Consider the following 63448-nt stretch of genomic DNA (forward strand, 5'->3'; position numbering starts at 1 on the left):
GTATGTATGTATGTGAAATATTGCAGTTGAAGATAGAAAAATTTGCCAATTTTTACAAATTTTCATAAATTTTCACTTTTTTTTTTATAAAGATATGCATATTTTATCGGTAGAATTTTACCACCTAAGTAAAGTACAATATGTGACGAGAAGACAATGTCAGAATTACTTTGAAGTGCAAATCCGTTACAAAGTTATTCTAAGCTAAAATGACACGTCAGATTTCCAAAATTTGGCTTGGTCATTTATGCCCAAACAGGTCACTAAGGGGTTAACAGAAAATTAAATAAAACACAAAAGATAGAATTTCAAAAGTGAAAGTAAAAATGAGACTTTCCCTCTATATGATGAATCATGTGATGATGTGTCACACACTCGGCAGTGTGGATCACACGCAGGCGGCCTCCGTGTGGATACAGAACACTTATGGCTTTCTCAGGACTGCTGCCCTTTCTTCTGTTGCACCAGACATGTAAGTAGATGTGTATCATGAGACACCAGGGTTCAGTCACCTTAGTTCAGTTGAAGCGTAACTCTATCTGCTATATATCGAGCACCGCAGTGTTTACTGTCCTACAGTACTGTACACTGGTAAGTCATAACATCAAACTCCCTGACGGGCGAGGTGAATGTCTTGTGACAGAGGCAGATGTTGGGGGGTGGTATTACTGGTATTACAAGTGAACAGTCAGTTCTTAGGTTGTGGTCACGCATGGTAAATCCGTAGCGTTGTTCGGTAAAAGTGGATGAGAATTTCAGAGTTCTCATCCAAATGCTGCTTAAAACGCACCAGAAAAGCGGTGGTATTGTGGTTCTGAAATTCGAAGTATGTCAATTTATCACAACAAAAACTGCATGTAATATATACGTTTTTCATGTGTTTTTTTCTGTGGAAACAGTCACTTGTGAACTTACCCTTAGGCTGGTTTCACACGGGCGTTGCAGGAAAAGATGCGGGTGCGTTGCGGGAACATGCATGGTTTTCCCCCCAAAGCCTTTTAATGCGTTTTGCATGCGCATGAGAAAAATCAGCATGTTTGGTACCCAGACCCGAACCCGGACTTCTTCACAGAAGTTCAGGTTTGGGTTCAGACAGTATTGTGTAAATTTTATTATTTTTCCTTATAACATGGTTATAAGGGAAAATAATAGCATTCTTAATACAGAATGCATAGTAGAAGGTCCATTGAGGGTTAAAAAGTAAAAAAAAAAAAATTAACTCACCTCCTCCAATTGATCGCGTAGCTGCCGGTCTCCTGTTCTTTCTTCAGGACCTGTCAAAGGACCTGTGGTGACGTCACTGTGCTCATCACATGGTCCATCACCATGTTATAAGGGAAAATAATACAGTGAATAGACTTTCATCCTAGCAACCATGCGTAAAAATCGCACCGCATCCGCACTTGCTTGCGGATGCTTGCGATTTTCACGCAGCCCCATTCACTTCTTTGGGGACTGCATTGCGTGAAAAACGCACAATATAGAGCTTGCTGCGATTTTTACGCAACGCACAAGTGATGCGTGAAAATCACCGCTCATGTGCGCAGCCCCATAGAAATGAATGGGTCCGGATTCAGTGCGGGTGCAATGCGTTCACCTCACACATTGCACCCGCGCGGAAATCTCGCCTGTGTGAAAGAGGCCTTAGGGTCCATTCACACATCCGAAAGTGTTTTGCGGATCCGCAAAACACGGACACAAGCAATGTGCGTTCCGCAATTTGCATACCGCACATTGCCGCCACTATAATGGAAAATGCCTTTTCTTGTCCGCAAATTTGCGGACAAGAATAGGACATGTTCTATTTTTTTTTCGGGAACGGAACTGCAGATCCGGAAGTGCGGATCTGCAAATGCGGACTGCACATAGCATTAATTCCGGCCCCATTGAAAATGAATGGGTCTGCAAAATCCGGAACAGAAATGGAAAAAAATTGCTGAAGTGTGAATGGATCCTTAAAGGGGTATTCCCATCAGCGGTTTTCATACTTACCTGCGGCGAGTGCGACATCCACTTCCTGGATTTGTATGGGCTTGATTAACGTCTTATCCCGGCCAGGCCGCGCTTGCGCAGAAGACTGAAGATTTTCTCCGGGCCGCGCAATGTCCTGAACGCGCACGCCGCCGCGCATGTGCCATGGTGACTTATTTCTGGTCTGTATAGTACAGAGCCGACGTGCGTGTTCGCGGCTCTGTACTATACTGGCCAGGAAGAAGTCATCATGGCGCATGCGCGGCGGCGTGCGCATTCAGGACATTGCATGGCCCGGCCGGGAGAAAATCTTCAGTCTTCTGCCACAGGATTCGACAGGCGAGCGGTGGCCATAACCAGGGGAGACTAAAGACAACAATCAGGTAAGAGGGGAATTGGAATTGGGTAATAAAATGTATTTACAAAAATGATCACTGTCAAATCATTAACAGATTTAACAGTGATCATTGTGATGGTAATACCCCTTTAAAGTTGATGTGTTGGAAGCAGGGAAAACGGGCAAGGATCTGGGCAACTTGACAAAGGTCAAATTGTGATTTTAGATGACTGGGTCAGAGCATCTCCAGAATGGCAGGTCTTGTGGGGTGTTCCCTGGTCCGTATGCAGCGTTATTCTTGCTGTCAAAAAGCCAAAGAATCTGCTTGCATATGAAGGTTCCTAACAAGGCAGACCCAATAATGGCTTCATATACATATTATTTACTGGTCTTTTTACATTTAATGCAGAGATTTCTTTTTATAAAAATATATTACAAAGATTTACCCCGTGTATGGTGTGATCAAGATAACAAGAGTTAGGCCTCTTTCACACGGGCGATACGGATTGGGGCCGGATAGGATGCGGGTGCGTGGCGGGGAAATCGTGCAAGTGAGCACACAATTTCAGTCAGTTTTGACTGCGATTGCGTTGCGTGGTTCAGTTTTTTCCGCGCGAGTGCAATGCGTTTTGCACACGCGTGAGAAAAAACTGAATGTAGTACCCAGACCCGAACTTCTTCAATGAAGTTCGGGTTTGGGTTAGTTGTAGTGTAGATTTTATTATTTTCCCTTATAACATGGTTATAAGGGAAAATAATAGTATTCTTTAATACAGAATGCTAAGTAGAAGGTCAATTGAGGGTTAAAATAAATAAATAACTTAACTCCCCTTTTTCATAGCTGCCGGTCTCTGCTCTTTCTTCAGGACCTTTGGTCACGTCACTGAGCTCATCACATGGTCCATCACCACGGTGATGGACTATGTGATTGGACCATGTGATGTGACGTCACCACAGGTCCTTTAGCCGGCAGCTCATGAATAAAGAAGTAAGAAGAGATCGGCAACTACGTGATCAAGAGGAGGAGGTGAGTTAATTTATTTTTATTTTTTAATCCCTCAATCCACATTTTACTTAGCATTCTGTATTGAGAATGCTATTATTTTCCCTTATAACCATGTTATAAGGGAAAATAATAAAGATCGGGTCTCCATCCCGATCGTCACCTAGCAACCATGCGTGAAAATCGCACCGCATCCGCACTTGCTTGCGGATGATTGCGATTTTCACGCAGCCCCATTCACTTCTATGGTGCCTGCGTTGCGTGAAAAACACAGAATATAGAGCATGCTGCAATTTTCACGCAACGCACAAGTGATGTGTGAAAATCACTGCTCATGTGCGCAGCCCCATAGAAATTAATGGGTCCGGATTCAGTGCGGGTGCAATGCGTTCACCTCTCGCAATGCACCCGCGCGGAAATCTCGCCCGTGTGAAAGAGGCCTTAAAGGGGTATTCCGGTTGTTTGAAGTTATCAAAACACAGGATAGGGGATAACTATTAGATCGGTGGGGGTCCTACCACTGGGACCTCCACCAATCACAAGAACAGCGGCCCCGTACCTCCTGCAGCCCCCCTGCAATGAACGGATTAGCCAGTTGTACATCCGGACAGCCACTCTATTTATCTCTATGGGAGTTCTGGAGATAGCAGAGTACAGCCATAGAAATGAACGGAGCGGCTGCACGCATGCCCGACCGGACGCTCTGTTCATTTCAGGGGGCTGCAGGGGTTATGTTCTGGTGATCACTGGTGGTCCCAGCGGTAGGACTCCCACTGATCTAATAGTTATCCCTTATTCTGTGGCTAGGGGATAACGTCAAATAATCAGAATTCCCCTTTAACCCTTTAGTTGCTGTGACAGTTTTCACACTGTTAGCATACACTAATAAAACCTGAATTATAAAATCAAATGATCTTATTAGGGGCATACACAGATCTCATAGGGATCCTTAGCAGAACTTCCTTTGGGTCCCCCCTCCCCCACCCAGTTTCCCATTATGCATGCATAAAAAAACTCCCAGGCAGTGGGGAATGCGAAGGGGAACTTCCCAGATTTCTGATGAATTAAAAGTTCCTTTTATTAAGTGGAAGATATTTTTTAACAAAAAACTGTACTTAAAAGTCAGCCTGCACCTCACACATTTTTCTTTGTTGGGAAAAGCTGTACAGGTGCTTTATAAAGATGGCACTTATTCTGAATATCTCATTTCGTCATGTACTTACACAGGACAACTTCACTGGACATGAATACACTGCTTCCCTTCACTCAGAATGTATACAGTTACCACTGACATCACTGGAAGCTTGATGTCATCACTACAAGCCCAGTGGGGATCAGAGTGGCGGGACTGGAGCAGCGGGAAATTTTAAAAGTACAGGGTTTTGTTTTAAATTTTATTTTATATAGCCCCCTTCTTCCTGCCGAATTCATAAAAAAGAAACTTGAAGAACCTGTTTCAGTGAGTGTAGAAGCACTGTGTAAGCAAACATATTTGACTTTGGGTTAATCCTAAGGTCGCTATCCTTGCGGTCCCCCGGTTTTCACCCTTTATTCCCTATACGGTGATCTGGACTTCACTGCAGGGAAACCACCAGGCCACTACCTCCTGGAGTAGTCTCTGTGTGATTGAAAGCTGACCCACAGGGGTCAGAGACACTGGAGCAGAGTACCGAGGGGTTAGACAAAGTCACAATCAGGGACAGATCGAGGTCAGGGCAGACAGAGTACAAGCAATTCGATAAAGTCTGAGGTCTGGGCAGGCAGTGAAGGGTCAATACAGAGGTCAAGCACAGGCCAGGCAGCGGAGGGTCAGAATCCAATAAACGGGCAGAGATTCGATAGATGTGCAGACAACAGAATGCTGAACACCTTAGCAGACTAGAACCTACTGCTCAGGAACCTCCAACAGGGGAAGGTGCCTTAATAACCCCAGGTTTGACAGTCATTTGCTGGTGAAAATTAAGGTGCACACTCAGGACCACCTTTAAGAGCTGGATGGAGCGCATGTGTCCTACAGACAGTTACCTTGCCGGCAAGCCTGTGTGGAGGAACAGAGCAGAACCAGCGGCTGGACCTACTGGGAAGAAGACAGTGGGAGGCACCATGGAAGCAGGACAGCAGCAGCCTCTAGCTGCCACCGTCAAAGAACCCCTTTAATGTGCAAATACTTCAAAGGGGTTTTCTGAGATTTAATATCAGATTGGTGGGGGTTGAACACCTCACACCCCCACCCATCAGCTGTACCTCTATACCTCTTGTGCTGTAAATTAGCGTTTGAATTACAAATCCCTTTCCACTCTGTAGGGCCCAGAGCTGGTTACTGCAGTGTTAAATCCCCGGCCGCTGCTGATCTGCTGCTGCATCGGTCTCTGCTGCTCTTCACTTCCTGCTCCTGGAAACACAGGAAATGGATTGGATGGCAGGGTCAGCCAATCACTGGAAGCAGGGAGGGATTCTAGAGCAATGGTTGTGTGTGTGGATTTTTTTGTAATAAAAAGTTTTTCCCTGGAAAATTCCTTTAACCCCTTCCCGACCACCCCACTTACATTTACGTCAGCGGTCGGGCATTTAAAAATGGTGCCCGGTTGCGAGCGGAGCAGATGCCAAAGCTGACGAGTGCCTGCTGTTTTAAATAGCAAGCACCCGGGACTAATGTATGCGATCAAAGAGAATGTTGATCACATACATTTAACTCCTTAGATGCATTGGTCAAATGTGACCTCGGCATCTGGGTGGTTAAAGACCGGGAGCATGCTGTCACGCCCATGGTCCTGCTCCCCCAGGCATGGATTGGGGGAGCTGGAGGCAGTGTATGGCATCCCCTGCACTCAGGAGTGGTACAGGGCTTGCACACGTTAGTTCCCCCTTCCCCCCAAAAAAAAAATACCCAAAATTTTTAAAAAAAATGAAAATCATGGGTATCTCCGTGTGCAAAAACGCACATACTATTAAAATATAAAAATATTTATAACATACGATAAACTGCGAAATGGGGGGAAAAAAAAGTCAAAATGACCAACTTGCCGTTTTGGTTGCTTCGCCCCCGACAAAAAAGTGATCACAAAGTCATACACACCTCTGAATGGGATCAATGAAAAGTACAGATCGTCCCGCAATAAATTAGCCCTCACACAGCTATGTACACTTAAAAATAAAAAAAAGTTATGAGGGTCAGAATATTTCAATGCAAAGGAATAATTCATTTTTTTACCAACATTTTTAATTTTTTCAGAATTAAAATGCAAGAAAAAACTAAATATATGTGTATCGTTGTAATCGTACTGACCTGGAGATAAAAATAACAGGTCAGTTTTACCACATAGGAAACGGTTTTAAAAAAAAACAAAAAACATAAAGCTGTGACGGAATGTTTTTTTTATTTTTATAATTCAACCCCATTTGAAATTTTTTCCCCGCTTCCCACCACATTGTGTGCAACCGTAAATGGTGCCACTAGAAAGTACAACTTGTCCCGCCAAAAACAAGTCCTCGTACGGCTGTGTGAATAAAAAAAATTAAAAAGTTATGGCTTTGGGAAGGCTGGGAGTAAATAACTGAAAATCACCTGGTCTTGAAAGGGTTAACTGTACATTGTAGCATTCTTCTACCATAGGAATAATATGTATAATGTGTGTCCAGCATTCTGGTTGAGAAATCATTAACCCTTCTCATGTTGTGATCCCTGTACAGACATCAGATCTTTCCACACAATGACTAAAGGTCATCACTCATCGACACTTAGGGCAGTAATGACATCTTGTTGGAATCTGATTGTAGCATCACAAAGTCCAAAACGCATTTCAAGGGATTGTCTCACCATGACCTCCCCTAATACGGCAGAGGGACCTCATAGAAAGGATTGTCTGACTATGACCCCCTCTAATACGGCAGAGGAACCTCATAGAAGGGATTGTCTCATTATGACCTTCCCTAATACGGCAGAGGGACCTCATAGAAGGGATTGTCTCACCATGACCTCCCCTAATACGGCAGGCGGACCTCATAGAAAGGATTGTCTCACCATGACCTCCCCTAATACAGCAGAGGGACCTCATAGAAGGGATTGTCTCAACATGACCTCCCCTAATACGGCAGAGGGACCTCATATAAAAGGATTGTCTCACCAGGACCTCCCCTAATACGGCAGATGGACCTTATAGAAGGGATTGTCTCACCAGGACCTCCCCTAATACGGCAGGCGGACCTCATAGAAGGGATTGTCTCACCAGGACCTCCCCTAATACGGCAGGCGGACCTCATAGACAGGATTGTCTCACCATGACCTCCCCTAATACTGCAGAGGGACCTCATAGAAGGGATTGTCTCATGCAGGACCCCACATCATGTGCCGTAATTGACGGTTACTCGGCCGTTTTTAGAACCAATCAAAGTCTATGGGGCTAATATTACATGGCTGTTTTTTTTTGTTTGTTTTTTAACGGCCAGTGAATAGCAGCCGTCAAAATATTGGACGTAGAATTTCTGGTCTGTTTTCATGGCCAGACACACCCCATAGAAACCAGTGGGCCTACTTTAAAGGCCATATAGACAGGAGTGCATCCATTTAACCTATCTAAAAAAAAGGGCCTTTCAGGTGTTAAAAAACAACCCTCATCTACTTGAATGCACTGACACTTGCTCTGCACTGGAAGGCCCTGACGGTCCCAGTGTTATGACGTCACGTGTGACGCCGCACCTTCTATACCGCCCAGCCATTAACAATACTGACCCATTCAACAGTGAGCTTAATTGGAGACCGCAGAACGGCCGCATCACGGATCTACATACGCCATCCTTAATGTAATGTTAATGAAAAGAACAATTTTTGTAGTATGCTGTAAAATGTTTAAAAAGATTATCCTTCCAAATTCAAGTCTGTGTCTGCACTGATGACGTGGATTTTCAGTCTCTTTGTGCCTCTAAGAATGTTCCCATTTATGCACAGCAAGCAGAGGTTTTGTAAATGGTGATATAGTGAAACAGAAAATGCTGAAATCATATTGGAAAATTGCTAATTATTTATCATATGATCAGCTTCCCCATTGAAGGGGAAATCCAGTAAAAATGACTTCCTGATCTGTGATGTATACAGATGTGACATTGCTGAGGTCGGCAGATGGAACTGGCTTAGGCTACTTTCACACTAGCGTTCAGAGCGGATCAGTCTGATGTTTCATCAGACGGATCCGCTCCTATAATGCAGACGTTTGCATCTGTTCAGAACGGATCCGTCTGCATTATAACTTAGAAAAATTTCTAAGTGTGAAAGTAGCCTGAGCGGATCCGTCCAGACTTTACATTGAAAGTCAATGGGGGACGGATCCGCTTGAAGATTGAGCCATATGGTGTCATCTTCAAGCGGATCCGTCCCCATTGACTTCCATTATAAGTCTGGACGGATCCGTACGGCCAGGCGGACACCCGAACGCTGCAAGCAGCGTTCAGGTGTCCACTCACTGAGCGGAGCGGAGGCTGAACGCCGGCAGACTGATGCATTCTCAGCGGATCCGCCTCCACTGAGAATGCATTAGGGCTGGACGGCTGCGTTCGGGGCCGCTTGTGAGACCCTTCAAACGGAGCTCACGAGCGGACACCCGAACGCTAGTGTGAAAGTAGCCTAAATGGTCTTTGAAATCTTTCCCAGATTCTCAGCAACACGGATGTGGGTTTCAAACCAGAAATTCTGCACAGATTTTTGTGTGTATTTCTCTGTTTTGACACCAAAATCTGCATATTAAGGGGAGTTCACATGACGGTGGTATTGGTTATTTACCGTCCGACCCCTTTAACACCCCCTTTTTCCCATTCCCCCGATCAGCTACCTCCCCCAGTATCTTATCTCTGACAACCCCTAAAGAAAACACAGACACCGGGCTTGGAATAAATCGGCCACAGCAGCCGTCTTTTATTAACATACAAAACATAATATATTAAATAACAATTCCCCCCCGAGGGGAGGTCCTTGAAGCCCCCAAACAACTGCAAATACCCCACCGGGTGAGCCATCTTGCCTCCAGCCGTTGCCCACCAGCACCACTGAATGGCACCTTTTAAATCCGCCACCACTGGGAGTCCAGCCCCAACCATGGAGCCCTCCAAGCATCCTCCTCTGTGAATATGACCAACTTCAAGGACCTCCCCCCGCCACAGCCACCGTGACAACCTATAAAACCTCCCATGCACCCCTTCACCCCGGACCTTTCCCCTCTAACCCCATAAACAAAGGGAGGGTGGGCGGGGGCTCTTTTCCAGCTTATCCAAAATGGTCCCTTTCTCCTCGTAACTCCAACTTTTTAACCCCTTAACCACTCCCCCTACACTTAAACCACCCAATCCCCCTTTACCACAGCCCCCTAATCCCACCCCCTTTAAACCCATCCTATCACCCACTACCTGGGGTCTCCCTAAACCAAACCCCCCGTCATGATGGCCTCCCTTAAAGGCTACGCCCCCCAGTCCGGCCATAACTCGACCGTTATCTTTTAGAAGAACAGAAAAATAAAGAAAACAAACGGATCCCGAGCATCAGTTATACATTTAGAACCCGTGTGAACCATTTCCGTCAGAGATCCGTTTTTTCATACAGAAAATTCCTGCATGCAGGATCTCAGACGGAAATAGCTCAAACGGATGCCAAATGTGGAAAACTGATGCACAGGATGCGTTTTTTCTTCTTCTAACGGATCAGAAGAACAGAAAAATAACGGTGATGTGAACTCCCCCTTACTTGTGGATTTTGTTGCAGATTTGATGTGGTTTGGCCCTTGTATTACAGAGGGTGAAATCTGCACAAACCATTGACTTGCTGCAAATGTCTAAATCCTCCCGGCAGGTCAATTTCCCCCGGAAATAAAAAGCAGAGCGTACGTGAGATTTCTCTAATCACATACACCTTGTTGGTGCTGTAATTCCACACGAAAACCAGCAGTGAAGAACTGTATGTAATCTGCCTCGTGTGCAGGACGCCAAGGCTTCAGATTCTACCTTTTGTTTTTCAGAGCTCCTGGAAAATGAAAGGTGGAATCTGATTGGTTGCTATGGGCGACTAAGCCAGTTTTCCTTAAATCTCCCCCACAGTGATCTCCATCAGTGAGTATGAGCCAAAACCAGCAGTGGCCTATAAAAGGTATACGGGCACACGAACGTGTTCCGGCCATGCCCGTAATGCGGCCCGCAGACAGCCCGTCCACAATATACAGGCACTGGCCATGTGCGCACTGTATCACAGATGCAGACCCATTCACTTGATCGGATCCGCAATCCAGAAGATAAAGAGCCGAGGAACGGTGCGGAAGGCCACGGAAGCACTACAGAGCGATTCTATGTCATTTCGGTAAAAATAGAACGTGCTCTATTTTTTTGTGGTGTGGACGGTTCGCGGACCCATTCAATTTGAATGGGTCTGCATCCATCAGCGCCGGCCACAGTGCATGCATGGCACGGGCGGCACACTGTCAAGTACAGGTTTCCTCCTGTTGTGTTTCTGCGCCACACCTGGTTTTGACAATCACTGATCAAATACTGACGCTTCATCCACATTTCCGTTTTTCACCGACGTCTGCTTTCCGCTTTTTCGACGCACCCATTGATTTTGATGTTTCTGTTCACACATTATTCCATTTTTGCAGACCATGGGGCAGTGAAAAATCACAGAGACATGCACTACTTTGTGATTCAGATAGAACATGCCCATTATAGTCTATGGGTAAGTGAAAACACTGACACAACATGGATGACATCCGTGTTGTGTCCATGTTTGGTCTGCTTTTCACTGACCACTGATAGGAGATGCTCCGGAAATGAACTTTCAGCTGAGCAGCGTCTGAAATATGGATGACACGCAGAGGACAAAAAACATACACGAATGCTTCACAGACATCTTCATGGATGTAACACGGACTGATTTTTTTCAAGGATGTGAAACTAACACGGAAATGTGAACCAGGCCTGACTATGTGAAAGCGGACTAAGGGTAGGTTCACACAGGTTTTTTGGAGGAGGTTTTGAGGCAGATTTTGCTTCCGGTTTTTCAGCTACAACCAGCAGAAAGAAGAAGTATAAAATTCTTCCTTTATATTTCCAGTCCCTTTCAGAATTGCCTTCAGCGAAATCTCCCTCGAAACCTCCTCCAAAAACAGAAATGCCCGAGCAGTGGTACAAGGGGTTTGACCTCTATCATACATTCAGTTATGTAAATCAGTGGTAGATAGCTGTGGGCATTTCATATGTGCAGCTCTAGAGTCCAGTAGGTAAGTGTGCGCACTGCTACCCCATAACCCTACTGTTTATTAGATGGTAAGTAAAGAAATAAGGTAAAGGGATTTTGATACTGATAACCTATATTCAGAATATGTCATCAGTATCTGATCGGTGGTGGTCCGAGACCCCTGCTGATCAGCTGTTTGAGAAGGCTTTGGTGCTCCTGTGAGCGCCAGACCCTTCTCCGTGCTCATCAATCACAGCGGATGTGCTTGGTATTGCGCTCAGTCCCATAGAAGTGAATGGGGCTGAGCACGATATGAAGCACAGCCGCTATACAGTGTACAACGCTGTGCTTGGTGAGCTGCTCACAGGAGCGCCGCTGCCTTCTCAAACAGCTGATCGGCAGGGGTCCCACCTATCCTGAAGATAGTTAATCGGTATTAAAATCTCGGTATACCTCTTCAACGCCTTCCCAACTGCCATACGGCTATATACGTGCACATAGCACGTATATAAACGTTATGGCACCTCTTTAATCCAAGCGCTTGAATTAAAGCTACTGCCGCAGTCACGGACAGTGTAGAGTCCAGTAATGCCGGCAAGGGACCAATTAGAGTGGTCCCGCCAGCGATCGCTCCGATTGGTTAGTCTGTAGAGTAAAAGTGCCGGTTTCAGGCTCCGATCTGCACTCTGCAGATCAGAGCCTGAAATCAGGTACTATATGCTCCGTGCCCCCAATATGTGAGCCCCCTTCCCCCATCTGAGCCCCCTTCTGTGCACCCTGCCTCCAGCTTTGCCGGCTGTGCACTGTGTATGTAACTGTGCCCGCTTGCCCCCATCCATGTCCCCTGCCCCCAATCATGTCTCCTGCCCCCATTCATGTCCCCTTCCATCTGGGTCCCACTGCCCCTTGTGCCCCCCCCCCCCGCTGTGTCTGATGGTGGCGGCTCTGTTCCTGAGCCGCCGCCATCAGAAGCGAGTGTCAGCTGTATGCTGACACTAGGGGTGGGCGATATAAATTTGTGCCACGATATGGATTTTGTGCATATCGCCTATATCGCTGGACCGCGATATGACCACGGAGCGGTAGTGAATGATCACGCTCTCGGCGTGCACCATGTTCTCCTGAGCCGGCACAGTGGAGAAGGAGAGAGTCCCTCCCTCCCAACTGTGCGTGGCTGCCGCTGGCCACCAATAAGAACAGAGTAGGAGGAGGAGGGGAGAGACTGTGGCCACTGGGCCACCAATGAATGCCTGAATACCAATGTAGCGTTCATGTGCCGGCCATATCCCAGCCCCTATGACTGCATGCTGCGATCCGCCGCAATTGACCCCTCAGTTGAGGGGGTTAATCGTGCGGATCACAGCGTCCTGTCAGAGGTCGGGTGCCGGGAATGTTCTTCAGTCTCTGCATTGGTGGCAGTGGGCAGTTTCGATCAGAGTCCCAGCAGTGTAATGCTGGGGCTCCGATCGGTTACCATGGCAACCAGGCCGCTACTGAAGTCCTGGCTGCCATGGTATGTTAGTGAGCAGCATTATACTCACGTGCGCCGTGGCCGCCGGTCGCTCCTTCTTCTCATAGGTGGAAATCTTATAGATAAGATGTGTTTAACTTACAGTAATGCCTTGGGCCAGTGACAAATGCAGTCACAGAAAATAATGCACTATAATAATAGATGCAAGCATGACAGGCGTCTCACCTGCTCCAGAGGGAAAGAACAAGCCGCGGCCTCAGGTTTGGACTTCTGATATGGCCTTGCTTTAACCAAGAGGGTTGCTCTCTACAGCGAGCTAATGAAGAGCGAAAGGCGTGTATACCGTTCCTGCATAGGGGTCCTCTGCTGCCCCTAGTGGTAGGACGTATGTATTGCTATCAGGAGACTATTTCTTATGGGATCTCACAGCACTGATTGGAATTGGCTTCAGTTTCAGATTTACTGAATTTTAGGACTCATGCGCACGAGCGTAACTGCTCAGTGCCCATGCTGCAGACCGACCGGGTACACTCCGCTTGCGGATGCAGACCCATTGACTTGAATGGGTCCATGATCCACAACATACAGCCAAAAATAGAACATGAGCAAGTACGCTCGTGTGCATGAGCCCTTAGAGAATGAAGAAACTGTAATCTCAGCCACTCGTGACATCTCATTACTGGTAATTACGTGATTCCTGTTAGTTTTACATTGCACAGACAGAACTGTGTCCATGAAATGCCTTTGGGATCGCAGCTCTTGCCTCGTTGGTTGTGTTTCCGTGTTTTGCAATGTTCTTGGGTCGGGTTATGACCTCTTCTGGGTTTTTTCTTCCTTGACCGTTCTGACTCTTGTTTGTGCTCAGTGGAAATCTTATAGATAAGATGTGTTTAACTTACAGTAATGCCTTGGGCCAGTGACAAATGCAGTCACAGAAAATAATGCACTATAATAATAGATGCAAGCATAACATATGGACTAAGCCCTCACTCTATTGATAAAATCTGAGACACTTGGTCCATACATTTTGATCAAAACACATCTAAGTCCACCTACCAAGCGACAAGGTGGTCTCAGTTCAGGCGGGTCCTACAAATCACGGAAAAATATTATATAAATTTATATATTTTTTTCCATGATTTGTTTAACTTGTCTTGAAGGAGTGGCTACGTCATTTGTGAATACGCTCCTATTTTGGGAGTAGTATTCATGTGCACTTTTGCCCCACCTATCTAATAGGCGCCCTTGATTAAGGTGGTACTTACAGGTGTGTGTGCTCCTCCTCCCACCGCTTGCTGTTGCACATGGAGGCAACTAGGAGCAACACAGTATATGTGCGGGGTCTGCGCTCCTGAACATAAATGCATAACGGCATAGGCAAGTTTAGCGTAGGATCCGCCTGAACTGAGACCACCTTGTCACTTGGTAGGTGGACTTAGATGTGTTTTGATCAAAATGTATTGACCAAGTGTCTCAGATGTTATCAACAGAGTGAGGGCTTAGTCCATATGTTATTCTTGCATCTATTATTATAGTGCATTATTTTCTGTGACTGTATAAATGTAGCCATGTACATCCGCAACATTCATTATCATATCGTGCAGGATGTTTTATATATTTTTTTCAGTGACAAATGCACCAAAATGTACTGATTCATATATATGTAAGATGTATATAAAGAGGCGAGGTGCAGCGTACTCAAGTTGTGTTTAGAAATGTTCCTGGGTGTTGTAGTGCAATGGACACTAACCTGGGACGGCTGACTCTCTGCAAGGGCAGGTGATGATGAGAAATGTTCGTGACGCCAGTGCCAATTAAACGGTGGCACGCCGTTTGCTGATAGCAGGAATAACTGAGGAACCACGTGATAGTAAAACAGAATTCAAACTTTAGTAGTCATCATATAGGGACATTGACGGAAGCGCAGTTCCTTTGCATACAGTCGATTTTTCAATACAGTTGATGCAGGCAATATATATGTAGATAGCAAGGTGACTTCAGAGTGTTAAACACAGGACTTGCAGTACAGGCAGTTTGCACTCTATTCCTGTCTGATCCTGGAACATAGAAACTCTTCTCCAAGGTCCAATGCCCTAGCTCTGGCGTATATCCTTGGTTTTATCTCTAACAAGTACCTCCTCTGTTGTTTTGAGTACCTCTTGCTTTCCTGAGCTTGCCTCTGTCTCTCTCAGCTTCCTCAGACTCTAGAAACTTCTGAACGACCTCCTAGGCTGGTTACCAGTGGTGTTCCTGCTTCTGCATATATACCCTCAGGAGGGGAACCTTCTCCTTGGATCTGGAACCCGGTTACAGGGACTGCAATACCCTCTCCTGGTCTGCAGGCTTCAGGCCTGGACTTGACTCTGACATTGTCTAATCTCTGGTTAGACTAGACTACTTCAGACTGTAAAACAACTAACTTTCCCTTCCCTGGCTGGGCCTTATATAGACTAGGGCTCCCTAGCTCCCTCTAGTGACTAAGAGCTGGAATGACACCCCTAGCAGGCCTGTACATGCAAACTTCACAGTAACAGGGAAATACATAGCATTACATTCAATTACATTTTATAACCAACTTCCCCATAAATAAGGGGACACGACAGCACAGCAAGTACCCTTTTGTAGTGACGGGCATTACAGTCCCCGTACACTACATACCCCACTGCTTTAAGCTGAGTACGACCTCGTACTCCATCAGGGCTCGCTCAACTGGAATCTCTACCTGAAACAGAAAAGACACATGCAGGCATACATATATGTAATTCATCTGCATTTACATTCAGATCAGGTCCAATTGATAAAGGTGAAGGGTAGTGACAAGGGGCGTCGTTCTCTTCTTCTCAGGATAGTGAATGGAACTGGGGCGCTGACCTGGCACAGCGTAACATTATAACCAGGATAGTCCATAGGTGCAAATTGTCCTTAATAGAACAGCAAAATAGATAAAACAGTATAAAAGTTCTTGGAGGCTCAAAGAACAAACATGAGTCCGTACCCAGGTTACTTTCCCTAAATCACAGAGGCTCTCATGCGGTGGAGTCCATCTCTGGGCACATTTCCTTTAAAAAGAATAAGAATCTCAGAGGCTCAGGTTCTTTTGAGTCTGTCTCCGGGCACGGTTCCTTAGTATGAAGTTGCACAATATAAATGACAGCAAAGACAAGTGCTGTAATACCCCTGATCAACCTGAAAAGGGGGTTAAGGGTAAAAGGTGCAACTAAGGAACAGGCACAACTTGGCATGGGGTAGCAAAAGCAGGCAGGAGGTCCTGGAAACTAACTGGGCTTCGTTGACTTTAATACTTCAGTGGTCAACACCCACCACTGAGCCGTGGATAAACTGGCAGCAGCAACAAACGACCAGTAAACATAGGACTCCTGTCCTGAAAGGGTTAACAACATAATTCTTTGGAAACATAAGTCAAAGGCCTAGCAGGCTGATTTACGGAGGCATGTGTAGTGTACGGGGACTGTAATACCCGTCACTACCAAAGGTCACTTGGTGTGTTGTCGTCCCTCCTTATTTATGGGGAAGTTGGTATATGTCATCTTTATAAAATGTCATGTAATGTAATGCTGTGTATTTCCCTGTTACTGTGAAACTTGCATGTACAGGCCTGCTAGGGGTGTCATTCCAGCCCTTAGTCACTAGAGGGAGCTAGTTTATATAAGGCCCAGTCAGGGAAGGGAAAGTCAGACAGTCTAAGGAAGTAGTCTAGTCTGACCAGAGCTTAGACAATGTCAGAGTCAAGTCCAGGCCTGAAGCCTGCAGACCAGGAGAGGGTATTGTAGTCCCTGTAACCGGGTTCCAAATCCAAAGAGAAGGTTCCCCTCCTGAGATCCCATATGCCGAAGCAGGAATACCTCATCTAAAGAGCCGGAGGAAGCTGAGAGGGACAGAGGCAAGTCAAGGAAAGCAAGAGGTACTTAAGTCTACAGAGGAGGTACTTTAATAAGAATAAAACCCAAGGATATACGCCAGAGCAGGGCATTGGACCTTGGAGAAGAATTTCTATGTCCCAGGATCAGTCAGGAATAGAGTGCAAGCTCCTGTACTGCAAGTCCTGTGTTTCACACTCTGAAGTTGCCTTGCTTAATCTGTATTGCCTGCATCGACCGTATTGTAAAATCAACTGTATGCAAAGGAACTGCGCTTCCGTAAATGTCCCTATATGAAAACTACTAAAGTTGGAGTTCTGTTTTAACATCACGTGGTTCCTCATTTATTCCTGCTATCAGCAAACGGCGTGCCACCGTTTAATTGGCACTGGCGTCACGAACTTTCTATCATCACCTGCCCTTGCAGAGAGTCAGCCGTACCAGGTTAGTGTCTATTGCACTACATCACCCAGGAACACTTCTAAACACGACTTGAGTACGCTGCACCTCTCTTTTGGCGTCACGAACAGGATACGCACGCTTTCTAGTGCAAGAAGCGTGAACTTTGTGCCTTATACAGTTGCCCTGTGACCAAAGTGACAATTTGCCTGTTTTATTCAAGTGGACTTTGTGGACTGAAAATCATACCCAAAGTGTACCAAAAACCCCTAGAAAGCGCTGGGCAGTGTTGCGCTACACAGAGGAAGAAAATCGCGACATTGGAGTGTGGTTTTATGGACTTTTTAATCATCCTGCTTGCTGTCAGTGAATAGACAGCGTTTCTACTCAAAGATGGCCGCTGAGGCTGCTGAAATAGCTGCTGCGTCATCTTCATCCCGAAAAGGCGGGAAAAATTGGTGCCTTTCTGAGGAAATAGCGGGAAGAAGTTCAAGGTCAGGCGCCACTGCTTATCTGGACATTTGCATGTCTGCCAGCCTGGACACCGCCTTCCATATACTGGAATACCTGGGGGGCGGCCTCCCAGTGCAATGGGAGGAGCTGGCTGATTTAATGGACGTGACCCTATCGCTCTCCAGAGAAGGATCGAGCATGTTGGAGAGTGAACAGAGTGTTGCTGCAGCGTCCGCGCCGGAGATTTCCAAAATGAGTGATATTGGTGTAGAGCCAGAAGAGGCTCCACCGGCCTACTCTCCGGGACCGGAGAAACCCGCCTGCCCGCCACGGGAGAAAGAACCAGAGCCCTGCTATGGCTCTTGGAGAGACTTCTTTCAGCCCTCCTTCAAATGGTCCTCACTAATGGCGGAGATCCGGGAGGCCGCTATAAAGCGGAATACAAAGACCAAGATCTATTATGAAGAGTTGACCAAGACAATACATGAACGACACACCGACACCCAACCCCGCCTGGAAAGGAGAAAGGGAGTGGTGGTGTCCTTTGACAAAACCCGTGGCTACGGGTTCATCCAAGATTATGTGACTGGCAGAGACCTGTATGTTAATAGAAGGTCTGTCAAGAGAGACTACCTCCCTTCCTATCAGCACAGCCTCCGCGAGGGAGAGGAAGTGGAGTTCACCCCTGCCGAGAGCCTGAGAGGCCCTTATGCAACTGCCGTGACCCGTCCCAAGCGAGGACCTGAGGACTGGGAAGCAGAAGAAGAAGACTACTCTGGCTGCGAGCGGGAACCGGAACGCTCTCCAGAGCCGGCCCATCACGCCTTCCAGGAGCGGAGCTCCTTCATTGGGCCTAACGTCTTCTGGCAGCCAACCGTGTTGGAGAAATGGGTGAGCCCCTATCCTTCCCCCGAGCTGCCTCGTCGGGAGAAGACCATGCGAGAAATGGAAAATTTAAAAGGACTTCAAAATACCTTTGAGAACATCCGGAGGGGTCGGAGACCCGATGCATCACCAGAACCTGCAGAGGCCGAGTCCGCGCCATCGTTGACTGTACCTGCGCAGGCGGCGCCAGCAGATGACAGCGACTCTGACACAGAGAGCATCGGTGAGCAGATTGTCCGGCTGGAGGAGAAGTTGCGGGAGCTGCGCAAGATCGCGACCGCCAGGATCCAGACGCCGCCAAAGAAGGACGAGGTAAGGGTGCCTGTCACCACCCGTAGACCACCTTCTGCTACCACCGCTCCGTCGGTGCCCCAAAGAAGACCCCCTGTTGCTGGAAGTTGCTGCCCAGAGCCCACCGGACCGCTTGCGGCGGCGGTATCAACTCCACTTCACCCCACGATTGTCATGCCGGGACCGGTGCGGTCCACCCAAGGGTTTACCCCTAGGCCCATGGGGCCAATACCTATTAGGGGCCCCTTCACCCTGCAGCTGCCCCCTAACACCGTTATGTGGGCCCATCCTCCTGTAGAGGACTACTACAGGCCGTATTTGCCAGCAGGGCCAAGTGATTATGACATGCCACTGTGAATCAGCCTGATAGGCCTTTGATTTATTTTGCTAAAGAATGATGTTGAAAGTTTAACCCTTCCAGGACAGGAGTCCTATGTTTCCCCGGTCCTTTGTTGCTGCTGCCAGTTCATCCACGGCTCAGTGGTAGGTGTTAACCACTGAAGATACAAGGTCAACAAAGCCAGTTTGTTTCCAGGACCTCATGCCTGCTTTTGCTACCCCACGCCAAGTTGTGCCTGTTCCTTAGTTGCACCTTTTACCCTTCATCCCCTTTTCAGGTTGATCAGGGGTATTACAGCACTTGTCTTGCTGTCATTTTATTGTGCAACTTGATACTAAGGAACCGTGCCCGGAGACAGACTCAAAAGAACCTGAGCCTCTGAGATTTTTGCTCTTTTAAAAGGAAATGTGCCCAGAGATGGACTCCACCGCATGAGAGCCTCTGTGATTTAATAGAAAAGTAACCTGGGTACGGACTCATGTTTGTTCTTTGAGCCTCCAAGAACTTTTAGACTGTTTTATTATGGACTTATTCATTGTCATGGACTATCCTGGTTATAATGTTACGCTGTGCCAGGTCAGCGCCCCAGTTCCATTCATTATCCTGAGAAGAAGAGAACGACGCCCCTTGTCACTACCCTGCACCTTTATCAATTGGACCTGATCTGAATGTAAATGCAGATGAATTATCTATATGTATGCCTGCATGTCTCTTTTTCTATTTCAGGTAGAGATTCCAGTTGGGCGAGCCCTGATGGAGTACGAGGTCGTACTCAGCTTAAAGCAGTGGGGTATGTAGTGTACGGGGACTGTAATACCCGTCACTACCAAAGGTCACTTGGTGTGCTGTCGTCCCTCCTTATTTATGGGGAAGTTGGTATATGTCATCTTTATAAAATGTCATGTAATGTAATGCTGTGTATTTCCCTGTTACTGTGAAACTTGCATGTACAGGCCTGCTAGGGGTGTCATTCCAGCCCTTAGTCACTAGAGGGAGCTAGTTTATATAAGGCCCAGTCAGGGAAGGGAAAGTCAGACAGTCTAAGGAAGTAGTCTAGTCTGACCAGAGCTTAGACAATGTCAGAGTCAAGTCCAGGCCTGAAGCCTGCAGACCAGGAGAGGGTATTGTAGTCCCTGTAACCGGGTTCCAAATCCAAAGAGAAGGTTCCCCTCCTGAGATCCCATATGCCGAAGCAGGAATACCTCATCTAAAGAGCCGGAGGAAGCTGAGAGGGACAGAGGCAAGTCAAGGAAAGCAAGAGGTACTTAAGTCTACAGAGGAGGTACTTTAATAAGAATAAAACCCAAGGATATACGCCAGAGCAGGGCATTGGACCTTGGAGAAGAATTTCTATGTCCCAGGATCAGTCAGGAATAGAGTGCAAGCTCCTGTACTGCAAGTCCTGTGTTTCACACTCTGAAGTTGCCTTGCTTAATCTGTATTGCCTGCATCGACCGTATTGTAAAATCAACTGTATGCAAAGGAACTGCGCTCCTGTAAATGTCTCTGTATGAAAACTACTAAAGTTGGAGTTCTGTTTTAACATCACGTGGTTCCTCATTTATTCCTGCTATCAGCAAACGGCGTGCCACCGTTTAATTGGCACTGGCGTCACGAACTTTCTATCATCACCTGCCCTTGCAGAGAGTCAGCCGTACCAGGTTAGTGTCTATTGCACTACATCACCCAGGAACACTTCTAAACACGACTTGAGTACGCTGCACATGTCATAATCTCCCGGCCCTGCTGGCAAATATGGCCTGTAGTAGTCCTCTACAGGAGGATGTGCCCACATCACGGTGTTAGGGGGCAGCTGCAAGGTGAAGGGACCCCTAATAGGTATTGGCCCCATGGGCCTAGGGGTATACCCTCCGGTGGACCGTACCGGTCCCGGCATAATGATCGTGGGTTGAAATGAACTTGGTACCGCCGCCGCAAGCGGTCCGGTGGGCTCTGTACAGCCATTTCCAGGAATGATGGGTCTCCCTTGGGGCCTTGGCGGAGCAACATGAACAGACGGTGGGTTACGGGTGGTGACAGGCACCCTTACCTCGTCCTTCCTCGGCGGCGTCCGGATCCTGGCGGTCGCGATCTTGCGCAGCTCCCGCAACTTTTCCTCCAGCCGGACAATCTGGTCACCGATGCTTTCCGTGTCGGAGTCGCTGTCAACTGCTGGCGCCGCCGGCGCAGGTACAGGCAACGATACCTCTGACGCGGCCTCTGCAGGTTCTGGTGGCGCATCGGGTCTCCGACCCTGCCGGATATTCTCAAAGGCAACGCGAAGTCCTTTTAAGTTCTCCATGTCCTGGAGGGTTTTCTCCCGGCGAGGCAGCTCGGGGGAAGGATAGGGGCTCACCCATTTTTCCAACACGGTTGGCTGCCAGAAGACGTTAGGCCCAATGAAGGAACTCCGCTCCTGGAAGGCGTGATGGGCCGGCTCTGGAGAGCGTTCAGGTTCCCGCTCGCAGCCAGAGTAGTCTTCTTCTGCTTCCCAGTCCTCAGGTTCTCGCTTGGGACGGGTCACGGCAGTTGCATATGGGCCTCTCAGGCTGGGGTGAACTCCACTTCTTCTCCCTCGCGGAGATTATGTAGATGCGCAGGGAGGTAGTCTCTTTTGACAGATCTTCTGTTAACATATAAGTCTCTGCCAGTTAGGTAATCTTGTATGAACCCGTAGCCACGGGTTTTGTCAAAGGACACCACCAACCCCTTTCTCCTTTCCAGGCGGGGTTGAGTGTTGGTGTGTCGTTCATGGATAGTCTTGGTCAATTCCTCATAATAAATTTTAGTCTTTGTATTCCGCTTTATAGCGGCCTCCCGGATCTCTGCCATTAATGAAGACCACTTGAAAGAGGGCTGAAAGAAGTCTCTCCAAGAGCCATAGCAGGGCTCTGGTTCTTTCTCCCGTGGCGTAGGCCGGTGGAGCCTCTTCAGGCTCTACACCAATATCCATGTTCGGTATTTCAGGCGCGGACGGGGCAGCAAAGAAGTGCTCACTCTCCAACATGCTCGATCCTTCTCTGGAGAGCGACAGGGCGGCACCAATAAGTTCAGCCAGATCCTCCCATCGCACTGGGAGGCCGCCCCCCAGGTATTCCAGTATATGGAAGGCGGAGTCCATGCTGGCAGACATGCAAATGTCCAGACTGGCTGTGGCGCCTGACCTTGAACCCTTTCCCGCTTCTTCATCAGAAAGGCGCCAATTTTTCCCGCTTTTTCGGGATGAAGATGACGCAGCAGTAATTTCAGCAAGCTCAGCGGCCATCTTTAGCAAAAAACGCTGTATATTCACTGACAGCAAGCAGGGTTGTTGAAAGTCCATAAAACCACACTCCAAGGTGGCGATTCTCTTCCTCTTGATAGCGCAACACTGCACAGCGCTTTTTGGAGGTTTTAGGTACACTTTGGGTATGCTTTTCAGTCCACAAAGTCCACTTGAATAAAACAGGCGATTTGTCACTTTGGTCACAGGGCAACTGTATAAGGCACAAAGTTCACGCTTCTTGCACTAGAAAGCGTGCGTATCCTTTTCGTGACGCCAAAAGAGAGGTGCAGCGTACTCAAGTTGTGTTTAGAAATGTTCCTGGGTGTTGTAGTGCAATGGACACTAACCTGAAACTTCTGAACGACCTCCTAGGCTGGTTACCAGTGGTGTTCCTGCTTCTGCATATATACCCTCAGGAGGGGAACCTTCTCCTTGGATCTGGAACCCGGTTACAGGGACTGCAATTACCCTCTCCTGGTCTGCAGGCTTCAGGCCTGGACTTGACTCTGACATTGTCTAATCTCTGGTTAGACTAGACTACTTCAGACTGTAAAACAACTAACTTTCCCTTCCCTGGCTGGGCCTTATATAGACTAGGGCTCCCTAGCTCCCTCTAGTGACTAAGAGCTGGAATGACACCCCTAGCAGGCCTGTACATGCAAACTTCACAGTAACAGGGAAATACATAGCATTACATTCAATTACATTTTATAACTAACTTCCCCATAAATAAGGGGACACGACAGCACAGCAAGTACCCTTTTGTAGTGACGGGCATTACAGTCCCCGTACACTACACACTGACACATCACCAATACTGCTGCTAGTCTGGAATTGTAGACAAAGGCTATGACCACGCGGTGCAGTCATGTGGTGCTTGTGACGTTCAACTACAGGCTGCAGCAGCCTCTAATTAAACTAACGAGACCGCGCTTAGTTGGCCTGTGTTATTAATGGCTGCGCAGCACCTTCAACACTGCGTGACCATTATCAATACAGGCCAACTAAACAGCCCATTAGTTTAATTAGAGCCCGCTGTGGCCTGTACAGCTGTGCGGTGCTCAATAGGACATGGTAATGGTGCAATTCTACCTTCTGCCATCATGGCTGAGCAGCCTAACAGGATCAAGTATCTGTTTGAAACAAATGTTTTTTGTCGGACTCCGCAGGGTGGAAAAGCGCTGTGTACTACACTTTAATGTGTTTTTGTAACAGTTGTTATGATATTGGGGGATATATAGTTTATGATCTCCAGTACTGGAAGCTGCAGTGTAGCGTGTGTTGGCATTTCTTAAATCATTTTATACACTTTGTGCCCCCATAAGGACATACAAAAGACCTTTTGGAGGATTTCTTTTTCTTTCTTTTTTTTTTTTTGCTAGTTTCTCAGCACGAATGCAGTGATGGTAAAAAAAAAACAACAGTTCCTGCTCTCTCTATGGGGGCCTGGCTGTCACTGACTACACCACCCGCAGCAACATGATCTGCTCTGCTGCTGACTCTGTTCAGGAAAGTCCTTGGAGAGTTAAAGGGATTCTGTCACCAGGTTTCACCCCTGTCAGCTAAACATATGCTGATGTTCAGGGCCTCATCAGGATTCCTAATGTGGGCTTCTAAATGTGATCCGTAGCCTTATTTTGCTAAAAAACAGGTTTTACTAACCTGTCACTCAAAGAAATAAGGTGCCCAAGGGGATGTCAAGGGATGCAAGGTGCCGGCCGCACCCACCGCCGTTCGTGCCCAGCGCCGCCTTTCCAGACTTCTGCACCGCCTCCTAATACTCTGTGCCGCCTCTCGCTCTCCCTTCGTCTGTTGAGGGTTGGTCTGAACTTTGGTACACTTATAACTATAGCACGTGACTGGTCAGGAGAGGCCGTGCGTTCCTAGCCCAGAACACTGACTTCCAGCTGCTGTGCTGAAGCTAGCAACCTGTGCTTACTATTGTATGGTGCGGCAGTACAGTCAAGGGACGGCCACACGGTCAGTTTTCCTGATTCAGATTTGGAAGCCAAAACCAGGAGAGTTTTCAAAATAGAGAATCCTGACCCTAACAAGTTGTCAGAAGGATGAGAACATAGTACTGACGGAGGGGAGGCTGCTTTAACACGTGCCGTTTTCACTAGTGATACCATTTTTTAAACCAGTGGATTAAGAAGCAAGAACAGTATGTAGAAAAATGTAACTCTCATAAGACTGCCTTTGTGAAATCTCCCAAACTGTCTCAAAGGGGTGTTCTAATCCCAGAATTGTATGGTTTATCAACGGGATGTGGACCCGCGTCTAACTGGAGAACTGGGCTCCGTTTGTCTGCTGCAGTGTTTGGAGAGGAGGCCGCTGTCTCCATTCCCTTCTGTAAGGGCGCCTTCACACACTGCGGATTTTGTTGCAGAAATTTTCTGCAACTGATAATCAATTCCATTCACCTTAATGGAGCTTACAGAAATCCATGTACTCGTCGCCCCATTTAAATTAATGGAACAGAAAATTCTGCAACGAGATCCGCAGCGTGTGAATGCACCCTAAGAGTTCAGAGGACAGCCGAGCAACGGAGTGGATATACCATTAAAAGTCTAAGATGGGAATATCCCTTTAAAAACTGCGTATTTCTCTATTCCTTAATTCCTTGTTTTGTGTAAAAAAAACAACAACTATATGATATATACACTGCTCAAAAAAATAAAGGGAACACTTAAACAACACAATGTAACTCCAAGTCAATCACACTTCTGTGAAATCAAACTGTCCACTTAGGAAGCAACACTGAGTGACAATCAATTTCACATGCTGTTGTGCAAATGGGATAGACAACAGGTGGAAATTATAGGCAATTAGCAAGACACCCCCAATAAAGGAGTGGTTCTGCAGGTGGTGACCACAGACCACTTCTCAGTTCCTATGCTTCGTGGCTGATGTTTTGGTCACTTTTGAATGCTGGCGGTGCTTTCACTCTAGTGGTAGCATGAGACGGAGTCTACAACCCACACAAGTGGCTCAGGTAGTGCAGCTTATCCAGGATGGCACATCAATGCAAGCTGTGGCAAGAAGGTTTGCTGTGTCTGTCAGCGTAGTGTCCAGAGCATGGAGGCGCTACCAGGAGACAGGCCAGTACATCAGGAGACGTGGAGGAGGCCGTAGGAGGGCAACAACCCAGCAGCAGGACCGCTACCTCCGCCTTTGTGCAAGGAGGAACAGGAGGAGCACTGCCAGAGCCCTGCAAAATGACCTCCAGCAGGCCACAAATGTGCATGTGTCTGCTCAAACGGTCAGAAACAGACTCCATGAGGGTGATATGAGGGCCCGACGTCCACAGGTGGGGGTTGTGCTTACAGCCCAACACTGTGCAGGACGTTTGGCATTTGCCAGAGAACACCAAGATTGGCAAATTCGCCACTGGCGCCCTGTGCTCTTCACAGATGAAAGCAGGTTCACACTGAGCACATGTGACAGACATGACAGAGTCTGGAGACGCTGTGGAGAACGTTCTGCTGCCTGCAACATCCTCCAGCATGACCGGTTTGGCATTGGGTCAGTAATGGTGTGGGGTGGCATTTCTTTGGAGGGCCGCACAGCCCTCCATGTGCTCGCCAGAGGTAGCCTGACTGCCATTAGGTACCGAGATGAGATCCTCAGACCCCTTGTGAGACCATATGCTGGTGCGGTTGGCCCTGGGTTCCTCCTAATGCAAGACAATGCTAGACCTCATGTGGCTGGAGTGTGTCAGCAGTTCCTGCAAGACGAAGGCATTGATGCTATGGACTGGCCCGCCCATTCCCCAGACCTGAATCCAATTGAGCACATCTGGGACATCATGTCTCGCTCTAGCCACCAACGTCACGTTGCACCACAGACTGTCCAGGAGTTGGCAGATGCTTTAGTCCAGGTCTGGGAGGAGATCCCTCAGGAGACCGTCCGCCACCTCATCAGGAGCATGCACAGGCGTTGTAGGGAGGTCATACAGGCACGTGGAGGCCACACACACTACTGAGCCTCATTTTGACTTGTTTTAAGGACATTACATCAAAGTTGGATCAGCCTGTAGTGTGTTTTTCCACTTTAATTTTGAGGGTGACTCCAAATCCAGACCTCCATGGGTTGAAAATTTGATTTCCATTTTTTTATTTTTGTGTGATTTTGTCTTCAGCACATTCAACTATGTAAAGAACAAAGTATTTCAGAAGAATATTTAATTAATTCAGATCTAGGATGTGTTATTTTTGTGTTCCCTTTATTTTTTTGAGCAGTGTGTATATATATATATATATATATATATATATATATATATATATATATATATATAATGTGTTTGAGTGTGTTTTTGTTGGATCAGCACACTTCCTCGTTGTTTCAAACTTTTCATTTTATAACCATTATGAGGAGAAAATTGCTCCACATGGAAAGAAAACAGGAGGAGGTCCTATCAGTGACTGACAGCAATCTCTGTATACACAGTCATAGAGGGAAGGCTGTCCGTCACTGATAGGACCATCTCCTCATAGAGGGAAGGCTGTCAGTCACTGATGGGACCATCTCCTCATAGAGGGAACGCTGTCAGTCACTGATAGGACCATCTCCTCATAGAGGGAAGGCTGTCAGTCACTGATGGGACCATCTCCTCATAGAGGGAAGGCTGTCAGTCACTGATAGGACCATCTCCTCATAGAGGGAAGGCTGTCAGTCACTGATAGGACCTCCTCCTCATAGAGGGAAGGCTGTCAGTCACTGATAGGACCATCTCCTGATAGAGGGAAGGCTGTCAGTCACTGATAGGACCGTCTCCTCATAGAGGGCAGGCTGTCAGTCACTGATAGGACCTCTTCCTCATAGAGGGCAGGCTGTCAGTCACTGATAGGACCTCTTCCTCATAGAAGGAAGGCTGTCAGTCACTGATAGGACCTCCTCCTCATAGAGGGCAGGCTGTCAGTCACTGATAGGACCTCTTCCTCATAGAGGGAAGGCTGTCAGTCACTGATAGGACCGTCTCCTTATAGAGGGCAGGCTGTCAGTCACTGATAGGACCTCTTCCTCATAGAGGGCAGGCTGTCAGTCACTGATAGGACCTCTTCCTCATAGAAGGAAGGCTGTCAGTCACTGATAGGACCGTCTCCTTATAGAGGGCAGGCTGTCAGTCACTGATAGGACCTCTTCCTCATAGAGGGCAGGCTGTCAGTCACTGATAGGACCTCTTCCTCATAGAAGGAAGGCTGTCAGTCACTGATAGGACCGTCTCCTTATAGAGGGCAGGCTGTCAGTCACTGATAGGACCTCTTCCTCATAGAGGGCAGGCTGTCAGTCACTGATAGGACCTCTTCCTCATAGAAGGAAGGCTGTCAGTCACTGATAGGACCTCTTCCTCATAGAAGGAAGGCTGTCAGTCACTGATAGGACCGTCTCCTTATAGAGGGAAAGCTATCAATCAGATAGCACCTCCTCCTCATAGAGGGCAGGCTCGCAATCACTGATAGGACCATATTATGTCCAATAGGTCGGCACTGCAGGTAAGTTATCGTGGTGCTCGCGTCCTAGGATTGGCATCCCATGAAATATCACCAAAGAAGGGCCGGCACTCACTTGTAGGAATCTTCAATAATTCTGTTTGTGTTTCGACACTCGCAGGTGTCTTTGTCAAACAGTCTGTTTGACAAAGACACCTGCGAGTGTCGAAACGCATAAACAGAATTATTGAAGATTACTACAAGTGAGTGCCGGCCCTTCTTTGGTGATATTTCACTGATAGGACAGTCTCCTCATAGATTGAAGGCTGTCAATCACTGATAGGACCGCCTCCTTATAGAGGGAAAGCTGTCAATCACTGATAGGACCTCCTCCTCATAGAGGGAAGGCTGTCAATCACTGATAGGACCTCCTCCTCATAGAGGGAAGGCTGTCAGTCACTGATAGGACCGCCTCCTCATACAGGGCAGTCTGTCAGTCATTGATAGCTCCACCTCCTGGACTTCAAAGCCCAGAATGAGCAGGAATATAAATGAAAGCCGAAATACAGCTGCATAGTGGGGGCTGCACTACAGCCACAATACCCAGAGCCACGGGCCAAATACATTCATAAAAATCTAATCAAGGAGGGAACAAAGCCAGAGAACGCTCATTATACACTGGGAGTAATGGTCCCCCAATGTCAGGTTGCTGCATCTGAGCAAGGGAACTAAGTAGGGTTCTGTTAAAGCTGATACGTCTAAGTGATTTTTTGGCTTCTTGGAAAATATTGTGAAAAATCCGACCACGTGCCGCCTTATTTATGGACAGGGATAAGTGATTTATTTACAGTTATATATCTATCTATTGTGATAAGGTATTGTATGCACATTTATAGCATGCCCAATAGATACGTTTTAGCTGAACTTCACACATGTACAGTTGTGTTCTTTTATCATTGTTTGGATGGTTACATGACCGATGACCATTAATATTCTCTAATTAACATCTATCTACAGTTGCACAACTAGAAGTCTCGGCTCCATCTCCTCAGCGGGCACTTAATGGATCCACTGTGGTTCTGCCGTGCACCTTCTCTATCACTAAATTGTCCTTTGATCCCAAATACCTCGCTGTGTTATGGAGTTTTCAGGGAAGGCAGATACTGCTGTATGACAATAAAGGCATAACCAAGCATCCAAGGGTGGCGTTCGATGGAGAGGCAGCAAAAGATGGAAATGCTTCGCTCACAGTTGCCAATGTGACTCTCTCTGATGGAGGGACCTACTCATGCCTGGTCATTTACAGTCCAGAACGAATAGAAAAGAACATTGTACTGGATGTGCAAGGTAATAATGAACTGTACTCAGAAATACCGCCCTCACTCTTCAAACAGGGAGCAAAAAAACAACAGGCGATTCCAAAATAAACCAGTGTTCCTCAGCCATGTCCCCTTAATTTTTTTTATCAAATCAGTCTTGCATGTAGCTTAGATATAAGAAAAAGTATGTCTTTGTATAACCCACTTATCCAGATATGACTTCTAAGGGTTGTCGGACCAATATAGAATAATTTACAAAAGGCTCAGAATGCTGTAGAAAAAAAATAAAAAATCAGGAAATCGATTAGCCAGTCACTGACACGGGTCACTGTGGCCAATGAATGGCTGATCAGTCATCTCCTGTGTTTTGAGAGGCACCCAGATTAACGTACAGATTCTGCATTGGGGCCCATGGGGTCACGCCTCTGGTTTCCTAACTTCACCGATCTCCCATTACAGTGCCTGATGAAACATTTGTGTTCCTCACAGCCAGGCCTGGGATCATACTACGTGATAAAGCAGTCCGTAAAGACAGCGAGAACACTCTGATCTGTGAGGCCGTCGGCTTCTTCCCCGAGGATATTGAAATAACATGGACTTTAGATGGAAGAACCGAAAATAATTCTTATATAAAAGACCAAGTGAAAAACAATGACGGCACCTACAATGTGAGCAGCGCTGTGACATTCACTATGAGACCACAGTCCAAGACCCTATCCTGTGCCGTCCATCATGCCTCCCTCCATCAACCATTACGAGAGGAACTGCTGCTCAGATGCGAAGGTACAAATGAAGGTCACTCATAATGCTGTGACTTATATTATGTCCACAATACAGTCCTGACCCCGAAGAAGAGGTGCAGACTGCTGTAGAGCTATCTGCTTATCTGTTGTCTCCTTTTAGACTAGATTCATTGATGTGGAAGGACTGGGACATAGGATAGGGGCACTTTTATTAGAAATTGGTATAAAATGTATTTTAAATATTTTTCTCTTTTGTTTTACATTTCATCAGTACTATTCCCAGGAAAATGGAATGCAAAATGTTGTTCTTCTGTAGCCGTAACCTTCGAGAGATAAAAGTTCTCATTGGTAGAGCAAAATAATATCAATTTATAATATAACACTGCTGCGAAAAGAATGGGTTATCTGGAAGGTAATCTCATTATAATAGTAGGTGGAGAACCGCAATGACTGACAGAATAGCAGCTCTCTTGTTCTGTTAATAGACATAGATAAGCATGCAAACTGAGGAGCGGTACAGTGATCAGCGTAATGTGACAAGCCCTGACCAGCACAGGGGACATGCGGTGACCTACTTGAGTCATCAACTCTCACTCACCCCTGGCCTGACTGATGGTCTGACAAAGAATGTGAAGTGAGACTCTTTGCCATGAAGAAAGCCCAGACAAAGAGGTAGTTAGACTCTGAACAGGAACAAGAATACTATTTCAGAAAACCATACCCCCATTATTATAAAGACAAATGACATAGAATATTCACATATAGGCTGTTAATAATGTGTGATTATTGTAGGTGGAAGTGTCCCTTTACTAATGAGGTTTCTTTATGGCAAAGATAGTATTTCCTGTCCACCTTTCAGTCCGTTCTTTAATTTCCGCAGACACAAGCCCGGCTGGGATCATTGCTGCCTGTTCTGTTATTGGGATTATTCTGATAATTATCATCGCTGGTGTTCTGTACTGGAAACTAAAACTGAGAAGGAAAGGTAATGGCATTATATTATAGAGAGAGAGCGCCAATGGACCTTCCATAAAAAATGTATTCTAATGTAATTTGAAGAGAAATCTGAGCATTTTAATACTTTTCTGACAGTTAGCGGACCGTTCATAGTAAGAGACATTGAGGGTCCTCCTAAGCTGATTGATGGAGAGGAGGCCACCCTGTACTACACAGTGGACAACTGCCCCGAGAACCTGTGTGTGACCTGGCTGATGAGAAGAGCTGGACAGATCCAGGAGATCCAGACGTCTCAGGTGAGAGAACATTCTGAAGAAGAAGAGGAGAGCTTACTGGATGCGTCCTATGTGATCAGATCACAACGAGAGGGACATCAGTACTTATCATCACTGAGCTTCATACCCAATATGGAAAGACACAAAGATGTCACCTTCATCTGTAGAGGGGTCTCCAGTCAACATAATGATGAGAAGAAGTTTCACTGTAAGACGATTTATGGTGAGATATCCTGACACTATGATTGGTGTATATGTGTGTATATAATTGAAAGTGCATGGTCAGATAGAGATTGATATGCGGTGACATTAGTCAGCACTAGAGATTAGCTGTCTTCCAAGAGAAACAAGGCTCTTTCCTAGTGGATGTAGCTACCCTATAGTCAATGTCTGATATTTCAACAGCTTTATACCATGACAAAATTAGAGACAATCAAACTGTGTATAATATGTGGCTGATGAATAGTCAGCATATCCAAATGTCTGCATCTGCCTGTGAGATGTCCTTAGCAGAAGAGATTTTACTGCTGCAACAAAGCCTCCATCTCATTTACAGGATATAGTACATCTACAGCGTATAGGAATGTTTTATGGTTTACACTTGTGCGTCTTACCACCTTCTGTGAATGTGCCGATCCCGGCGGTGTCTCTTCAGCGTGCACGCTGCACGTGGTTCAGTGCGCGGATCCGGCGAGCTGTATTGCTTTCAAATGTGCTTGTACCGTCAGGCAGGGAGGTATGGTGTTCACCAGTGATGGCCAGTTTGCATTGTTTGCCCGCAAACACATGCGGGCTGCCATCTTTTCTCACAAGTCCGGCGAGGCACAGGTAAGCCCTTACCTGTGCGCGAACCGGTCTGAAAAAAATGCGGTCAGCGGGAGCAGGCAGTTCCGAGAACAGCCCGATGAAGGCCCCCAGCGGCTGTTCTCGGAATTGCCTGCTCCCGGTGACCGCATTTGATTTCAAACCGGCTCGCGCACAGGCACAAGTAAGGGCTTACCTGTGCCTCGCCGGACTTGTGAGAAAAGATGGCAGCCCGCATGGGTTCGCGGGCGAGCAATGCAAACTGGCCATCACTGCTGTTCACAAGTGATCCTCACCATGAACCAGCCAGACGTGTTTTGGAGTATATCGTACTCCTTCCTCCATTACTATATTTCATTGCTATATGTGAAACACTTTTACAATAAATGGAATTTAATACTTGTTAACACTATATATTGACTATAATCCAGGGTGTTGCAGGTTTGAGTGCCTGCCCACTATTTTGCTATTTGTGTATCTCAGGCCTCAGCTTGCATGGAAGGAGCTTTGCTAATATGGCAGACGGGATAGCCCTGAAACTATGGATCATGTGAGCGAGGCAGCAGCTGCGTCCACCAGTGGGAGAGGAGCCGCAGTGGTCACAGACTACGCCATAATAAGGCCTTAGGCCTCTTTCACACGGGCGTCGCGGATTTTGTCCGGATGCATTGCGGGAAACCCGCGCAAGTGCGCACGCAATTTCAGTCAGTCACATGGTGAACACGATGACGTCAGGGCAGGTCCTGCAAGAAGAAGAAAGAAGATGATAACGGTTGCGCGATCAAGTGGATGAGGTGAGTAATTTTTTTATTATTTTTTAACCCTCAAGGGACATTGTACTAAGCATTCTGTATTCAGAATGCTATTATTTTCCATTATAACCATGTTATAATGGAAAATAATAAAGTGAATGGACCTCATCCCTATTTATTATCATCTCCTTAGCAACCATCCGTGAAAATCGCATTGCATCCGCACTTCCTTGCGGATGCAATGCGATTTTCACACAGCCCCATTCACTTCTATGGGGCCTGCTTTGCGTGAAAAAACGCAGAATATAGAACATGCTGTGATTTTCAAGCAACGCGCAAGTGATGCGTGAAAAACATCGCTCATGTACACCGCCCCATTGAAATGAATGGGTCAGGATTCAGTGCGAGTGCTATGCGTTTACGTCACGCATTGCACCTGCGCGGAAAACTCGCCCCGTATGAAAGGGGCCTTAGATTTCTGGAATTGACTAGCTCCTCTATCTTCTTTGAAAACACATATGTGCTGTCGAGACGTGTATTTGTACCTTCAGATTTCTTTAGTGAGGGATTCGGCTTGTCATATGTCTTTACACACAGACATTGTATTCCAAGAAGACTAGACAAGGGCAGAACAGCTAATATTTATGAGCAGCCAAGATTATGATATATTGATGAAATTCAGGAGAATCACCACATGAGATATATAAAGGAGACAACCCTCACATGGGGCAGAATATAATTACTAAATCACTTAAAACGTATTCGTCCAAACACCGGGAAAGCATTGTTTTTCAGTGTCACTTTGGGGGCCTAGCTTTCCCCAATATATTGTGAAATAAATACATTTACTGAAAACAAGACAAGTGCAAGATACATATGTGTAATGGTAAAACATAAGGGACTGAGCTGCCCTTGATATTTGTCCCCAATCTTCCCTAAAGTGATTTGTCACAAGATGCAGTTGTTTACCCTGTATGAAGAGCCGTCTTGAGATATTGGGGGACGTTTGCCTCATTCTGTCCTTCACATTTCAGTAAAGCCCAAGCTGTCACAGACAGTAATAAGAAGTCTGTTTGTCTCCGGAGAGATGAAGTATTTACTCAATCTGGAGAAATTTTATCCTAAAAACATCAGGATTGTATGGACATGTGGAGTGGGAGAACCAGAAGAAGTCCTGTCATCCACTGAATCATGGTCAGATAATCCTGACAGAACCTACAGCGTCTCCAGTGAGGTCAGAATCCCTGAGGAACGTCACAAGGATCCAGGATTCAGAGTCCGAGTGACCTGGGACCATGAATCATTGGGAGAAGCAGAATCCAGGGAGCTCTCTATCCGAGACTCAGGTGAGATGTTGAGAGGAATTACTCAGATTATCATTTCTTATGTCTTAAAATAAAGTGCACACCTCCAGAGAAAAAACTAATCTACGATTGCTATGAGCAGGTATCTTTATTTGCTTTAGAATTTTTACCGATTTCTGGTGTAAATTGTGGCAAACCTTTTGGTCCATGGGAGGCCCCTGCCTTTTCCTGCTACACCCATTTACTTTTCCCATCACTTTTGGAGAGTGACAAGGGAGACCCAAAGCAGCAAAACTTTTTGTACATTTGCAATTTTCACCATAGAATTGTCTTAGGCTACTTTCACACTAGCGTTCAGAGCGGGTCCGTCTGGTGTCTGCACAGACGGATCCGCTCCTATAATGCAAACGATGGTATCCGTTCAGAACGGATCCGTCTGCATTATAGTTCAGAAAAAATTCTAAGTGTGAAAGTTAGTCAGACGGATCCGTCCAGACTTTACATTGAAAGTCAATGGGGGACGGATCCGTTTGAAATTGCACCATATTGTGTCAACTTCAAACGGATCCGTCCCCATTGACTTACATTGTAAGTCTATACGGATCCGTTTGGCTCCGCACGGCCAGGCGGACACCCGAACGCTGCAAGCTGCGTTCGGGTGTCCGCTTGCTGAGCGGAGGCTGAACGCTGCCAGACTGAGGCATTCTGAGCGGATCCGCATCCACTCAGAATGCATTGGGGCTGTACGGATCCGTTCGGGGCCGCTTGTGAGAGCCTTCAAACGAAGCTCACGAGCGGACACCCGAACGCAGGTGTGAAAGTAGCCTAAGTTCCAAGGAGGACAGCAGAAGTAAGAACTGTTACGTTTATAGCAGGAATGAGGATGAATGTGGGTTCCTTGGAAACCAAAACATGTTTCACTGCCTTCAATTTACATGAAATAGAAACAGATAAAATACACGACATCCTGAAAGTTTCTATGAAACTTCCTTTATATCTGCACAAGTCGATTGCTTTTTCAGAATTAGTTAAAAAATATTCAAGAACTTTCCTGTGTCCTGTTCTGCAGATTACAGATGGAAGCCAGTTGTAGAAGAGATCCAGATTCCCCGTCTACTTCATGGCACCCCGGCCACCCTGCAGTGTAATATCTCGGGGTATTTCCCGGATGCAGTCACTGTGAGATGGAGGAGACGTGCTGGAGATGAGATGTATGAAGAGACTGAGAACCAGAGGATAACATCCAGGAGAACGGCCGATAACACCTGTAACTGTACCTCCAGTCTGACCATCACCCCCACACTGGAGACACATCAGGGGGCAGAATATATATGTCTGGTGGAGCATCCCACCCTGGAGACACCCATAGAGAAAACCACTGGGAGGCTACAAGTACTTGGTGAGTGTTTATACGACCTCTTAAGAATTTATTTTTGGTATTAAGAAGATGAGAATTAGTTTCATTTTCGCCTTGTTAGATCACCAGCCAATACTTGCCTCTGGGCGCGGCTGTCATGCCACTCGCCATCCCATCCGGCGTCCTGGTCGCCGGTGTCCTCTACATGTTGCTGCCTCCGTGCTGCTGCCTTATCCTCCAACATCTCTCTACACAGACAGAATGCAGTTACAGGCAGAAAATGCGGTATCAGCTCATTAGATATCATTGCAGGAGAAACGTTCGGTATAAACTGTAAAGTATAACAACCATTGTGCTGGTAGAGCAGAGAGAGGCGCCGTAATGAGGATCACAGTATATCCTAATGGAAACAGTAACATATAGGTAGGATATGTCATAGCCCTTGAGGGTATATCCTCAGAGTCGGTGAGTATGCCATGAGAGGGTGGAAGGAGGCTACGGACTGGTGAAATCCATGTTGTGTATGGAGGAAAGGGTGTTACACCATAAACCCCATACTTTGTGAAACCTCTCCAAACGTCTCCTGTTTCTGTATACAATTCTGTCATATAGAACAATAGTGTTGACTAGATTGCGCCTTTGAGGGAGTGAAGGAGGGGATCCAGCCGTCCACCTCATCACTGCTGACTTGTGGGCCAAGAACAATGTTTTGTGCGATAGTAATTGCATAGAGCTGCACATAAGAGAAGATGGAGACCCTGCAGTGTGAGGAGACAGCAGCTGTGTCACTGGCTTGTCATTGCAGTGCAGTGTGGTGAGACTCTGCCCTCTCTGTCTCTGCAAAGCTATGCATGACGGGAAATGTAGGATCCATTAGGTAAGCCATATCTGAGGGGAGAAGGAATCAGCATGGCTGGTAACCCACAAATTACACATAAAACAGGTGTACACAAGGGCCAGGGCCGGATTAAGAGCATCATGGGCCTGGTGCAGAAGATTTTAATGGGCCTTTTTATAGAAAATGAAAACGCAACGCAAAGCAACTTTTTATAGCACAAATAAAGTGTGAATTTACGCAAAATTACACATGTGAAAATACGCATGCATAAAGTTTGAAGTGTGAACGGGTCTGCGTAATCCCATTCAAGTCTATTGGACTAAAGTCCATGTGTAATTTTGAAGCAGATTTACGCACGGGTTTGCGAGTGAAAAATCTGCTGTGTGAACTTAGCCTAAGTGTACATCTCTGGCCACAGTTTAAATATACAGCCATCTATATAGATGGCTGTATTATGTATAGCCACCCCCCAAGGAGTTAACTAGTGCTGCTGGATATGTCATTCAGGAGCATGAAAAAGCTATTCACGTCTAGCTTTTCCATGCTCCTGAATGGCAGATGTGTTTATAAAAGCTAATCTATTATAAGCAGATATGCCATTGAGGAGCTTGGAAAAGATAGGTAGGCAAGAAAGTAGGTTTTCCATGCTTTTGAATGGCATATCTGCTTATATGCATACATGTTTATAATAGCCAAGCTATTATATGCAGATCTGCCATTCAGGAGCATGGAAAAGCTAGGTGAGAAACAGTCACCTAGCTTTTCCATGCTCCTGAATGGCAGATCTGCCTTTAGGCATATCTGTTTGTAATAGCTGAACTATTATAAGCAGATATATCATTCAGGAGCATGGAAAACCTAGGTGACAATTCCTCACCTAACTTTTCCATGCTATGCTCCTGAATGGCAAATCTGCCTTTAGGCATATCTGTTTATAATACCTGATCTATTATAAGCAGATATACCACTCAGGAGCATTGAAGAGCTAGGTGACTATTTCTCACTTAGCTTTTCCATGCTCCTGAATGGCAGATCTGTTTATAATAGATCAGGCTCAGCTATTATAAAGATATATATGCCTATAAGCAGAAATGCAATTCAGGAGCATGGAAAAGCTAGGTGAAAAAAATCATCACCCAGCTTTTCCATGCTCCTGAATGACATGTATAAATTATACAGTATACAGTATAATAGGTGAGGTGAGCCAATGCTGATTTACTTACCGCCTATGAGTTGTTTTCTGGGCAGTACACTGAAGGCTGCTGAACGCGACTCACCGCTGGCAGCACCCCTGACTCCACACAGGAAGAATTTAGAACTTCCCGCGCGCAGCAGCCGTCACGGTCTTTCACTTTACGGCATGGCCTAGGCCCCAGGGGAGGAGTCTGACGTGACGACGCAGCGCGGCGGGCACAGCTGACCTGTCACCTGACCTGATCTGTCAGCTGTCACTGTCCTGGTGAGTTCTGTAAAGGGCCGGCCTGGGAGATTTCTCCTCGCGCGCCGGCCCTGTCATCATCTGACAGTCGGCACGGTTCGGTCCTACTAAAGGGCTGCGGGGCGGCCGCCAGGCAATCTCAGCGAGGCGGCCTATGCGGGCCTAGCTCCGGTTGGCCTATGCGGGCTGCTGGGCCTATTTTCATGCAGGGGCCTGGAGCTGCAGCTCCATCCGCCCCTACGTTAATCCAGCCACTGTCAGGGCCACTGTCTTACTCTTAGCCTGCACTATATAGGCAAAGAAAAAAAAGGGAGGGCTCCGCTGAGGCTATGTAGCTATTTGAGGCCTTTTATAGGGATTGTTGGGGAACTGTACGATAACATTTCACTTTTTTAATATTTCATGTTTTTAATATAGAGGAATATATAAAAATGCTTTTCTGCCTTTTTTATGCCATTAACCATCAATGTAGGGCATAACTATTTTGTAAGGTAAAGGTGGGTGTGGGGGGCTATATAATAAGTGTATGTATGTAAATAAGATAGATTTAAAGATGAAAAAAAATCTTGCATTTTATTTCAATTTTTTTAGTACCTTTACTTTTATTTTTAATGATTTTTTTAAACATAATGTACATAATATGTAAAATATAAGAGTGAAACTGGATCGCACATCCTCAATACTATGCTTTTATCTAATAACTTCTTCTCAGCACAATTTATCGTATACCTACCCGTATGTTAAATGCTGTACATGAGGCATTAGTATAAAATTTGCTTTGGTGCTGCGCTGGTGGGTCGGTGGGGCCCAGTGCCAGGGTGGCTTTGCCAGACAGCGGGGACACTGTTTGACCGCTGGGTCCCACTGCCTGTTGGTGCGGTGCTGCTGCGCCGGTGGTTGCCGTGCAGCGCTGTGCCAAATTCGGAGTAGGTTCCCATTCAAAGAGGCAACCTTGTCGTGGTGAGTGGGCCTATGACTTTTGATTAATTTCTATACTAATGCCTTATGTACAGCATTCAACATTCAACGATAAATTGCGCTGAGAAGCAGTTAGATAAAAGCATAGTATTGAGTATGTGCGATCCAGTTTCACTCTTATATTTTACACATAATGTACATAATAATTCTATATGACAGCAAAACAGACAGTTTGTCCAGACCGCATTGGGGCTATTATTGGGCCCAGGACTGTCACAATTTGGCCTCATGCACACGGCCGTTGTTTTGGTCCGCATCCGAGCCGCAGTTTTTGCGGTTTGGATGCGGAGCCATTCACTTCAATGGGGCCGCAAAAGATGCGGACAGCGCTCCGTGTGCTGTCCGCATTCGTTGCTCCGTTCCGTGGTCTGCAAAAAAATACAACCTGTCCTATTCTTGTCCGTTTTGCGGACAAGAATAGGCAGTTATATCAACGGCTGTCCGTGCCGTTCCGCAAATTGCGGAACGCACATGGACGCCATTCGTGTTTTACGGATCTGCAATTTGCAGACCGCAAAGCACACAACGGTCGTGTGCATGAGGCCTTTCCCAGTGAGCCTCAGTGATCTTATTACCAGGTCTAATAGGGACACGACAATGTGAAATCCCTTCCTGTGTCAGAACTCTCATCTGTAGAATGGGTTAAAAAGCCAGGAGAAAAGAAAAATCACCGCCATCCTCTAGGTGCTGATGGTATGAGAAGTGCTGTAATGTCCACTCTCGCGGATCTCGCCCCTGTTATCGCACTTGTAGAACCGCAGCGCTCTCCTTATGAATTTCTCGTAGGTCTGTTTATTGACCGAACTTCATATCAACATTTTGGCTTACACAGGATAACAAGTGATCTCACAGTGATACTGTACCCATAGATCATGAACATGTGAGCAATGAAATATTTTCATTCATTGTTAAAGGGGTTATGCTATGATTGATGTAAAAAAATTAAAACCAGACAGCTGGAACCAGCCCTGTACCTGACATGTGTCCAGAGATCTCCCCATTCACTGCTGTAATTGCTCTGCTAAATTATCTTCAGCCTGGCAGCTCATGGGGCGTGTTCTTTCTGCTGTAGTTCAAGTGGTGTGTCCTTTCTGCTGTAGTTCAGGTGGTGTGTCCTTTCTGCTGTAGTTCAGGTGGTGTGTCCTTTCTGCTGTAGTTCAGGTGGTGTGTCCTTTCTGCTGTAGTTCAGGTGGTGTGTCCTTTCTGCTGTAGTTCAGGGTGTGTGTCCTTTCTGCTGTAGTTCAGGGTGTGTGTCCTTTCTGCTGTAGTTCAGGGTGTGTGTCCTTTCTGCTGTAGTTCAGGGTGTGTGTCCTTTCTGCTGTAGTTCAGGGTGTGTGTCCTTTCTGCTGTAGTTCAGGGTGTGTGTCCTTTCTGCTGTAGTTCAGGGTGTGTGTCCTTTCTGCTGTAGTTCAGGGTGTGTGTCCTTTCTGCTGTAGTTCAGGGTGTGTGTCCTTTCTGCTGTAGTTCAGGGTGTGTGTCCTTTCTGCTGTAGTTCAGGGTGTGTGTCCTTTCTGCTGTAGTTCAAGGGGGTGTCCTTTCTGCTGTAGTTCAGGGGGTGTGTCCTTTCTGCTGTAGTTCAAGGGGGTGTCCTCTCTGCTGTAGTTCAGGTGGTGTGTCCTTTCTGCTGTAGTTCAGGGGGTGTGTCTTTTTGCTGCAGCTCTCTCCCTACCACTACCACAAAACATATGACTGATGGCAGTTGAAGATTTAGGGTCCATTCACACGTACACAAAATGGGTCAGCATCAGTTCCGCAATTTTGCAGAACAGGTGCGGACCCATTCATTTCCCATGGGGCCACAAAAGATGCGGACAACACATAGTGTGCTGTCCGCATCCACGTTTCCGTTCCGCGGCACCGCAAAAAAATTGAATATGTCCTATTCTTGTCCACAGACACTGACAAGAAAAGGCATTTCTATTATAGTGTCGGCCATGTGAGGTCCGCAAAATGCGGAACGCACATGGCCGGTGTTTGTGTTTTGCGTATCCGCAATTTGCGGACCGCAAAACAGTTGTGGACATGTGAATGGACCCTTAAACTGAGCACGCTCGACCAGCTCAGTGAGACGGACAAATAATATGGGAAAGAACAAACAGCAGGTGGCGCTGTACAGATACAGTTTATTGAATAGCTCAATGACTATACAATTTTTTTTATTACATACAATTACAAAAGTTCAGATCCGTGTGCTGGTTTGAAAACTGTAGAATATGCTTCATGACAGAACCCCTTAAGGACACCCCCTTCCTACCTTTCCACCTACTATGCCAACATGAATTGAACAGTTTTATATAGTGCTTACAAATATAGAGCAGTGCTGGGAGACTGGGAGCGGTCATCACATTAATCCGTATCTCCAGGGCAGTGTGTCTGACATTCATCTCTCCAAGCCGAGCATGCATCGGTGTGTGGCCATGCAGTGATGTCATCGCATTAAATGCAGCTAAGAATCTCAGCCAGTCCCAATTGGAACAGTAGTTCATGTGCTCTGCTCAGGCCGAGTTCATACATCAGTTATTGTATCAGTTATTGTGAGCCAAAGCCTGTAGTGAAGCCTCCTCAGAGATGAGATATAATGGAAAGATATGCACCAGCACTTAGTTTTGGCTCACAGTAACTGATGGAAATAACCAGTGGCATAACTAGAAATGATTGGGCTCCACAGAAAATTTTTAAATAGGGCCCCACCAACCCCAGCAACTTCTTTCCAACCCCCTCTTCCTGTACAACCCTACTCCTGAGGCTAGTGAAGATCGTTCTCTCAGACAAGGCCTGGCAGCCGCTCCATCCGTTTTCTGCAGTGTCTCTGTAAATAATGTAATTTTATAATACTGTTGAGGGGCCCTTCTAGTTAGAATATACTACGAACTGTGTACATGACTGCCCCCTGCTGCCTGGCAGCACCCGATCTCTTACAGGGGGCTGTGATCCGCACAATTAACCCCTCAGGTGCTGCACCTGAGGGGTTAATTGTGCATATCATAGCCCCCTATAAGAGATCAGGGGCTGCCAGGCAGCAGGGGGCAGACCCCCCTCCCTCCCCAGTTTTAATTTCATTGGTGGCCAGTTTGCGCCCCCCCCGGCCCCCCCTCTATTGTATTAATATCATTGGTGGCCAGTGTGCGGCCTCCCCTCTCCCCATCCCCCCCTTCCCCCGATCATACTTACCTGCTGCGCTGTCTGTGACCGGCCGGTAGCTCCTCCTACTGGTAAGTGACAGATCATTAAGCAATGCGCCGCACAGACCTGTCACTTACCAGTAGGAGGAGCTCCCAGCCAGTCACACACAGCGCAGCAGGTAAGTATGATGCTTCTAATATTGCTAAGTAACCATGGCAACCAGGACTGCAGTAGCGTCCTGGTTGCCATGGTTACCGATCGGAGCCCCAGCGATTAAACTGGGACTCCGATCGGAACTCTCCGCTGCCACCAATGATCGGGGGGGGGAGAGAGAGGGGAGGCCGCACACTGGCCACCAATGATAATACAATAGGGTAGGGGGGGGGGGGCCGCACACTGTGCCACCAATGAAAATAATACAATAGAGGGAGGGAGGGAGGGGGGGGGGCCGCACACTGGCCACCAATGATAATACAATAGAGGGAGGGAGGGGGGGGCGCACACTGGCCACCAATTATAATACAATAGAGGGAGGGAGGGGGGCGGGGGGGGGCCGCACACTGGCCACCAATGATATTCAAACTAGGGAGGGAGGGGGGTCTGCCCCCTGCTGCCTGGCAGCCCCTGATCTCTCACAGGGGGCTATGATACGCACAATTAACCTTTAGGTGCGGCACCTGAAGGGTTAATTGTGCTGATCACAGCCCCCTGTGAGAGATCGGGTGCTGCCAGGCAGCAGGGGGCAGTCATGTACACAGTTCTCAGTATATTCTAACTTGAAGCGTCCCCATCACCATGGGAACGCCTCTGTGTTAGAATATACTGTCGGATCTGAGTTTCACGATCTAACTCAAATCCGATGGTATATTCTAACATAGAGGCGTTCCCATGGTGATGGGGACGCTTCAAGTTAAAATATACCATCGGATTGGAGAAAACTCCGATCCTATGGTATATTAACTCCTGACTTTACATTGAAAGTCAATGGGGGACGGATCCGTTTACAATTGCACCATATTGTGTCAACGTCAAACGGATCCGTCCCCATTGACTTGCATTGTAAGTCAGGACGGATCCGTTTGGCTCCGCACGGCCAGGCTTTTTTTTCATGTCCGTGAATCCTCCAAAAATCAAGGAAGACCCACGGACGAAAAAACGGTCACTGACCAACGGAACCCCGTTTTGCGGATCATGAAAAAATACTGTCGTGTGCATGAGGCCTTACATGCACTTTGGGCCCAAAGGAAGCACAGTAATTAGTGCATTGCAATTTAGACAGAATATCTCTTGCAGTACCTAATTCACACACACACTCTTAACTCAATTTTCTTAACTCATTGTGATAATGTAACAAAAGTCATTAAAATGCAATTGAAGGTGTCGGCATAACACAACTAGTTCAAAGCGATGTTTAAACATGATGCCCACTCGCGTGTGAAGCAGGCACCATAGCCAGTGGCTCCCTGATGTTTCAAACAGCAGAGGAGTTTGGCTAATGACCACTCGCGCGTGCAGCAGGCACCATGATCTCGGTCATTACAGCCTTTAGATGCCGTGATCAAGTGTGATTATGGCATCTAAAGAGTGAAAAACCCAGAAGTGCACTCCGATAATGAATCCTAATAGGCTGGGTCTCTCTGAAGAGACCCAGCGTATTAGAAGTGCAGTTACTATGTTGGCCAGCAGGCCAACATAAGAAATCAGTAATTCATACAATACTATACACCCTATGGGTTTAAAAAAAATAATTTATAAAAAAAATTTAACATTGTAGTCTTCTAGGCTACAAAAACATAAAAAAGTAAAAAAAAAATTATATATATAAATTAAATTCACCCCCCTTTCTTTAGAATAAAAAATAAAATAAATAAATGATAAAAACATAGCATAAATATTATAAACATCCTCGCGTCCGAAAACGCCCGTACTATTAAAATATAAAAATATTTTTCCAATAGGCAAATGGTGTAACGGAACAAAATATCAAAATGGCCTATTTGCCATTTTTTTCATTGCATCTCTTACCCAAAACAATTTAATAAAATGTGATCAATAAAAACAAGAGATTATCCTGCAAAAAAATGAGCTCCCAGTCAGCTCAGTAGACAAACTATAAAAAGTTATGGGGGTCAGAATATGGTAATGTAAAAAAAATTCAAAGTTTTTATTTATTTTTACAGTATTTAGACATAAAACCTATACATATGTGGTTTCGTACTGATCTAGAGAATTAAGGGCACAGGTCAGTTTTGACACAGGGAACACCGTAGGGACAAAATCTGTAAAACTGTGGAGGAATTGCATTTTTATATTCCAATTCCACACTATTTGGAAATGTTTTCCCTCTTTCCACTACATTGTAGGCCATATTAAATGAGGACATTAGAAAGTACAACTTGTCCCGCAAAAAACAAGCCCTTATATGGATATGTGAACGGAAAAATGAAAAAAAGTTAAGACTTAGGCCCCTTGCAGACCAGTGTGAGCGGATAAGGTCTGAATGCGTTGCGGTTGTGTTCAGTGAAAAATGCGTGATTTCGCAAGCAAGTATATTAAGTTTCGTTTGCGATCGCGTTCAGTTTTTATCGCACGGGTGCAATGTGATTTAATGGGTTTTGCATGCGCGAGATAAACAACTGAATGTTTACAAATAACATCTCTTAGCAACCATCCGTGAAAAACGCATCACATCCGCACTTGCTTGCGGATGCAATGCGATTTTCACGCAGCCCCATTCACTTCTATGGGGCCAGGGCTGCGTGGTTTCCTTGGTCTTGGTATCCCATCTATGATCCTGAACCTCAGCTGTGCAATATTTTGTCTCATTTTAATGAAATGATCAGGGACTGACTGCACATCTTTGCTGATTAAGTGTATTTCTGAATTCACAAGAGCCACCAAGATACTCAGATGTCAACTTCTCCAGTACAAGAAAAAAGAAAGGGAACCAGCGTGTACCTCTCTTATTGGCCTACAATCCACAACTAGAAGTCCTGAGAAAAATACAGCATCCATGTCCTAGATAAGGACGACCAGCTAAAAACTATTTCCCCAGATCCTCCCTTGTCATGTTACCGACGACCTTCAAATCTGAGAAATATTCTGATCAGATTATTACCCCGTACCACACAAAAAGGAACTTATCCCTGCAATGTAAGAAACCTGTTCCCATGTAATGATGACAAGATCCGAATCCCCAACACACAGCAGCACTATAGGATCCTCGGGACATTCACATGTTCTACATCCAATGTTATGGACCTTATTCTCTACACTTTACGTCCTTTTGGGAGCCTCTCAGTTGGAGAAACTAGACAGAAACCTAAAGCAAAAATGAGATCCCTTCCCACACAATTAATAAGAAGGCTGAGCGTGTTGTAGCCGAGGACATAATGTAAGTGATGTTATATTAAAAGGCAATTTCAAATAAAAAGAGCCAGGAGAATTTGGGAATACAGATTTATGACACACTGAATACTGGCCTGAAATTGTCCCAGGGATTTATGGCCACTACAAGATGGGAAAAGTCTGCTATAGACAAAGGGGGCACCAGGTCTGTGAGGTCACATCAGATTAGACTAGAAAACTCCCACACCCCTTATCTGTAAGACAACTAAGGGCTCATTCTCAAAATGTTTGATATTCAGTTGTTTTTCAAATATCCATTCATCACACCGCGTCTCTGCTCTTATTATATATATATGGCTGTTTCTTCACACTCCACTGACACGCTGATAGGGACCTTAGATCGTGAGCCCCATTGGGGACAGTGTGACGCTAATGTCTCTAAAGCGCTGCGGAATATAGTAGCGCTAAATAAGTGCATAAAATAAATAAATACAGATAAATAAATAGAAAGTTCCAGCACTTGTAAATTGTTTCGTTGCTTTGTCTTTATTTTCGGTAACAAATTACAGCATGTGGACACCACCTTACACCACCGCACAATTGACGTGTTTCGAACTGTAGCGTTCTTAGTTATAACCGTGCTCTTGTAGCACACCTGATGAAGCGACTGATGTCTGGAAATCTCGCTATGTAACGTCTTTGCTTCTATTTTTATTGCCCATTAAAAGGTATCGGACCTGCAAGACGCTTGTTGGGTTCCTCTTTATAAGAGCATTAAACTATTTATGGTCCAGCATACATGGGCAGCTGATACGAGGCACTTTTAGCATCCATTCACACGTCTGCAAGTGTTTTGTGGATCCCCAAAACACGGATATCGGCCATGTGCGTTCTGCATTTTGCAGGCCACACATGGCCGGCCCTGTAATAGAAATGCCTATGCTTGAACATGGCTGCGGACAAGAATAGTAAATGCTCTATCTTTTTTGCGGGGCCGTGGAACGGAACTACGGATGTGGACAGCACAAATAAATGGGTCCGAACCCATTTGGCAAAATTGCGGAACGGATGCGGACCCATTCATACAGACGTGTGAATGGACCCTTAGTAGGTGTCCTAAGATGGAGATATTCTAAACTGCAATATGATGGCGGTTACTAAGAAACCATGATGCGCTCTTGTGATCCACAGCACATGCGCTGCTGTCCCCAGCGCTGAGATTCTTAGCTGCATTTAATGCGATGACGTCACTGCATGGCCACACACCGATGCTCGGCTTGGAGAGATGACTGTCAGACACTGCCTTGGAGATACGGATTAATGTGATGACTGTCCCCGCTTTCCCAGCACTGCCGTATATTTGTAGTAGGTAGAAAGGTAGGAAGGGGATGTCCTTGTCCTTAACTATGGATTTCCATATCTAATTGATCACATTCGCTTATCTTACGTTCTCGCTTACCTTGGAGATTCTGATATAAGCAGAGTGCTGCAGTTTTTCTACATGTCAGCCATCCTGTAGAGGCGAGCAGCTCCTGTGCCCCCCATGGCTGCCATCAAGTGCGGTACATGTATGTCCAAATGCAGAGAAGGGGCCTCTACTATGTGCGTGTACATGTAATGCAGGAAAGGACTAATCTGCAGAAGTGCAATCACAGTCATTGGCTTCAACTTGTCTCGTTTCTGGTAAGAAATTAAATGTCTGCCCTATTTAAGATGTGGGGGGTTGTAATTGCTGATAGATCATTTCTAGTTCTAGGAGGGCAGACCTGGAATATGCATATAATAATCCACTACTCCCAGTATAGACACTGGACCAGTCTTCTGCTTCTTCTCTTCCAGCTGAACCCCAGATGCCGGATCCTATACAGATCTCTATGACAAAATCATCTCGTGTTCAGTTCTCTCTGAATCTACAGAAGTTTTACCCAAAAGATATCAAAATCTCCTGGCACTGGGAAAATACATCTGGTAAATATGGATTATCACCGGAGCAAACCTTCAGATCACAGAAAGATCTCACATATGACGTCACCAGTGTTGTCCGGATTTCTAATAATTCATTCAATGATCCGGAGATGAAAATCATTGTAACGTGGAAACACGAGGCTATGGAGACGCCAGAGACAAGATCACTGAGTATCAGAGGTAATAATGTCTGTCTTTTCTCCCTGCAGTAGACACTAATTGGTGACCAGTCCACCGCTGAGGACGTCAGGCATGGATGTGGGATGATAGACATTTGAGCTGGGCAGGAGAGCCATGGGGTCTACTGTACTAAGCACCATTAGAGATCCGATGTATCGCCAGAATACAGAGTTGAGGTCCAAATCTGAGCTGCAAGGAAGTCATGAAAGCAGCATGGATTAGTAACATAATATACACAGAAATGCTAACCTGAAGACTAGGCAAGGACGGGGCCACGAGCACCAGGACAGTGACAGCTGCGCACAGCCAGGACAGGAGAGGGAGGTTGGCTGGACACAGGAGAAGTGCTGGACAGGGACCCCTCTTGTTGGGATCAAAATGGCCAGTCTGTAAGAGCAGTGACCGCATTGCCAGACCGAGCCGGTCCGTCATTACAGGTCTGGATATTTATCTGAATGACCAACGTAGGGCAGCACAATGGCTCAGTGGTTACAGGGAAAATAACATTCATTATGTAGAGGAAGTTAATACAAGGCACTTACTAATGTATTATTATCCATATTCCATCACATTATACACTGCTTGTTTCCATGGTTACGACCACCCTACATTCCAGCATTGGTGGTCAGGCTTATATGCTGTGACGCTTATATACAGCCCATTGTAAAAAGCTCATCTTACTCCACACGTTACAGATCTGCCCTGGACTCCACATGTTGGATCTATCCGGGGACCTGAGCTGGAAGATGGTAAATCAGCCACACTGACCTGCGATATATCCGGATATTTCCCTGATCTTCTATCTGTTAGCTGGTTCATAAAGAGGGATGGAAACCTGACGGCTCTGCCCATAGAATCAACAAAGACGGAGAATAATTACAAGATCTCACAGAAGAAGAGACAGAAAGATAAAACTTACTCCTGTGAAGCTTCACTGACTTTTACCCCATTAATAAGTTCAGACGAAGGATCAGAAATCCTCTGCAGAGTGAAGCATCCCAGCCTGGAGCCCCCCATAGAGACCAGCACCCGACCCCTACACATAGGTGAGTGTCAGGACCCTTACTAATACATCTCCAGATTCTTTGCTTTGGAACAAAACAAACTCTATTATCCTGAGTTATTGTTGGATAATATGGATATCTGAGGAGGATGCTGGATATCAACGTTATCATCGATGTCTGTGCATAGGTTGAGGGCACCTGCCGACTGTACCGCACAGTCAAGAGCCTCGAGGTGTTCCTACAAGCCATACAGGATATAACAGCAGTCAGGAACGTTTCCATATCACTTATAGAGTTCTGTCAGAAATTGGCGGTGGTCTAGGCAGTTAGGCCCCCACTGATCTAACACTGGGATCATTAATGTTATTGGTGTGAAAAAGTGGGTCAGTATACCGGACAGCAATGATAAATATGACGCCCAATTCTGCCTCCTGTTGCATTGGCATTAATGTGATTAAGAAGAAGCAAAAAACATTTAAAAGAAGTTTTGCCAAGTTTTAGGGCATGTTCACACCTGTGCAGCCTGTTTTCTGCTGCTTGAATCCACATTCAGAACTCCACCGTTTCCCAATGACTTCAATGTAAAACACGTAACCATCTGCGCAGCCTGTACAAACTGGAGAGGTTTTTTCAGTAGCTGATTTTAAAAACTCTTCAGAAGTGACATGTAACTACTTAGGCCTCTTTTACATGTCTGTGATATCCGTGATGAATCCATGCTAGGTCTGTGTGTCCATTTATTGCCCTCCACGTGTCATCCATATTCCACGTACACTGAGCATCTCCTAGCAATTGTGCCTGACAATCACTGACAGAACAAGGATGCCGTGTTGTGTCCGTGGTTTTCACGGATGAATAGACTGTAGTGTAAGTGAGGGATCCGTAACAACAGACAAAATAGTGCATGCCTCCATGGTGTCACTACGGACCCACAGTCCATGGAAAAACACTGATGTGTGAATACGCACATTAATGTCGATGGCTTCATGAGCGGTCCATGGAGACCACGGACAGCACACGTCCATGATTCACTGACATGTGAAAGAGGCAGAGGAAGCAGATTTGGTTATGAATTCCATAGAAGTTCACGAGGAAGCAGAAAAGCCCAACCAAAAACTCTTCTGCCACCAAAGACGACCTGTTTTCAGCTACTAATTTTTCTCCTGTGGATTTTAGCCATGTCAACATATCCTAAAAGTTATCCCTTGGAGAGGGTATAACAACTGATCATTGGAGGTCTTACTGCTGGGACCCCCATTAATTCCTAATGGAAGCAGGTTGTGCATGTGCCCTGCTGCTCCATTCATTCTGTATGGGACTGCTGGAGATAGCCGAGTACAGGGAACGAATGAAGCGGCGGCAGGGCGCGTTATCAACCTGATACTCCATTAGGAGGAGGGAACAGGACCACTGTTCTTGGTATCAGTGTAGGTCCAAGCAATCGACCCCCAACAGTTAGTTCTCTCCTATCCAACCTTGATGTTTCATTTTCTAATAATTCCATTCTGTGTCAGGTGTGAAAAAGAAAACCATTGTTGACGACGTCACTCAAGGCTTTGAGACCTTCACCCATTCGTAAGTTACTCTTAATCCTGATGAGTTATTGTACAGTAAACGAGATCACTGATCGCACCATCTATTAGTCGGTGAGGACACAGTCACTGATCGCCGTCACATCTGTCTGCACTGAGATCAGCCAGAGGACTGTGCCGGAGATTTCTGGGGGTCTATAGCTCGCGGCCATGGTTCCCCCAGCTGGGGAATTAATAGGGGTCTGAGCTGGCTGTGAGGGCATCTTTATGTTGTATCTCCCCTATCAGTGACTCCACACATCGTCCAGATCACAAACTGCATTAGATTGTAACCTCTTAGGGTTGGTTCCTTTTCTTTCATTGTGAGATATTACTTTCTCCTGGATGTAAGGTGCAGTGGATCATGTTGGTGCCATTTATATCATCTTTATTATTACTATTGCCACCACGATTATGACAGCACCATGTGAAGTCCATTTCCACCCGCAGCTCAGTATTTCCCCGGTCTATACAGGGACCGTCCTCTCATGATTTGCATTATACAGTCTTCTGGTCTCCTCTGCTCAGTCCCAGATGATCAGGGTGTTATCTCTGTGCCCATAGATCATTATATGACCTGCAGATGGTACAAGCTGCTGATCAGTAAGATAAACAGCTGGACCATGGACAGACATCTCCTGTGTGCAGAACAACAAGACAGGAACCGCCAGATGGTTTTATCTTTAGAAATAATGTTTAAAAGAGAAATAATCTGTGTCTTCTGTAGGATGAAAGAAATGTTCAGCTCTAAGACCAGCAACGATGAGATTGAGAACGCAGAAGAAGCCACAGAAGAAGACAAGACCACTGAGGACAGAGGAGCAGAAGTTCAAGAAGAAACAAAAAACTTGACTCTTGAAAAAGACAATGGAAGTTAATGTCCTTTATTACAGATCAGGGGATATATACAGAATACAGCGGATGTCTGTGTGTGGTGTATTACTGCCCACAGTTACCAGTTTTAATACCAGATGATCAGCACCCAGGTGAAAGGTGAGGATATTACATGGATTCATGCTGCAGCCTCAGTTATACTCTTCTTCTGGAAGAAAGTAGAGGGAGACCTATAAGACCCATGTACAGGATTACTGCCGGGCAGTCAGTATGTGGCTACAGCAGGAGATATAATAGGGAGATCGGTCACAAATTACAGTAAAGCTATATGAAGTGACTTAGTAATCTGCAGCAGTAATTGATAAGTGAGGTGGGTGTGCATATGGTATGTATTCACCACTAGTCCACCAGGGACATCACAGGCTGCTCTCTGATGGGCCAAAAATACTGTCCCTCTGAACAGACTTGTAAAGTTTCTGCTGCCTGCTAAAATGTGCACATAGGAACAGCAACAGTGCTCTACTAATGAAACAGAGACTTATTTAAGTGAGTGCTCACAATCATGTGTGCTGCTGGTACCTTAAAGGGGCTGTCCAAGTTATTTTTTTGTTCTTTGTATGTTTCTAACTAATTAAATGTAAAGGCGTTACCGTGCACTTACTGCATCTACAGTTGCTGCTTTCTCAGATTTCACTGAGGGTCACATGACCTGTGATGTCAGCTTCTCTCGCTGCCTCTGGGGTGAGTGGGACCTTTGCAACTGTGGGCAGTTTTAAAAGTAATCTATCCAGATGCCTTTGCTGCTCCACCATATGGCTGTCCCACCTAGATTGCGGATCTCAAAACCTTATCTATTTATTGGAATGCCCCTGTGGATTACAATATGTTGGTCGTACTATACAGACACTTAAACATAGGTCTAATATAAAGAAAAAATACCTTCAGCCTTGTGTTTCTCGCCATGCGGCTGAACACCACGAGGGGAGCTTTGTAGGCTTTAAAGTAATACCCATCGAAAAATACCAAATGACTGTTGAAATACTGGTGAAGCTTTAAAAAGACGGGAAATGTTCTGGATTTTCAAGCTGAACTGTTTGAATCCTAATGGTCTTAACGAAGCTTTCAAAATAAATCAGTGAAAATTGGAACTGGGGCACCTAAAAAGCTCTATATCATAAGCACTGACCCCAGGCAGGGGATCCCAATTAAAGTCCATGGACGATGAGATCCCTTTATTTCCTATGGCCTTATTTGAAAGATTCACTAGGCATAGTGAAAATGGAAAAGAGTGCCCATTTTGGCGCTTTTATTAAGCACCAGCACATTTTATCCCACAACTTAGACTGTTGCTTATCCAATACACATTCAAACCCTGAATCTAATTTATAATTGGGTATAGGGTAATATCTAGCCTAAGATCATAATTATAGTTTTTAAGTAGTCACCGAGGAATAGCCTATTTTATAATAAGGTCCGCACCTTTGGTTTCGATGCCTTCTCATTACATATCCATTACAGAATTGGTTTAATTAATGAAAATAATGTTATGTATTGCAATATTGGGTCTAAAAATGAAACCCATTATTTATGTACAGTAATATTTTTTGCATGATAATACTATACACTTTTATATATGTTTTTATAAAATCATATATTTATTTCTAATCATACCTCTCCAAATTCATTGATATAGTTTTATATTTCAGTTATTTTAGTAATGTTAGGTTTCCCTAATATTCTTATTATATTCAGCTATTGTAGCGTTCTCACTTTGAATTTCTTTCGGTAGCCGCACGGTTCCAGCATCACTGGTGCCCTGGCAACACCAGCGTCATGTGGTCCATTTCTTTGGACACGTGGCCAACACTGGTGGCCATGTGATCCCCGCTCAGACGCCGGAGAACTCTCTTCCCTTTCGTCCTAACCAGCAGCACAAGTGGGGGGGGGTATTCGCCCCTGTGAAGCTGGTCAGGACAGGCGGAATTTTTGCTGAATAAAATTCTGCATCTCTAGTAATTAATTAATTAATTAACTCCCCCCTCCTTATATAGGCCGCCCTCACACAGGGCTAGTTGCTTTTATTTTGTCCTGTGTGTTGGTCTGACAGGCTCGACTCTATTCAGAGTCTCTCCCTCAGTAGTTGGGGGAAAAACTTGCTGAAGTTCTGCTTTTATTTTGTCTTAATGTTACAATTTTCTTTTACAGGGTCCCTGCCTGGCTGGGAGCGTAAGTATGGAGACGGTCTGGCTGCAGGTAGCCGGTAAGTTCTGACAGGGTGTACTCAGTAAGCGGAGCTGGGAGCTCCCTCCCCCCTGTCTCCTCTCCGCTCCTGCTCTCCCCTCCTACCTCCTCTGTAAACTGCGGCCGGCCCTGAGATCGTTTCTCAGCTCCGGTGTATCGGACGCGAGACCGGAAGTGCGTCATTGTCACTTCCGGTCCGGAAAAAAAAAAAAAAAAAGAGACGCCGCCGCGATAAAGATTAGCGCGAGTTAGCGCAAATTAGCTGATGTGCTTGTGGAGGAGGGGGGGAGGAGCGAATTCGATTAAGTTGCTAATAAAATTTCGTTTTTTATAAATGGGTCCCTCAGTGGGGAGCCTGGAGATTTTTGGGGGAGGAGCTGTTACTCCTCCTCCCCCTGGTCCTCCCCTTCCTGCTATATAAGGCCAGGCTGCTGGCAGGGTCAGTGTTGCACTCAGTTCCTGTGTGCAGCTGATCTTGACTTTTGCTGTTCCAGTGCTAAGGCTGTGAGAGTACCTACTCTGATCAGAAGGTTCTAGGTTGTTCAGATTTCTTAGAGTCATGACGTCACCATCTCAAGGTAAGATTGACGTCTGCGCTTGACCCCCTGGGCGCGTTGAAACCAGCTTTAATAGTGCCTACTTCTTTTCTAGGAAAAGTCGCCCACAAGCAGAAGCACCTGGCCTGTTCCAGTTGTGGCACCCCGTTACCCGACAGCTACGAGTTTCATCGTTGTCCAGGCTGCCGCCCTAGGCCAGCCAATCCTGAGCCGACGGTTGTTGAAATGTTTTCCTGGATGAAGGAGTTCTTGGACACCTCCGTCGCAGAGATCAAGGGGGCGGTCTCCAACAAGAGACCCAGGCAGGCCTCGCCGGGGCCTGTTCCTATGTCAGAAGACGTGATCTCGCTTGGCGAGAATTCTTCCTCTGAGGAAGAAGAGTCGGTCTTTTCTTTTCCGGCGGAGAAGACACAAAGATTACTGCGCTCCATCAGGTCAAGGGACCAGGATGTTGAGCATGGGGAAGCTCCACACTCCACCGCTAGGGGGCCAAGGGCCTTCAAAGTGGACGAGTCGCTTAAAAAACTAATGGCGACCGAATGGAAACATCCAGAAAAAGGACCGGTCTTAACCAAGAGGTTTAAGCTGATGTTCCCCCTACAGGACGGGGACTCCCTGGATTGGGTCCCTCCGCCTAAGGTGGATATGGCGATAGCCAAGCTTTCTAAAAGAACTTTGGTACCTTCCGATGACGGGAGTAACCTGAAGGATCCCCTGGATAGACGCGCAGAATGTTCGCTTAGGCGCAACTATGCTGCGGCGTCCGCCTCTGCCTCCGTGGCCATAGCCGGTACCGAGGTGTCTGAGTTCATTCGCGCCCGTATGCTGAAGATCCAGGCAGACATAGACTCGGGAATCGCCAGAGATGACATTCTGGATCAATTCAAGACCCTTCTATTAGGCATTGATTTTTTGGCGGATGCGTCTCAGCAGCAGCTAAGGCTTGCTGCCAAGTCAATGGCTTTGTCTGCTGCCAGCAGACGGCCCTTATGGCTGAAGCCCTGGGTAGCGGACAACATGTCAAAATTTAATTTGTGCTCCCTCCCTTACGAGCCTGGCAGGTTGTTCGGCTCCGAGCTAGACCGCCTCATGGAGAGTCTAGCAGACAAGAAGGGAAAATCACTCCCTCAGCAGTCCTTTCGAGGACGTGGGAGAGGCAGAGGGGGGAGATTCCAAGGAAGAGAGAGGAACCAGAGACGTTCCGAAATTAACAAGAGAGGTAGAGGTCGCGGTCGCGGGAACCGCAGGGCTGAGCAATGACTCTCGGCAGCCCATCACCTCCCCGTCCCCACCCCCCTCACTCCCACACGAATCTCCCTGCCTGAATCCTCCAGTAGGAGGTCGTTTATTTTTGTTCAGAAATTTTTGGGAAAAAATAATTCCAGATCCTTGGGTGCTGCAGGTCATCAGCACCGGTTACAGGATCGATTTCAGTTCCCAACCTCAAGAGAGGTTCGTCCTCACAGGACGTCTAACACCCAGCAGACAACTGATCCTGGAAGACTCTGTACTCCAGTACATTGTCAAAGGGGCCTTAGAGGAGGTTCCTCCTCAGGAGCTCGGTCAGGGAGTGTATTCTCCCATCTTTCTCGTTCCAAAGCCGTCAGGAGACTGGCGCATGATTATCGATCTGCGTTACCTAAATCGGTTTATCAGAAGGAAGCGTTTCCGGATGGAAACCATTCGCTCAGTCCTCAACATCCTGAACCCGGCAGACGTGATGGTGACGATAGATCTGAAGGATGCTTACCTTCATGTTCCTATCTGTCCGGCCCACAGGAAATTTCTCAGAGTTGCTGTCTGCATAAAGGAGGTAGTGAAGCACTACCAGTTTGCTGTGTTGCCCTTTGGCATCTCCTCTGCTCCACACACCTTCACAAAGGTTGTGGCTCCTGTGGTCGCCCACTTAAGGCTCCTCGGCTTAGAGGTCGTCCCTTATTTAGACGACTGGCTTTTAAAAGCCGCATGCGCAGGCATCTTACAAGCCCAGCTTCAACAGGCTCTCCACACTCTGCAGAACCTAGGGTGGCTCGTGAATTGGGACAAATCAGAGCTGGTCCCCTCTACTACAAGGCGATTTCTGGGGTTTGTGATAGATTCACAACTAATGACCCTATATCTATCTCCTCAGAGGAGAGACAAAGTAATAAGGGCTGCAGAGTTTCTCCTACCCCCCAGGCGGGTGTCTATTCGGGTTCTAATGAGGATGATAGGCCACATGTCAGCATCTGCAGAGGCAGTACCTTGGGCCTTGTGGCATCTTCGGCCACTACAAGAGGAAGTCTTAGCGATTTGGAATCGCAAACCCAGAGACCTAGATCGAAACCACTCCCTGTCTGCAGAAGTCCGTTCCTCCCTCAGGTGGTGGAAGAACCTAGTAGATGGAATGCCTCTAACCCAACCTACTTGGGTGATCCTGACCACGGACGCCTCCCTTCTGGGCTGGGGAGCCCATCTGGGACACAATACAGTTCAGAATACCTGGAATCCTCAGGAGAGACTCCTGTCGTCCAATCTGAGGGAGCTAAGGGCGGTGAGGTTAGCCCTCAATCACTTCTCACCTCTCATCCAAGGTCAAGCCGTGAGAGTACGGACCGACAACACGACTGTGGTTGCTTATCTAAACAGACAGGGAGGAACGAGATCCCGGACCCTCCTGAGGGAGGTGGGATTGATTTTATCTTGGGCAGAGAGCAATCTATCTCATCTAGTGGCAGTTCACATCAGGGGGGATCTCAATATAGTAGCAGATCGCCTAAGTCGGGGCCTTCCGGTACCAGGAGAATGGTCCCTGAACGACAACATCTTCTCCAGGATAGTCCAACGCTGGGGGACTCCAGAGATCGATTTGATGGCAACCCGTCTGAACGCCAAAGTAAGCAAATTCTGCTCCTTGTACAAGGAGGACAATCCGGTAGCGATAGATGCTCTGTCCATAACATGGAGGTTCAGGCTGGCCTATGTATTCCCTCCAATTTCCATGATACCAAGGGTATTGATGAAGATCAAGCAAGACCAGACCTCAGTGATAGCCATCATCCCATTCTGGCCGAAGAGGTCTTGGTTCACCCAGCTCATGCAGATGAGTCAGGGCAATTATTGGAGACTTCCCCTAATACAGGACCTTGTGTATCAGGACACAGGTCCCTGTCTAGATCTGAGGCGGCTCAGTCTGACAGCCTGGAGACTGACCGGTCCCTTCTAGTAGCTAGAGGGCTTTCGGTGGAGGTCCTGAGAACAATCTCTCACTCCAGAGCGGATTCTACGAATCAGAAATATTCCCGCATATTCAAGATATTTATGCGATGGTGCACGGATAGAGAGGTAGTTTCCTCAGATCCTCCTCTCTCTGAGATTCTTCAATTCCTGCAAGATGGTCTAGACAAGGGTCTAAGCCCATCTACATTGAGAGCTCACGTCACTGCCTTGTCAGCATGCCTTGGTAAGCCAATTTCTCAGGACCCCCTAATTAAGAGGTTCCTTAAGGGTGCTCAGAGGCTTAGGCCCAGCATCCAGAGACCAATCCCTGAGTGGGAGCTGCCAGTGGTCCTAAGGGGGTTGTGCTCCCCCCCCTTCGAGCCTTTGGAACAGGTAGACTTAAAGTACCTTTCCCTCAAGGTTACCTTTCTCTTGGCCATAACATCAGCCAAGAGGGTTGGGGAGCTCCAGGCTCTGGGGGCAGCGGAACCATACTTAAGTTTTCTGCAGGACAAGGTCCTGTTAAGATTTCTGCCTACCTTTTTACCAAAGGTTCCTTCGTTTGCGAACACCAACCAGACGATAACTCTGCCGGTGTTCTCTCCTACCTCTAACTCTCCTGAGGAGGAGAGATTACTTTCCTTGGACATCCCAAGAGTCCTTAGAATTTATTTGAATAGAACGGAAGAGTTTAGGAGATCAGAAAACCTGCTGATCTCTTATTCGGGGAACAATAAAGGGCTCAAGGTTTCCAAGCCCACCTTGAGCAGATGGATTAAGGACGCTATTAAGCTGACTTTTACGTCCCAAGACTTACCACCGCCATCTTTCTTATCTGCCCATTCTACAAGGGCAGTTTCTACATCATATGCGGAAAGGAAGCTAATCCCCTTAGAGCAAATTTGTGCGGCTGCCTCGTGGAGCACGCAAAACACCTTTATTGCCCATTACCGCCTAGAGAATAGGCGTTCTGAGGGAACAGCCTTTGGACGGTCCGTGTTAGATGCTGCTCGTCCATAGGTCAGCTCTCTAACTCCTGTGGGATTATTAGCTACTTAGTGCTAGTCCTTTGCCCTCCCAAGATTTGTGTGAGGTTCCTTGCTACTTCCCCACTTGTGCTGCTGGTTAGGACGAAAGGGAAGCGTCAATTTTGACGTAAATTTGTTTTCCCTTAGTCCTAACAGCAGCACACAAATATCCCTCCCTCTATGCTGTTATGTTTACTTGTTAAAAAAAGCAACTAGCCCTGTGTGAGGGCGGCCTATATAAGGAGGGGGGAGTTAATTAATTAATTAATTAATTAATTACTAGAGATGCAGAATTTTATTCAGCAAAAATTCCGCCTGTCCTGACCAGCTTCACAGGGGCGAATACCCCCCCCACTTGTGCTGCTGTTAGGACTAAGGGAAAACAAATTTACGTCAAAATTGACGCTTCTCTTGGCGTCTGGTTACCTAGGCAGTAGACCCGGAAACCACTGCGGCAGTCACGTGACCCCCGCTCCGCCCAGACGCCGGAGAACACGTTTCTCCTGACGTCTGGTCACCTAGGCAGCACTGAGTAGCTGCAGGCAGTGAGGAGACAAATGCTGGGCACAGGGGCTGACAGACTATAGGAGTTCTGTAGAGAATTGCACAAGAACAGGTAGGGGGAGAATCCTGTGTGTATCAGCAGTGTCATTGTACAGCTGGGACTTGTAGTCCTACATATACAACATGCTGCTGAGTCTCCCAGCAGTCAGACATGTCACTCAGGGCAGCACTTGTATTCACTCCCTTTGCAGAGCGGGGGAAGGGCAGAGATTGTTGTTATTGCAGGTAAAGAAAGGGCCAGAAGAGAACCAGGGAAATGAGGAAATATAAACTTGCTTAGCTTAGTTATATATTGCTGACCATCAGATTTACATTGCTATATATATTTTTTTTTTTATAACTCGGACAACTCCTTTAAGGCCCTTTTACACTGCTCGATTGTCCGGCATATTATTGTGGATGAACATTCGTATGAACACTCGTTCCCAATAATGAGTGAAACGCTCGTCCATCAGGTGAAGCAATCTTTCATGCAGACACCTAAGTCATCGTTTCTGGGCAGCAGATTGTGACGTCTGAACAGCGATCTGCCACCCAGAAACAATGATCCTGTATGAGGACGAGCGATAGCAGCAGCCATAGCTCAACACCATACAGAGGAGGGGATCACTGCATGTAAATGCAGCTTTCACCTCCACTGATGAGCAGACAGTGGTCGAGAAGGACTGCTCCATCAGACCATGTAAATCGGCCTTATACTTTACCTTTCATTTACCTGGTGAAGTGATTTTTAATCTGCTGTGTATTCCACATTGTGTGTACATTTGTTTAGAGATACAATTGCATATTACTGGTATATGTTAGTGCTCCTCATGTACTTCTGAACGTGGTTATATCATTGTGTGGTAATTAAATTAATCAAAGGATTGAACACGTGACCTAGTGGCTTGATTGACAGCAGGTGACAAATGCATGCAGACAAATTCCAGAAGGAAGAAGGCGACTCAACCGCTGGTCAGACCTGGGGTTCATTTGACAATGAGGAGAAATAGAAATTTCTGCATGGGGGTTGTGAAGCCCTGGATGTCCATGTCCTGGAGAAGTATATACAGTATATCACATTAATAGTGTCCACCACATCACCTTCATCATCCTATCACACTCCTAATAAATTAGCATTCCATTAAAATATATTATTAGACTCTAATAAAAAAAAACATTGTATTCAAATTGCTGTAAATCTGGTAACAACTCTGTCTCCAATGTTTAAAGGGGTTTTCCAACAGTTTTTTACAGGTCATCAGTAAAAACTCTCGAAAAACCTCTGTAATAAACTCCTTACCACCATGCTGCCATCTTGATTTTTGGTTCCAGTCTGTTATCACCTGCCATCATGGCGGTTTGTAGGAACTCTGCTGTTTGTTAGACAGCTCAATTTGTTTTTATTGCAGCGGAGGAAACACTTTGAAATTTACAAAGGGCTTAATAAAATCTGTAAAAAATAAACATCTGGAAAAATACAAAATGAATGGCAGGTGACCAAAGACAGCAAAGACAATCCACCAAAATTATTTAAATATGTAAATTCTATAAAGCCAAGGTCAGAGCAAGTAGGTACTCTTTTTTTTTTTTTTTTCTTATATTTATTTATAAACTTTTTCCCTTATAACACAAAGCTAAAAGAAAATTTAACAGTACCGAGTCTGAGTCATCAATACACAATCTGAGGACATGGCAGATACAACAAATTCTACATCAAATTGAACAAACAATAAAGTACAACTCTAATACATAGTCCACACTATTACAAAAAGATTCACAAATTTCCTGTTCATTTCAAAATTACGTTTGACTCTGATCTCCCACCGTTTGACCAGACTTATCACCCGAATCTCCCCCCCCTCCCCCATGATGGGCGTCTCGGTGGAAGTCGCCAATGGTCGCTCCAATCTCTCTCCTTCCCCCCCAAAGAACGGTGGCACTCATTTAGCTCCTACTGCATATTCCTCATATCTCTCGATCTTTTCCAGTAGATTTTTCCATTCCCTAAGGCCTCATGCACACGACCGTTGTTGTGTTCCGTGTCCGTTGTTCCGTTTTCCGTGATTTTCTGCGGACCCATTGACTTTCAATGGGTCCGTTGAAAACTCAGATAATGCACCGTTTGTCATCCACGTCCGTGATCAAAAAAATATGACCTGTCCTATTTTTTTCACGGACAACGGTTCGCGGACCCATTCAAGTCAATGGGTCCGTGAAAAAACATGGAGGCACACAAAATTGTCATCCGCGTCCGTGATCCGTGTCCGTTTTTTTCCTATCATTTTCAAGGCAAACTTGACTTAGATATTTTTTCCACTTTTCATGTCTGGTGATCCTCCAAAAATCAAGGAAGACACATGGAAAAAAAAACGGACATGGATCACGGAACAACGTTTTGCGGACCGTGAAAAAATACTGTCGTGTGCATGAGGCCTAATACTGGGTGCTTTTTTTGAACCCCACTCTCTTGCAATGATAACTCTTGCCGCCATAAGGCCTCTTGTCCAGACCCTTTTTTTCCCTTTTCCCTAATTAGTAATGGAAGGAGGCCTAAATCGGCCACCTCTGGTTTAAGTGGAAGGGATATTAGGGACCCTGCACCTAGCGAACCAAAGACCTCTCGCCAATAGAATTGCATAGTTGGACAGGTCCATATCATATGAATATAGTCAGCGTACTCCTCTCCACATCTCCAACATTTTGATTCTCGTTCTTTGTAGATCTTACTCAGCAATATTGGAGTCAGATATACTCTGTGGATGATATTAAAGTAAATAATCCTAAAATTACTCAATATCGTTGTGTTTTTTATAGTTTTATATATCTTCCCCCATTCTATTGTGTTTGATCCTATATCCTTTGCCCATTTTTCCTCGCTATTAAACTTTAGTGTATTCCCCAGTCCCTTCCTTATTATCCTATACACCTGTGAAATGGTCACCCTTGTTGTCATGTGCTGGTAACAAAAACCTGTGAATTTGTGTTTTGCTGAGGTAAAATATTCCCTATTTTGTGTAGCTTCAAATGCATGTTTTAGTTGGTAGTACCGGTATTGGCTCATTAAATCTATATTTATTCCAGGGCATAATTCTTTTAGTGCTCTTATTGTCCCATTCTTTACTAACTGTGATACATAAATAATACCATGATTTTCCCAATATTTATAGTCTGTAATTAGTTGGAATTCTGCAATCTTATTGTTACACCACAAAGGTGAGAAATTTTAAGTGTTAGAGATTCCCAAAATTATTTTTCTTTCCCCAAGACAAATCCACCATTCGGCATATTGGGCATTTTTTCCCTTAATTTTTGATAAATCCCGTCTCCATTATGCTAAATATACCATATTTTGGGCCATTGAAGGCCTGTTCCAAGAATTATTTTATATTATTTCCCCCTAACTTTATCCACTGGACTTGGGAGGCTAAGTAATATCCCTGAAAAAAAAAGGGACCGCTAGTCCTCCATCCTCTTCCGCTAACCAGAGATATTTTTGTTTTAGTTTTACCCTCTTTCTTCCCCAGATTAAATCATTCATCAGTCGTTCTAGATGGTTAAAAAAAACAATCCTCTATTCAAACTGGACATGCGGCCAAGATGTACAAGATCTGGGGAATCAAAACCATTTTTATTAATGCAATTCTGTCCGCCTGTCCCATTGATAGCTTCTGCCAGACGCCGATCTTGCTTTTGCATCTAGTCAACAGGGGAGTGACATTCAATCTCACAAAATCTAGCATACTGGCACTTAACTTTATACCCAGATATTCCATAGATTCCGTAGTTTTTATTACCCTAATTCCTAGGGAGTTCGGAGGGCTTTCCTGGTCGAGTGGTAGCAATACTGACTTTGCCCAATTAACTTTATATCCCGAAATATCACTGAACTTGTTTATTAATTCCATAAGGTACGGCAACTGCAACGTTGGGTTCTCCAAGAAGATCAAGATGTCACCTGCATACATACTTATCAGAGGCCCCCTTCATACCAAAGCCACGAATCCCCTCGTCAGATCTAATTTTAGCTGCCAGTGGTTCTTTAAATAAAGCAAACAATAAAGTGACGTGGTGATCTCTCCATTTCCCAATTTAATATTTTTTATTCTGTTGGTATTTTTGGGGTTTTGGATCAAGAATGACAAAAGGTTTCCTGGTTTCCCTGCTTGGGAGAAATATCTATGTTGTGCTTTTTCAGATAGTTAGTTTTTATATTCCAACCAGGCTTCTTCAAAGTCTTGCACAGTAGTATTTTTGTTATTGACTAACTGCTCCTGTAAATACTGGACCCTTTCTTTAAGAGATAATTCCTTAGTTGCATTTTCTTTCTTTTTCCAGTTGATTTTGGCCATGTATACTCCGCGCAAAAACGCTTTAAAAGCGTCCAATACTATATGCATAGGGGCTGACTGGGTGTTCAATTGCCAAAACTCCCGGATCTCCCTTGTAATATTTTCCTGATCCTTGACCAACTTAATCCAAATGGGATTTAGTCTGAAACTCCTTGTTTTCTTTCTAACATTTCCCATTTTTATCGTAACTACTATTGGGGAGTGATCAGATATCGTATGTATTTCATATTTCATTTTTATTGCATGGTCTAAAAGCTCAGAATTAGCTAAAGCTAAATCTATTCTGGACATGACAATGTTCGCCCGGCTTTTAGTAGGTACTCTAAATAACGGAGAAGGGGGGTAGTCACTGAAGATCAGGAAAAGGCAGAGTTACTAAATGTTTTTTTTAGCTCTGTATATACAAAAGAAGTGAAAGGAGCTGATATCTGTGGTGCTGGGGCTGTTAGTACATCCAGTGATATACTCAATTGGCTAACTGTAGATATGGTCTGGTCCAAGATAAGTTAAATAAGGTAAATGTGAACGAGATTCCAGATGGATTACACCCAAGAGTGCTTAAAATGCTCAGTTGAGTCATTGCTGTGCCCCTGTTTATAATTTTTATTTTCTCTAGGGACTGGTACAGGGCCAAGCAACTGACTCAAGGCAAATGTGGTGCCAATATTAAAAAAGGGCTCTAGGTCATCCACAGGTAATTATAGACCAGTAAGCTTATTTATTTATTATACACATTTATATAGCGCTGACATATTCCACAGCACTATACAGACATTAGCATCCCCAATGGGGTTCACAAGCTAAGCTG

General features: G+C 45.9%; 1 protein-coding gene across 1 annotated transcript; it reads left to right on the plus strand.

The window, feature by feature from the left end:
• Positions 1-380: 380 nt before the first annotated feature.
• On the plus strand, positions 381-52601 carry LOC121007422. Its single transcript, XM_040439343.1, has 11 exons — positions 381-472; positions 28949-29278; positions 29740-30033; positions 30874-30978; positions 31086-31448; positions 33816-34127; positions 35155-35484; positions 47007-47312; positions 48008-48358; positions 49831-49891; positions 50615-52601. The coding sequence occupies exons 1-11, from the start codon at positions 427-429 to the stop codon at positions 50763-50765; spliced, it is 2649 nt and encodes an 882-aa protein (XP_040295277.1). The 5' UTR covers positions 381-426; the 3' UTR covers positions 50766-52601.
• The last annotated feature ends 10847 nt before the right edge of the window (positions 52602-63448 follow it).

The sequence above is a fragment of the Bufo bufo genome, chromosome 7 (genome assembly GCF_905171765.1).
Source record: "Bufo bufo chromosome 7, aBufBuf1.1, whole genome shotgun sequence".
NCBI classification, from domain to species: domain Eukaryota; kingdom Metazoa; phylum Chordata; class Amphibia; order Anura; family Bufonidae; genus Bufo; species Bufo bufo.

Coding starts and splice junctions, on each gene's coding strand:
- LOC121007422 (XM_040439343.1), top strand. CDS start 427: ATGGCTTTCTCAGGACTGCTGCCCTTTCTTCTGTTGCACCAGACAT. Junction 34,128..35,154: donor GCTCTCTATCCGAGACTCAG/GTGAGATGTTGA, acceptor CCTGTTCTGCAG/ATTACAGATGGAAGCCAGTT. Junction 48,359..49,830: donor CACCCGACCCCTACACATAG/GTGAGTGTCAGG, acceptor ATTCTGTGTCAG/GTGTGAAAAAGAAAACCATT.